This window comes from Pezoporus occidentalis, unplaced genomic scaffold (genome assembly GCF_034315485.1).
Source record: "Pezoporus occidentalis ecotype Australia unplaced genomic scaffold, CSIRO_AGI_Poc_V1 ctg12, whole genome shotgun sequence".
Taxonomy (NCBI): Eukaryota; Metazoa; Chordata; class Aves; order Psittaciformes; family Psittacidae; genus Pezoporus; species Pezoporus occidentalis.
The window spans coordinates 8,104,195-8,156,744 of record NW_026912994.1 but is presented as its reverse complement, the minus strand read 5'-3'; the positions used below and the strand labels follow the sequence as shown (position 1 = coordinate 8,156,744).

The 52,550-nt window shown below is 39.6% G+C and overlaps 1 long non-coding RNA gene across 1 annotated transcript; it reads left to right on the top strand.

The window, feature by feature from the left end:
* The first annotated feature begins 38,084 nt into the window (after positions 1 to 38,084).
* Positions 38,085 to 40,164, top strand: LOC134156938 (uncharacterized). The gene is made up of 2 exons (XR_009962136.1): positions 38,085 to 38,348; positions 39,914 to 40,164. It is a non-coding gene; the product is annotated as an uncharacterized LOC134156938 (long non-coding RNA).
* Positions 40,165 to 52,550: the final 12,386 nt, after the last annotated feature.

The following is a 52,550-nucleotide window of genomic DNA, read 5'->3' as shown; positions in this document are numbered from 1 at the left end:
GTTCATTGCTTCCCTTTAGTTTTCATGATTTGCAAGTAATGTTAAGAATTCTTGCCCAGAGTCATCATGTTTGGACTTCAATCCACTGAATTGCATGGGAAAGGCTAACAGTTACTTAAATTATTCATAGAGTTCCTAGAACAGTCCTGTGCAAAATTCGGATCTCCAGGGTTGTAGCCTTTCAAAATAGAGAAATGAAACTGTATTAAATTAAGGAACTGATGACCTGTGACAGTGATTAGAGCAGTTTCTTAGACAAATTGCAGGACAAGGGTTAAGATGTTGTACAGGGGTTCAGATGCCCACCTGGACAGATCAGGGCAAGGACTTCAACTTGGGTTGCCTGTCATGCAGTGACCAGAGAGCACTGGGCCACCCCTTCTCTCTGCCTGAAGTCCTGTTAAAGCCATCCTCAGGGAATGTTCCCACTTTAACAAAGTTTCTTTATGCAAAAATGTGTGACTTTGTCCTGGTTGTGTGATGCTACACAAGCCCAGCAGCTCTGAAGAAGATGCTGCACAGCTAATTTCCATGACAGCACACAAAGATTGCATTATCTAAATAAATCAGAAGTGAGAGAAAGGAAGTATTATCTTTACCTAGTTCTTTGAGGTATAAAGATTAAGTGATTTACCCAAATCTTGAGAAGTTTGGGGTAGAGATGTAAAACTGAACCCACATCTACTATTTCCAATATTGCACTTCAGATCTGCTCCTGGTTGTGATCTGCCAATGTCCCAACACTGTGATTTGGGCCAACACGGTTAAAGGTCTGTGGCGACTGTGCATCTTTACTGATAGGGGATTTGGCTGAAACAATTGTTCTGAGCCTAGATGACTAGCAGGATGCCTGCTAACTTAATCCCCAGCTGTGAAGCAGAAGAGGGCTGGAGTCTTGGGGCTGCTCTGTGCAATTCCCAGTTGCTCAGGCAGTAACTTCTGGAATATCAAGGCACTGATGCAGTGCACATAAAATTATTTCTTAAACTGTGCTCCAAGGGAAAAAAGGTTTATGCTGATAGGTTTTGGAGATCAAAAGTTTGCACTAGAGTGGAAGGTGCTATCTAACTGCACTTGAAGCAGTGTAGCAAAAAATCATCAATGAAGCAGTAGGTCTTAGCTGTTTCTTTACACTTATGCTTCTACTTCGAGTAAACTTGGTTGTTCACTGACATTTGTTTTTCTGTAAAGCAGGTAAACAGATTCTATTAGTGAAATATTATTGTTATTGTTGTTATTATTCTAGACTTTTATTCTGGCCTGGTTCCATTTCTGAAGAAATTCTGGTGGAGCAAAACCAGCCTGTCGGGGAAAAAGGGTCTTGAGCAAGCTCCTGTGCTGAAGCTAAATTCTTGACTCTTACTCAAGAGTCATGTGTGAAATGTTAGATTGCCTAAGGTGTGATAGACTAGCCTTTTTTTCCTTTTCTAGTAACTATAGCATTTTCTCCACTATGGTATTTCACAAGTTCTGTTTCCCTGTCCATTTAAGAAATGTGATGTGGGTAACTGAGCTACCTGAGTGCATTGATTGTCTCCAGCTTCTTACATAGCAGTATTGACCAATAAAAGGCAAACATCATTCTGACTAGGGCTGATGGAGAAAAGAAAGATCTCTTCAGAAGCTTTGATAGGGTTGTGGTGTTTTTTTTTTGTAATTTTTTTTTTTTTTAACTAGAAGAAAAACAAAAAAAAAACCAAACAAACCAGAGAGCTGCTTCTTTCCTGGAAAGCCTGTAAGTTTTATTGGAAAAATCCCAAGCCAGAGCATTTCGATAGGAAATGCATATATTTCTGTTTGAATTTTCTCTCCTACCTCCCCCATTCTCAAGGTGCTAGACTCAAATTGTTCTTTTACATGTGTTCAAAAATGAAGTTTCCTATCAATGGGATGCTGCTAGCTTCTGTGCAAGCATTCTTAGAGGCATTGGGCATGGATTTCTTGAGCTCCTATTTGTAGTTATCTCAGGGTAGCAGAACTCAATGTGGCCATAAATTTGGAGCAGTTATGACCTCCATCTCTTCTTCTCTTCATCTAGAATTATAAGCCTTTTCTTTTCTAAATACAAGTATTTTCCAAATGTGCTTAATAATGCTGTTTTTGTTCCCTGGCCTTTTTTCAAGGTTTTATGCTGAATGAAAAATGGGCAGCTCTCTAGGAACAGTACATTGTAATGGTTGCTTTGCTGCAGAGGGATTTGTGAATTTTATGTTTGTGGTTACTTAGTTTTAACAAAGTCAGTCTCTCTGGGACCAGCATTTATAGAGTAAGCATAATGGGCATTTGTGACACAAGGAGAATTTATGACAAGAGTACAAACCTGCTTATGGTTCTTCTAATAGCCTACAAGGTCATATACCATGACCTGCCTTTGAAATCACATCAGATGTGGACTCAGCTCTAAAGTATACAACTTACAGTGACCATACCTTCTAGTTCTTTCCTATGACGTTACGGGGGGGGGAAATAGAGAGGTGTATCATGTATCTGAGCATTAATATACTATTACAACCTGTGCATCCAGGAACAGTTTGCTACTTCCCTATCTCTTTAGGTGGGATAGAAATGGTTGCTTCTTGTTACCTTGAGTCTATCCCATGACCAGAGAGAAAAAGACACTAAATAAGAAGTCTTGTTAAGGTACTAGCTAAGCCTAAGAACCTTATTGGTCATGGTGACTAGATGATCACTCCACAGTAAGTGGTCTGGTGACTCCAATTTCCATTTCCAGTCTCTGTGATCTTAATATAGAGCTTTTCCTCTTGTTTCTCATTCCTGTCCATAAGACCATTGCCTGTGAATCATTAAAGGATGTCTGTGTATCCACTGCAATTCTTCACTCTTGGAAAAAATGTTGCCACATGGAATGTTTCCAAAGCTTTCATTTCCCCAAGGATTGCCAAAATATAACTTAATAAGAAAACAGAAATATAACAATATTTTGCTTTTCCTTTCAATCTAATTCTTTATTGTTGTTTTTAAATCTAGAAGTTTTAGTCCTGAGTCTCTCAACACATGTAGAAATAATTGCCGAAATGCAAATTTGCCAGGTTAGAATGAGAAAAGCATAAATTCAGTGGCAGACCACAGGGATTCACAGCAATCTGTGGACTAGCTCATAAGATCCTTGAAATCCCAGAGAAAACCAAGTTTATAATCAATAGGCTTATGCTTGCTCCATAGGGATCAGGAAATCAAAAAGATTAAAAAAAAAAAACATGGGAGTTTATTCTGTGCTTACGCACGGGCGTGAGGATATCCTTTAAACAACCTTACTACCATATTTTCTGTGGTTGTGTTGAATGATGCTTTGTAATGGAAAATACCCAGCTGCTGAAAAAGACCTTAAATTCTGTTACATTTTAAAGACTATTTTTTGTGTATTACTGCCATATTCTCACTTGTTACAGAATACTTATTAAATTAGATTTCCTGAACACCTTGAACTTTCTCCCAGGAAATTTGAACATTATTAGAAGTAGCTTTTAAGAATTTTAGGTTTGGTATCTGAAAAAAAAAAAGTTAAATAAATGCGAGTCCTGGGCTTTGAAAAGACAAAGAAAAGTATAATTCATTCACAGGTATGATACCTGAGCTGTTTGAGGTGATGATTGTTGCATATCAAGGGCAAATCCACTTAGTCATAGACCACTTTTCTCGCTGGTTTTAAATTGATTTACCCAGAGAAAAAGAAAAAAAAAAAACAACAACCGAACAAAACTCCAACGAATCAAACTAAAACTAGAGCAAATACTTAATCTCTTTGCTTCCTGTAGCACTGTATATTTAAAACATCGCTAGTTATATTCAGCTGGGTCTTTTCCAATATCACTCAGAACGTGGAAAGTCTCCAACAGACTTTGCTTGGTTTTGGCTTGAGGCCTGATATCAAAAAGTGGACTGAACGTCTGCCTGAGCACAGCTCAGCAGTGCTTGAGAAAAGGCAGTCTGAACTTCAAGGAGCGCTGTGTCTGATGACACATGTACAGCTTCCTATCTGTGGGAAGTTGGTTTACCAACGGGACAAGTCATATCCTCAGCTGGGTTCTACCCTATTTGTTAATTTTCAGCCTCTTTCCTTTTCTCAAGGACCATGTTTGCTGAATGTAGCATTTTAGGGGCCTACAAACTTTCAGATCCTGAATCCTTGAACACACTGGAAACTTTGCTAGTAACAGAGGCTAGCACCTACTGAGTCTTGGTGTATGTGTCGAGTACTGATTTATAAGGATGAGAACTGTATCGTGCATATAAAGAGCTGCTCAAGTCAGACTTTGCAGTAGAAGTGATCTAAGGATAATTGTTTTTATAGCCATCCTTACAAAGGTTTTAGTGCCTTTAAACTTTTATTTGCTTTAACATGACAAAAGTTCAGTTGTCGTAGCTGTTTATTTTACAAGGCAGTTATGGTGGATTTTGCTGCTGGTCAGGTTTGTAAAAAACACGTGCTTTATTGAAGGGAGGTAAAAATCACTCCAGGATTTCCAACAACCTTGACTGTTGCATTGCCCTTTTGTGTGTTTGTTCCTGTTAACACAGTAATAGAAAGAAAAGGTTTTATGCAGCTTTATTATGAATGGGAGCTGATTCATCAATTCTGTTGAAATTGAAAGAGCTTCAGAGGAAATCCTTTAAAAAAAAAAAGGTTTTGGTTTATTCAGCCATTTAAAAAAAAATTAAATTGCAAAATACGCAGATGGTTTTAACTCTTGGTGAATGACTCTCCAGAACTTTGGAATTTGGATTTCATTTTGTTAAACTTCCAAAATCTGTTGGTTGACTGGAGACTTTCAGGTGCTATGATGAGGCTGGAAATCTGTTCCAGTTGTATTTTCATTTGGACAACTTGCACAAAATGTATGAAGCACCTTAATTCCAGATTCAGTTAAACACCTTACTAAATCTAAGAAAAATCAATGCATTTGGCTAATTTGAACAGTGGAACAGTCCCCAAGTATAATTCCATGGAGAATCAGGTAGGAAAAAGTTAACAAGTAAAATTCTTTCCAGAGTGCTTACTGCCTTAGATTATATGTGACAAGTCAACCAAAAGTCAATAGTACACAGATTTTTGTGTCCAACAAAAGATGAATAGGTTCATTTCCAATAAATGGTGTGAAATAAGTCAAGCCCTCAGCTTATTACTCACGTTACCTGGAGTCTTGCATGTTTAAACTGTTCTCATGTATTGGTTAGCAGTGATATAGATCCTACCTGTATTTACAATCTTTCATTTTCAGTTCTGCAGTACATGAAGCAACCTTTGATACAAACCAAGTTTGTTTATTTATTTATTTATTTATCTATCCCCATAACCCATCTTTCAATACTCCTGAAACTTTTGTGGAGAGAGGCAAATATTTCGCCAAAAGGAAAACTATTTTTACAGCCCCTTTAGACTGTCTTTGGAAGGATATGAAAATGGAATCTAACTGGAAGAAACTTCTACTGAAAAGGTGAGGAGAACTGAAAAATAATCAATTATATTGTTTAGATCAAGATACTAGTATGTGAGATCTGGTTTCACATAGACTTCAAAAACAAAGAAAGATAATTCCTTTCGAGCCTCTGGCAATGTGACTGGCTGCAGAAGATCAGAGCCCAAATTTACATGGATCTGTATTAGTTCAGGTATGAAGAGTTTCATTTTGCTGATCTTTTGAAGCAAATTCCACATAGCAGCACAAGAAAGGGCTGCCACATCGGATTTGACACCCTCCAACTGTGCCTTATGCCAGTGTTTTCGTTGGTTCCCTCTTTACAAAATAGCTCTTTGCCAGTTTTCTGAGGACTCCATCCTTTCTTTCTTTCTTTCATTTTCTTCCTCCTCCACCCTCCCCCCTCAACCCCCTTCCCCTCCTTCCCCTTTTGAGAATGGTTTAGTTTGGAGTTGTTAAAGTATGTATCGAAAAAGCAATGAAGTAGAGGGAAAGGAAGAGCTGGCTTGCAACCCCCTGTATTTTAGTTGAGAAAAATAACCCTATTATAAAGTGATCTGTTGCATTATTTTGGTCTCTAAACATTTTTTACTCTGTGGGCATTTATTAACAAAACATGGATATAATTAATAGCTTTTCAGTTTCTAAGAACTGCACATGTAAAGTGTAAATAAACTGAACCTTGCTCAACTCCTGGCTTACATTGCTTCTTAGACTCTCCTAGGCTATGCTCTTTTGTTAACCACCTCCTTTCCCCAGTTGTTTAAAGCTTCCTTGTACTGACTTCAAGCTTCTTACCCTCTGGTCAAGACAGCTTGGAGACGTGTCCACATGCTAAGGACCTGTATGAGAATGCCTTCTTCCCATAAAGAACTGTAAAAACTGTTGCTGTATACATGAATTCCCATACAGCTCTACATAAGGATTAAGCTGTGGCAGCACAAGGTATGTCAGAAGGCAACCAAACAGCAAACTGCCCAGTGCAGTCCTTAATGCCTCTGCATTGCTACCAGTCAGCTCCTCAACGCCAGAGTACAGTCTTTGTAGCCGTGTTTCTTACCCTGCAGATTGTTTGCAAGCAACCAAAATGTGACCTGATATACCCAGCAAATTCAATTGCTGTTAAAATAACACAGCTGAGGGAGCATAGAGCTCTATATTGCTGTGGTGGTTCAAAAGCTGCTCTGAGCAAGTGGTACTAACTGACAGCTCCTATATTATGCTATATATAGGCCATACCAGCCTCTTACAAGCTCATACTTTGAAATGGATAATATTCATAACTACTCCCTGAGTTCTGTAACTTTGTTAAAGTAGCAGCATTTAGTTTGCAAGCATGATGCATGGTATCAGTTCCAGCAGTTTTCATACTGTTTTCAAATGCTTCTGCCGTACAAGTCTTCCCTCTCTGAAGTGGTTTGTGACCTGAGGTTTGCAAAGAGAAACAAGCATGATGACTTTATAGCATTCTATACATGCTGTTCCCACCCCCCAAATATGCTTGGTAAAATAGCCACACTTGTGATGAACATCTTGATTATAGATGAACTCTTAACGATTTCAAGTTTGGAAGAGTTGAGCTGGCTTGCACACATGTTGGTTCTTCAGGGTTCAATTGTGAGGTTTTAAAGTTGGAGTCCATTTAGAAAATCTCTGCAATTTTTAGAAATAACATTACTGTGAAAATATAACAAAAAATCTGGTGGCATATGGTTGTATTTAGGTGACTAATACTCACTTGGGGCCACCTTCTTAATTTACTGTTGCTTCACCACTCATGAGTAATGCATCCACTCATAGCTCATGCCAATAAAGCTTTATGCCACCATGCATATAATATTTCATTGCATGTATTGCCTTCCCCATTGCTATGGCACTTACGTGGTTTATGTTAACAAGTAATCACCCAAATGAATAACACAGTAAAATTATATAACTTGTAATAAGCTTTAACAATTAAAAAGCCTAAAAGCAGATTTTCTAAGGCCAAGATACCAAAGACTCCAAAGATACCATTATGTCAAGAAGTTAATTTTCAGATCACAGCAGCAGCATGCAAACACACCCTGCAATGAAGAGTGGCTTTGCAAGAAATGCTTTAAAAATAAGATGATGTGTGTGTGTGTGTGTGTGTGTGTGTGTGTGTGTGTGTGTGTGTGTGTGTGAAGAGGTATCTGATCAGTTGGACCATAGCAAAATATTTACTTTTCTTTCTGTTGAGTCATGAATCTTGCCAATGTCATATTTACTATAAATCATCCTAAGTTCTGGATAGCTGCATGAACAATGCCATGAAACACTCCAGTGCCTCCTTTCCCTCACATCCTGGATTTGATCGCTTTCAACAAAAACTTCTCCAGGCTGTTTTAAGTGACTTGTACATGTGGGAGAGTATCATCTGCCTCTGAGACTTGGTTGTCAAACTTTTTACAGATGATGTAAACTGGCACATCATCATGTTTCTGGGATAGGGTAGAAGGCAAATATAGTTTTTGTTGTTGTGGTGGTTGATTTTAGGGTTTTTTCCAAGTCAACATTGGGAAGATGAGCATTCTCCGAAACAGAAACTGGAAAATCAGACCAAGATATGGGAACTGGGAGCTGGTTTTAGTGAAAACAGGTTTATCAGTGGAAGAAGGGGGGACTAAAGATGACAAAGAGAAGAAGCTCACTTGTCCCCCATGTGTAGTGTGCTTTTGTGCTGGCTCCATCAATTCACCCTATGTAAGTGTCATTCATGGTGGGATCACAGACTTATTCTTTCAGTTGTCTGGAAGTTGTAGGTCACAGGAAGAACATCTCTTAAAGATCTGACAAAATATTTTAGACAGAAGACATATATTTTTAATTTTTCAAAGGCAAGTTAAATGTATTCATTGCATAAGAAATCTATAATTTAACAGCAGTTGTGCAGCAGCCTTTCCATGCTATATTGCAGTCTACTGTATTGATGATTTCAAATATTTATACCATCGTCCCACATTCATGAAAAATATTTAAATTAAACATGCATAGGAACAGATGCCATTCTGTTCTGGCAAGAAAACCTAGTCATAAACTTCTGCTTATGAAATGTTATTTCACTTGACCCCTATCAGTAGGAACTCATGAAAATTAAACTTGGAAAAGGAGAAATATTGTATGTAAGCTCTTCTTTCAGTGAAACCTTTGAGTGGGTATGTGAAGACAAGTTGCTTCCCTTAATAGCAGAAGACAGTTTGATTTCATAAGGTGAAGCTCACTGCTTTAACTTCTAATGCAAAAGTCAGTGCCCAGTTAAAAGTTTCTTTTCACCTGTGGAAAGCACTCGTTAAAGAAGCTTTCTAGACCAAGTTGGAAGTTGTTAATTTCAGTAGTCAGTGCTTCCATTAACTGTTAGAGATGATCTAAAGAAATTACATTTAGTTTTCTACTAAAATGCACAACTTTGCTTTTGTTCTCAATATACTAAAAAAATCCAGAGAGAGGTTGCTTCTTACTAATTCTAACTAATGTCATGTTATGAAATAGGGAAAAAAGAAAGGAAATGTCATGTAAAGATGCAGGCTAGGGGTGTCATCAGCACCAGTCTATTCATGTTAAGCTTTTACATCTCTCTGCATGTAGTCCATATAGGACTACATATGCATTTGACTAGCATATTTGTAGCAAAGTCTGAACAATTGGTTCTATCTATTGTATCTAATCTATCTTGGCATTTATACAATCCTTTGAATCCTGTTATCTGATGGAAGTTAGAAAATAAGTGGGTGATTTCATGGTTCTCTCCACTTCTATTAAATCCTGTTTGAGATGCTAGTCTTGGATTTTCTTTTTCTTTTGGCCTTATATTTTAGCAGTGTTAACAGATTTTATTGTGTATGTCCTCCCTTTCCCCTCCTTAGCTGATGTAGAAAAATTGGGGGACTTAATGACACTGCAATATTTATAATGTATGTTATTTGTCATCTTACTCCTCCTGGTTTAGTTTGCAAAAGTTCTGGGGAAAGGGGAGTTTTGGATTTATACACTAGCTCTGCTTTTCCATATGATACTGTCCTGGGAATCAGAGCTGGGCTGATGGAAAGGTTTGATCATTCCAGGGGCTGAAAGGATCTCACGATACTGAGCAGCAACAATGAACATGTATTGTAGAAAGCATCACACATCACATCAGTCCAGAGCACAGAGTTCTGCCATGGTTTAAATGAGAGTCTCATGAGGAAAGGACTCTTTTACTTGTGAAGGGAGGTCTGTTTGCCCTGTAGGGAGGCACCTGTGAGCAGCTCAGTATTGCAGCATTTTAGAACAGTTAGGGTTGGAAAGGACCTTAAGATCATCAAGTTCCAACCCCCCTTCCATGGTGAGGGACACCTCACACTAAATCATGTCATCCAAGGCTCTGTCCAACCTGGCCTTGAACACTGCCAGGGTTTAAGGTTTAGTCAAAATATGAGCGAAATTTGTATTAGGAATAAGTATTATCTAAATGACTGTATGTGCCTGGGCATGAGGTGCAGTAGATTCCCCACTTAACAGAAACCCAAATAAATTACAATACCTTGCACCTTATGAATTAATGTAGCTCAGCCTGTCAGCTGGGTACAATGTGGCTTATTCTGCTAACTGTACAGTTTCTGGTAGCGTTTTTCTCCCTCATTTTTATTAATATTATACTAGATAACAAATTACATTAAAATCATCAAGAATAGCAGGATTTCAGAGTTAGGAAGTCATGAGATCCCGCTCCACAGTGTTTTGTATGAAATGGCAAAAGCAAAGAGAGAAGGAACAAGAGCTAACTGGTGATATGACAAGAGGATACCTTCATGTTTGTACTCAGAGCAGTGTACAAACACTGTTCCTTTCATGGCCTCTTTACTTGCCTTTAAACTTGATACTTGATATGGAAGTAAAAGCTGGGTGTAGCAAACCAAGATGCATGACGTGGGCTATGCAGACAAATGTTAACCTAGCTCCCACCATGTCCTTACTTCTCTGCTCTTTTGTCCCTGTCCTCAAAAGGCTGTATAAAAAAAAATAATTCTGTGCTTCACTGTTTGAGAATGGAAGATTTTTCAAGTTACGAAGGAACAGGAACAAGAGTTAATAGACTTGGCTTTAAATCTGAGCTCACCCACTGAGCTGTAGCATGAGGATTTTTCACAAGTTGCTTAATTCTGATTTTTTTCAGGCACATTGTCTCCTGCTCAATGGGACCTGAGATGAAAGGAAAATCTATTCTTGATAGCAGTGACTCAGTAATAAGAGATTAAATTCCTTAGATAGATGTATTTAGGTTATAGTCCTACCCTACGGAAGAATTTAATATTTGTTTGAGTATTTGTGATGTGCTTGTACTTAAAATGTGTTTTTAGAATAGGTAACATAAACATTCTGGGTCTCTATTATTTTCCCTTTCACATCATCATTTTTTTTCTGCCACTTCCTTCCTATCTATAACCCCTCCTCTCTCAAATAATAATGATAAAAATATTCCCAGATTTTGAAAGTTACCAGGATATCACAGTGAAAATATTGAAGGTCTTTACAGTTATTTTCTCAGGAATTTTGGGAATAAAACAGTCAATGATTAAAGAATTTAAAATATTAATAAAAAGCCTACTAAGAAATCTGCCCTAAGGAAATGCTGACCAGAATTTCTGCATACATACTGTAGTTTACAAAACAGCAAAGTATATACCATAATAAACTATGTTTTTATTATGGTCAATGAAAGTAGACTTTTGCATGGACTACCCTTGGAACGTTTGTTTTGCACATCTTTACTTTGTTGTTTTAATATAGTGACTCTGATTTTTCGTTAGTGTCAATTCTTTGCATTTAAGTAGTAAGTTGGACTAAATATTTAGGGAAGGTCCTGGATTGATAGTCTTAAAAGCTTATCAACCTCTGTTTACATATAGTTTACACATAGTACAGTTAGAACACAGGGAATGCAGCAATCCCCTCATCAGAAAATATTGTGGTTAAGGGAATGAGTTTCTTGGGCTTCTGGTCCAACCACTCCAAAAAGTGTCAGAAGGGTGGCTTGCTAAAGGTCTCTGAATGATGGACAGGACCTGTTCTGGGACCCTCCAAAGCATTTGTAAGAAAAGCAGTTGTGGGAAAATGCTATTAAGATGCAGATAGTATCTTCGTAGCTGTTTGCATCACTTGAAATTAATAAGCTATCATAACTCTAGAGGATGGGTGGACTGGCTGAAAATGTGCCCTGTACCAGTGAAGTAACAATCGGCAATAACTGCATTGGTTATGACAGAGTTGCTACAGGTTTGCAGGAAAGAATTGGCTTCATCTCTGGTCTTTTGATAAGTGGTATTTTACTAATATAATGTGTACACACCAATATCCTGTGAAATTCCTGCACGTCACCAGCGGTTTTTATTCATGCCCATTAAAATGCATTACAGTGTGGAGGTTGCTGAAATGTAAATTAAAGGCTACGGCGCTTGTAGTTTAACAGCTGCCATGTGGATTGACAGCCTTTGTGCGCCCAGCTGGCAGTGTCAGGTTAGTGGGTCTCTAGTCACAACATTAATCAGCTTTATTAGTGCCACTAATACCAATTTGTAAGCAGACTGCAAGGATCAGACGGCCCAGCTGTCAGGCACTGCACATAGATTATTACAGGATTTCTTTTTATTGTTTAAGATTGGAATTATAATTTAATTAGGGAATTTAACTATTTTTTACACCCGTTGAAAACTAGAAAAGATTTAATAAAAAAAAAAGAAATGCTAACTTCTTTATGCTGCCATTCTACCATTTTTTCTAGTCCCTGTTCCCCATCCTCCTCCCCGCCTCCACCCAAGCATGCACGGGAGAGAAAATGAATTCACTTCACAAAACCTGTTGTAGTGTATCACTTGCTGAGATGAAGAACTTCTTACACTGCAGCAACAGCTCATATTGTGCTAGTCAGGATTTCCAACTGATTTCAACAGATTTTCCTTACTGCGTTGATGTGATATACCCAGTGCATTGGAGGACCAAGGAATACAGAGATTGTGTTTATAATTTGCTCAAAAAAAACCTGCTAGCTGCCTGCCTGGTTCCTAGTTTCTTCATAGTAATTACTAATTTTCAATCAAAATGTGTAAGATGCATGAATCTGAGGACTCTACTAAATAAGGGTCATGTTGTACACTAAATTCTGATTCAAGAAAAGCAAAGCAAATTTGAATACATGGTCATGTCTTAAATCTTCCTCTTCTTTTTGGTGTGGGATCTCTTGTCCTTATTGCATTACACATCAGTTTCAACTCAGTTTTAATTAATGATTTTAAATTAGGCTAAGAGGATATTAGCTTGCAAAGCCTAGCAATGAAGAATGGATGTTGTGGCTCAGACACAACCTTCCAAAATCTGTGCAGCTCACATCTTATAACACTTTCATGTCGGCCATACAGATTACATTTCCTGCAACACTAAAGCAGCTTTTCTAGTGGGTCAGAAATGTGATAGGTTTATTCTTTGTGGCCTGAAAATAAAACTGAGGGGGGAAAAAGCATCTACTTAATGCACTGAAATAGGGGAATGTGAAGATGAAATTTCATGGATTTAGGGGACTTACGCAGGAGATATTATTGAGGAGTGTCTCAGAGCTTTTCTGATACTACAAAATGCAGGGAAAAGGGAATTCCAGCTGAGAGGTTTCTGTGCCCCACAGTCTCTTACCTGGAATTGCTGTGTGGATCACACAGCAGTAGGGTCCATGTCTCTGGAGTGTGGCCCTGCCAGGATTGTTGCAGAAATGGGCAGGCTGTGCAGGGCTGTGAATTTTATGCTACTGGCTGTCCTCTGTGGCAAGCCCATGTAGAGTCCCACATGAAAAGCTAATGAGACATGATATTTCTTGTTTTGTTGGACCCCAAAACCACCCAGCACTGAAATACATGTGAAGAGATCATACACAGCTGATATGCATGTCTGATTGAATGCTCAGTTTATCTGATATATTGCTCTTTCTGGGCAGGGACAGAAATGCAGTTTCTCTTTAGGAATATTCTGGTTTTAACATATGAATCCTGACAACTGAAGTAACATACAATCTAATTGTGTATTTTTCAGTGCAGGTATCACAATTAAGAAGAAAAATAGGTCAAATTCAGTTGATTTCTTTTAGTTAAAGTTTTTGATTTGTAAGGAGGCATACTGGAATTTTGCATAATTTCTAGATCTGAGGTAGCAGGCCCAGAAAGCAAGTGCAGTGCAGATACAGGGAGTAATATTCAAACATGGGAAAGGAATAAGACTGTAACATATGAAAGCTAAAAAAATGAAAGACTCCTGGTGAACAGTAACAGTGACCTGATGGACCTCAGATGGCCGGGGCAGTAAGAAGATGGCCAAGAATGGCTGTCCTGTTACACAACAGAGGCAAGTTATTAGCAGATGAAGTTGCAAAGATTACAGTGCTTACTGCTCTCTGGCAGTAAGCCATTTCTTTGCTGAAAGTGCCAACCTGGTCAGTGTCCCAGTGACACCAGGGCAAGACCTTATTTTCCAATAAGTGAAAAATCTGGAGAACACTTAAATAAGGGCTGCTTATAGATACTTCTGAGAATTTACAGATGGTGGGAAAAGCACTAGACTGCTGGAAAAGGGAAACCTAGTTCATATATTTAAAGAAGAAAAAGATAATAGACACACTGCAGCTTAATATAATTTCTTCAGAAATTTATTCAGAAATACTAGAGCAAAAATTTAAGGAGACAATGCATATGCATGTAGAAGCAAACAAGGACCACAAACTCATCAGCAGCAAATCATACCAAGTATGTCTAACTTCCTCCTGTAACAGAACAATACACCTTTTGAACAGGAGGGAAATGATATTGTTGACTTGGGTTTTTGATACTGTTTCACAGTACTTTTTCAATAACAAACTACAGAAGTGAAACTACCGTGAACTGGATGCCACTTTGACTGGAAAACTGCAATTGTATATTGATAAGAAGGAAGGACCAGAGAAGACCAGGCAGAATGATCATAGATACAGAAACCTTGATACAGAAAAGAAGAATGTGTGAATGGTTTATCTGTGGAAGAAAAGACTGAAAGAAGAGAAAGTAATCTTTAAACACATAAAGGAGAAAATAGACTGTTTACTTTGCGTAAGATAAAAAGTAATAGGTTCAAATTGCAAAGAGAGTTTAGTCATTAGAAAAAAAACTTTATAATGGTAAGAATAGTCATGACTTGCTGAGGAGATTAGGGAGGCTTTGATATTGAAAGGCTTTACAAACAAGTTGGGTGAGCATCTGTCAAACTGACACAAGCATTGCTGATCTTGTGTTTGGACAGAGAGGTGAGCTAGATTTCTCTTGAGGCCTCTTCCAGCTGCCTTCTCCTATAAAATTTGATTCTGTAACATCAGCAGCATAATGCATGAGCTGGCTGTGGGCCTTGCCTTGCCGATATCATCAGCAAGTGCTGCTTGGTGGAAAATAGCACAGGTTGTCTCAGGGCCAAGAAGTCAGCGTACTCACTGACATGCCTTGGGGACCTGATCCACTTGGCATCTAGCTAGTCCCAGCTCCACTCCAGTTTGTTTGCCTGTGTGTCCTTCTCACAGCAGCTCTTAGCTGGAGGGCCAGGGCATCCCCCTTGAGTAAGGAGGAGAGATGCAACTGGACAACGTTTCACTCTGTCAGTCTAGGTAGCATTTCAGAGGAACATTCTTATAGACCACAGTAGGCCCTGAGTCATGGGTTCCCACAGTGACTACAGTGGACAAGATGGCCCATGAGTGTAGAATCATAGAATAGTTAGGGTTGGAAAGGACCTTAAGATCATCAAGTTCCAACCCCCCTGCCATGGGCAGGGACACCTCACACTAAACCATATCACCCAAGGCCTCGTCCTCGTGTAGTAGTGTATTAGTGTAGTGTAGTGTAGTAGTGTTGCTGCTGCTGATACTGGAATAGTGGCTGATTAATTGCCTAGAAATATTGTGGGATCACAAACAAGTGCACCTCTAAGCAGTAGAAGTTCAGTATTCAAAAACCTGAAGCTATTGAAGAGATTACACCTCTAAAGACTGCAGAGCCTAATTTGAATTTAACTATTTAGAGATAGACTTCTCAAACTCAAAAAACTCATTCTAAAATAAATGGTTAGATCATTAAGTGTGCATTGAATATTTGATGAACTTAAATATTTTATAGAAATCTTGCAGAAACAGAAGAAATTTACTGGGACATATATGTTATACATATAATCCCTCTTAGAAATTTGTTGGGCTTGTTAACCTTATGAAAACTCAGATAAGTTGACCATTTTAACTAAATGTAAACAACTTTGTAATAACAATCCTGACATGTCTTCCCAGAGAGTGATCCTAGGGGCCCAGTGCACTTAGAAATACCAAGGAGTTGCATTACAACCTGCTGAGACACCACTGTACTGTCAAAATGATGTAGCAGTGAGTGCACTCTGAACAGTCCTAACCCGATGTTCTGAGACTCAGTCAGCTCTAAAAATGTATTGTTTCCTTCCAGCTTTATTAGTTCTTTGTGCAAAGGGTAAACTTCCCAAGGTCTAGGAATTTAAAAAAAAAAAACAACCCAAACTTCAAAGTTTTATACTTGTTAGTTCTGAATTCAATAGATATGAATAGAACAGACATTTTGGTTATCTAAGTTTGCTGGTTTTGTGGGTAACAGTCCTGACTGTCTCAGGTGCACTGATGTGTCCCATGGTCTGTGCAGTGTGAGATTGCATTCTCTTTCATTATAGTTTGCAGAAGTTAGGACTATTTCCAGCATGGATCCCTCTATAGGTGATCAGTAAGCAGAAAATCACCAGCCAGCAGTAGAGGTGGAAGTTAGAAGCTAATCTTTTTCTGCTTATATCATGAAGAAGTCTCCCTTCATACCTTGCATAACTGCTGCAGATGATGTGACACGGTGAGGACATGGGAGGGAAGGATGGCTTTGTAGGCTTGTCTTGCCCTTGCTTCCACACATGGCTTTCAGCATGGAAAGAGGTAGATAGAGTTAGTGCTTAGTTATCCTATAGCGCATGCTGTGGCTTTCTGGGTCCTGAACTTGTCTATTGCTTCTGTTCATTAAATGTTCTATTGCCCTTTCTTTGACTTGACTGCTTTGGGCCAGCCAGAAATTATATTAACAAGCATACTCATCACCAAGTAAGAAATATGGTTTATGCACCTCTGCCAGAAATGAGAGAGGGGTCAGTTATTTAAATTGTGTACTAACATGCATTATATGTTCGAAACTTAGCAGGCATGGTTGAAGCTGTTCAAGGTTTGCAAACCAGTGAGGAAGCGGAGTAGTGGAAGGGAGGGATTTGTTCATTCAGAAAAAATTTAAAAAAGATTAAACCTCCCCCCCCCAACCTTGCAGTCAACCAAGAAAGTAGCACCAAGGTTACCCCCTCTGTAAATGGGGGCAGCCCTTTTGACAGTCAGAGACTGCGGTCCTGCCTCTGAAACTGGCTGGAGAGCTGTCACTGGGACCTGTGAAGAGCAGGCAAGAAGCAGGTCAATGCAGCAGCTCCCACAAGGGGAAAGCTGGAGGACGAAGCATATTGATCCTCTCTTCTGTGCTGAAAGGAAAGCCCCCAGGGAAGAGGAAAGCAGCATGAGGATGGAAACTATTTTTGCTTGTTATTTTTAGCTGTTTCTGCATTAGGTAAACCTACCAGTGCTACTTTTCTAAGGAAGGTGTGTCAGTCCTTTATGGAAATTACTATTAGGGAAAGAAAACACATTAGTTGGGAAAATCTTCTGAGGAAGGATTCATCCTGTTCAGGAAAGAGATGAAAGTCAGCAGGGAAGGGGAGGACAGTGAAGCTGATGTTGCTTTCCATGTCAAAGGCCTGATCTCTGGAATCTCTTCTGTCCCATGCCCATCGTTAGACCTAGCTCAAGAAGATGCTCATTTGCCGCCAGGGTGTGTGTGAAAGGCTGTCCTGAAGTAGGTCGTAACTGTCAGTCAGGAAGGGCTGAGGAACGCTAAGAGATCCTCTCTTGCGGGTACCATACACAGACTTGAGATTATTTTAGAGAAGAATAAATCTACCCTGGGAGCTAGCACTGTACTCAGGTTTCTTTTAAATGTCAGCTACTTAGTGCGTTACTACAGTGGGGCTCAGCCTGCAATAACTGGCATTTATCAAGGCAATCTGTTTATTTTTTTTTTTTAACATCTCATTTATGGCAGTTTAAAGTTCTTTACATTGGACTGTAGAAAATCCTCTTACAGATTCAGAAATGATCCCCCATATATTTATATAAACAAAGCTTAGGAATGGGAAATCTAAATTGTTAATCACTTGTGCTGTTTTCTCCATGGAAATATCAAGCAGCTTTCCTTTGAGAGGGTAAAATACCCTCTTTGCACTCTGTACAAAAAGGTTTTCTTTGTTACACCTGCCAGCATGAAAAAGGATTAATTTTAACAGAGCTTAACCTAGCCATCTAGGGGAAACCGTTTAAATGACTCCATGTCTTGGTTGCTTTTAGTGGCACCGCTCTGGTGACTTCATTTGGTTTTATAAAATATAAAAGAATTTTTTGACCTATGCCACTGAACTTTGTTGGATTTCTTCACAACTGGCATGGACAACATAGGCAAGCTTGGACTGTACTTCACTGTGAAAAATATGCATCTGTTTCTTTAGATTTTTTTCTACAGCATTCATCAGGGAGAGCAAATAAAAAGTTACTAATGTGCCTTATTTACCATTACTTCATTTTATAACGCAATTAATCCTAATATCACAATAAAATTTTGGCAAACATTTGCAGAAGACTTTTGGGCTGTGTTATATAGTAAGAAGAAAATGTGGAGTATTGTTTCTGAGTCAGGTTATTGACATTTTGTTCTCTTGTAAGGTATTTTAAAATGAACCTGTCTTTTGTGGAAAATGCAAGCCCAGAATTTCTGCCCAAAGGCACAATGTGCAGGAGAGAAAAATGTTAATTAAAGCAGTAGTTTAACAATAGACATATAGTGGCTTTTTATTATCTTGATATTTTCCATAGCCACTAACGTAACCAGAGAGAAATGCATCGTGCTACAGTGAGCACTGGTGTTATACTTTCAAGTTAAATAAAACTGCTCATCAGCACAGACGAGCTGTGGAAGTCCTCTAAGAGAAGGCACTGCAGTCCTGCACACTGAGGGCTCTGTAGCGAGGACTGGTGTAGAGCTGCTGTCCTACATGAGGCCCCATGGACATGGACCATATGCATGTGGGATGCAGGTACAGAGCCACAAATACGAAAGTTGTAGGATACTTAGATTTTTACTTCTTGTGATTTTACTGACTTTAATGGGCTGGTAAACTTACCAGAATATAGAACGGATTTTCTGTTTTAAGTTCTGTGAAGTAGGTCTTTGGGAAAAGAATTGTGAATGAGCAATACTGCAGCAGTCACAAAAATCAGAGAGAAATGTGGGCTCTTTATTTCCTCAGTACTGAGGCAAACATCTCCTAAACCATCCCTCTTGCCTACAAAAAACAAAGTACATCAAATTCAACAAAATAAATGTTTCCCACCAGAAATTGGTCAAACTTTTAGGATTAGCTGAAATATCTTAATTGCACTAGACCTGTGTAATTGTTGACATAATTTAAATATTTGAATTGTGCTTTTGCAGACAGTATTTGGCAAGAAAAGCAGAACTGTTAAGTGGGTCTTTTTGGTGGTGTTTTTTCTGCTTGGTGTCCTTCTTGCTCTCTTCATTACTCTTGATGTTAGTGGTGGTAATGAACAGCTTATTTAAAATTTGCTCCAAACTATTTATAATGAGCAAACTCACTAAGCTGAAAAGTAAATTTGTACAAACATTCAGGTGACATCAGCTTCTGCAAATACACTGGAACGGATCAGTGAACAGGAAGTAATTTAATCCTTTAAGGGAAATAAATCTCACAATTTAATGGAATAAACAAAAAGTTCTCTATTTTATGCTGAATTTCTTATTAAGAAATATTTTCTATAATAGGATATCCTCACTGAATAAAGATTTAATCAATTTTTGATACATTTGGATGTGTTTCATGTTTGTAAAACCCCTTGAATGTAATGGAACATGTTACTTTGAAATGAAGTTTCCTGTGGTACAAAACTTTCTATTAAGCCTAAATATAAAAAAAAGACTTTCTAGAAACTATGAGTAGTTCTTGTAGCACAAGCAAACTACTTTTAATTCTATTCTTGTATTTCCTAGATATGTATTTGCACACAAGACACTTAGCAATAAAGATTTTCAGGAGGAGCAGAAAATTAGAACTTGCCTTTTTGAAGGAGTTAATTGCCATACACGTGATATGCTCTTCCTTTTAATATGATTAAATTTCATTAGTTCTAAAATTCCCACAACAAATTTAATTTTTTTCCTTTTTTATGTCTGCAAAAGTTAAGGCAGAGCAGCTGCCCATAACAACTAGTCAGCTGGCTGTGTTGACTTTGGAGCTAGTAGAAAGAAACTCTGGACAGCCTCTATGAACTTGGTCAAAGAAGAGATTCAGCGCAGCCCTGTGGAGAAGGACTTGGGGGTGCTGGTCGATGAGAAAATGAACATGAGCCAGCTTCAGTGTGAGCTCACAGCCCAGAAAGCCAACTGTATCTGGGCTACATCAAAAGGAGCGTGACCAGCAGGTCAAAGGAGGTGATCCTGCCCATTTACTCTGCTCTTCTGAGACCTCACTTGGAGTATTGTGTGCAGTTCTGGTGTCCTCAACATAAAACGGACATGAACTGTTGGAACAAATCCAGAGGAGGGCCACGAGGATGATCAGGGGACTGGAGCACCTCCTGTATGAAGAGAGGCTGAGAAAGTTGGGACTGTTCAGCCTGGAGAAGAGAAGGCTGTGTGGAGACCTCATAGCAGCCTTCCAGTATCTGAAGGGGGGCCTATAGGGATGCTGGGGATGGACTATTCATTAGGGACTATAGTGACAGAACATGGGGTAATGGGTTAAAACTTAAACAGGGGAAGTTTAGATTGGAGGAAGTTCTTTACTGTAAGGGTGGTGAGGCTCTGGAATGGGTTGTCCAGGGAGGTAGTGAATGCTCCATCCCTGATGGTGTTCAAGGCCAGGTTGGACAGAGCCTTGGGTAACATGGTTTAGTGGGAGGTGTCCCTGCCCATGGCAGGGGGGTTGGAACTAGATGATCTTAAGGTCCTTTCCAACCCTAACTATTCTATGATTCTATATGTACACGGCCTTGGCCTGATGGATGCTTCTGCACCAGAGATGTGTGACCAACACAAGCTGTGGGATGTAGGACAGGATGTTTTGGGTTGCAGTGAAACTTGAAGACTTTCTTAAATCATTTTGTTATAACCTATGTGACCTGAAGGACCCCTTTCTCACCATGTCAGGCTTTGTAAGTCTGCTTAGCACGCAGTCGTTGGGAAAAGAGTTGCCCCAGCTACATTATTTATAAATTTGGGCAACCTCTCTAGTTGAATATCTTTAGCAGTAGGTTTCTGAAGCCAGGAGAGCACACACCAATCTAAAAGAGAAGTTCTAAGCATCTAATGTATATTTGATTTAGAACAAGCGCCTTGCAAAAAGCTTACACCTACAGATCAATAAGGATTTTATCTGTACAGATCAAATACATCTACAGATCAATAAGTGCAACTATATTGCACTTAATTAAGATCTGCTTTCAGTGGATCACTGACTGTAAATTGTTTGGTGCTGGGGAGTAGCAGTAGTGGGAGATGCAATTTTCTCCTATGTTACTGTGCTGCTGTGTGATTTCTAGGCAGGGGGAACCAGAAAGCTCCTTGCGGTTTTGTGTGTAGGGGCTGTGCCTCTATTTTTTTCTTCATTTGGGATAGAGCGATATGCTCATATAACAAATAGTAAGGCACAAAACACAGACTGCTTCACTGGTCACACCAGGCTTAAAAATCACATCAAGATACAGTTTTTTAGTGCCTGATTCTGCCTTTAGAGTAAGCAGCTTAAATGGAGCTGCTGCTAAGATTTAGCTGCATTTTCCCAGAGAATATATGGGTGTCCTTCTGAGTTTTTTTGCAGTGCTTGACTGAGTTTTGTGATAAAGTGAGAATTAGAAGACGTCTATCTTGTTACATAAAATATAAGAACAACCTTATTGTTTAGAAGGCACAGTAACCTCTCTCCAGTAATCTACTAATTTTATTTACAACTTTCTGAAGTTAACTATTCCTTAATTATGTTAAGACAAGGGGTAATGGCTTTTAAACTGGAAGAGGGTAAATTTATGTTGGACATAAGGAAGAAGTTCTTTACTGTGAGGGTGGTGAGGCACTGGAACAGGATGCCCAAAGAAGTCATGGCTGCCCCATCCCTAGAAGTGCTCAAGGCCAGGTTGGACAGGGCTTTGAGGAGCCTGGTCTAGTGGAAGGTGTCCCTACTTGTGGTGGTGGGGGTTGGAAATAGATGATCTAAGATCCCTTCCAATCCAAACCATTCTATGGTCCTGTGATTCTATGATTTAGTGTTTCTGTAAGAGTACTTTGCTTTATTCTTTTCAGGTCTATCTACATCCTTTTACACCTCCATATTGGCATATTCAGTTCATGAAAGGAAAAGTTGATTTGAAGGTGATCTTGAGCAAGGCATAGATGTCAAGATATATAAAAGACTGGAAAGAAGGTGACACAATGGCAGTCAGGAAATTAGTTGCCTTTCTGAATCCAGGACTTTTTCTTGTTCCTGGGTTTTCATCCATTCAACACTAATTGTTGCTAGAGCTGAAATAGGAATATGACCTTACCTCAGGTGAATTTCTAAGGTTGGGACATGAAAGACTGAGAGGTGCTCACACATGATGGTGCTGGAGAACTTACAATAAATTATTGTATATCACAGCCTTTTTGCAGTCATTTAAGTAGAAAATGGCGTTTAGCGTATTTCATGCTTGAAATCTTCCCTTTGTAGGTATTTCTGATACCTGTGGCAACTGTGCCTCAGATTACTGTGCTGTCATTTTATATTTTTAGATGCAGTGAAGCATTTTAGCCTCTCTGAAAGAGCCTCGTACAATAATTTCAGTGGTCCATGTATTTTGAAAGCATTACTTGCCAAGTAAATTGTGCATTGAAAAATCCAAGTATGGTTTAATAAATGTATATGCAGTCTGAGAAAGACTCATCAATATATTTACAATGCCAAAGACCTTTTTTTGTTTCATTTCTGAGAGAATCTTATTGTGGTGAAAAAGGAACGTTCAGTTTGGGGGTTTTGGTTTTTGTTGTTTGGGTTTTTTTTAGGGGTGGGGTGTGTGTATTTTTTTAGGTTGGTTTGGTTTATCATTACTTCCCCTCTATCACTCAGTTTTCTGGAGAATAAGCAAAGCCTCAGACACCCTTCTTTTCTTCTTCATGTTTCTGAAGAATATACCCAATGCAAAGATGTTTCATAATGGAAAGGTATAGTCAATCTGCTGTCCTATTTCACAGTTATTTAATCCTTTTTGCAAGGCTAACAGAACATTACAGATGAGATGTCTAGGGAGATTTCTGTTTTCCCATAGGCTTCAGTTATGCATGAGCAGGGTAAATTGGTTCTCTGTAAATGCATCTTATATATAGATTCACGAGTAGCAAAGGTGCCTGGATCTTGGTTTCCAGCTTTGTGGCACTGTCCTTAGGAATGGCTCAATGTTATGATCAAGTGCCCAATGTGCTCCCTAAGTGTCCTCTAGATATTCCCTATAACTCTATTACGAAACAGCAGCCAGGCACTGGTCATATTTGGGAAGGATTCCCTTCTATTTATCTTGCTTCTTAAAATGTACTTTAAATTACTCAGCTGGGGCAGAAACAGTTTGAAATCTGCGCTTCTCCAGTTGTACACTAAATTTGTTTTTTCCTGCTGAGCTGGTCGCCTTCTCATCTCCCACAGATGAATTAATTTATTTTCCCCATAGCATATGAAAACCCTTTTGAGCAGCACCCATGTCATGGTACTGGTAAGATCTTCTAGGATCCCAATTATCTTAAAACTTGAATTATCTCAGTGCTCTCCTGGGACAGATACATGTAATTTGCTTGATTACAGCAGTTTCTGAAAATAACAGATAAATGGTTTTGTAATCATCCGTTTAAATTGCCGTGAAGATCTTCATATAACATTCTGTATACTCTCAACCCTTGTCCGTTTTCTTCACTGCTGTCCTTCAGGAATAAAAAATACGTATCATCAAAGTTTATTAAATAAGTATGCTAACTCTGGTTTGGGAGTTTATGTAACCTGGTTACAGTTTGTCTGTAAACAAAACCTTTGAAATATTACCTTATGGTAATTCTGTAACGGGACAACAAATAACGTGTAGCGGGGCCTGACCTATAACAGTTTGCACTTCAAGTGCTTAACAAATGAGATACAGAGCATCTCCCTGACAAATGTTTACTTTCTTCTTTTCCTTGGGATGATGACAAGGGTTTTCCATCCCTGCCTGATGACAGATGAAGAATTTGGAAAGTCCCTATCTCCCGTCTGGGAAAGGCAATTGAAAGCTCAGTTGGTTTCCTTTTGTTTCTAGGAACAAGCAAATCTAGGCAGGGATTTGGAGGATTCCTGCTTAATACTTTTCTTAGGGATTCTTTTCTCTCTTCCCTTTGGTTTTAACCCAACAGAACTGACCTGTACATTTTATCTTGTATCTTGTCTAAACATCAGAAACGCCATCTCTGCTTACCTGCCTTTCACCCTGCATTTCTGCAGTGACAAACTAGGGTGGGAAGGAGGGAAGGAACAGATGAAAAATGCCCCTCTAGCCATCAGTGATGTCCTGAAGACTGATGATCCTTTGCAATCATTACCCTGACTGCTGTGGTTTATCTGCGGCGGGGGGGCTATGTTTTTTACAAAAGGAAAAGAAATGGGGGGAGGAAGAGAAAGGAGAATAAAACATCCTACCAGATAACCAGAAAGCATCTCCAATATTAGATGCTTGCCCATGCAATGTAGGCTGAAATGCTTATTCATGCTTTTGTGATTAGCAGGCTGGATTATTATGTAATCCTGCATCACTGGTTCTCTGCACTTCAATTCTCTCTCAACTTTTTTTTCATCACAAGTTCCCACTGCAACAGAAAGGCTGTACAAAACCTCAACTTTAATATTCTTTTTTTGACTTAAGCAAGGCTTTACATAGCCTTGGTTCATCTTACAGTTCTGATCTGACTTCATCCTACTCTCTAGGGATGTTCTTGTGTTCTGCTAAAGCTTCCATGGATTAGATAGGCTCATGAATGAGCATTTCCTTGTTGGAGATTCACACGGAAATCTCTCTCTAGGAAGCAAGAAGGTTTTTCTACAGCTGAAATCAATGGCAAAGCTCTCACTGACTCCAAGGGAAGTGGGATTGGACCCAGTAAATTGATTTTTCCATATATTAATCAAATTCTACAATTCACATACTGCTTTACTTGTCCGAATTTTTTGGTTAAATTTAAAACACATTGATGTTTAAGTGCAATCTCAGATTGACAGTTACTAATGATCCAGTTCAGAACCCATTGAAGCCAAAGGAGAATTTTCATTGACCTCAGTGGGATTTGAATCAGGCTCTGAAATTGCATTTTGACTGTCTTCTTTCTAAACCTTTTGCATACTGCTGAGTATGAGAATCAAGTAATTTTTTGCCTCTTCCCTCTTGTGGTTTTTATTGCTGTACATGCTTCAAATAATCTATCACACTCACACAGTGCTCAGATATACAAATAGGCACTCAACACCTTTCCCATGTCTCATCAATGCAAAAACATCGATATGCCTAAACTATCTTCATGCAACACAAATATACAGCCTGTTCCTACACAGCATACCAGAAAGAGAGCAGACCCAACTAATTGCCAGAGGCGACTGATAAATAAGGATGTGTTCCTATTTCCATTACCAGGTGTCCCTAGCAACAGGTTGGGAAGGGATCGGGTGGGTGAAAGGGTCCCCTTTGGAAGAATGTTTTTCAGCTAAATTTGCACCTTGTCTTGCCATATCCCAAACGGTGACCAACCTCAGGCAGAGGTGTAACAAGAATCTACCCAAATACAGCATGGGGAATATAGCTAGACAGCAGTTTTACAGAAAAGTGTTGTACTTAGGGATCAAAAATGGAATATGCATCAGTACCATGGTAATAAAGGACCCCCTCCTTCTCAATTTTTTAAAGGACTTAGATACAGACAAATGAAAACCTCTGCAATGGAGCCAATAGGAGGGGTATTTTGAATTTCCCAAAAGTTTCCAAACAATTTCTGATTTTTGGCTTTTCATAGAATCATAGAATCATTTAGGTTGGAAAAGACCTTTAAAATCATTGAATCCAACCATTAACCTAATGCTGCCAAGATCATGACTAAACCATGTCCCTGAGTGACGCATCTGCAAGTGTTTTAGATGTCTCAAATGATGGTGACTCAATCACCTCCCTGGGCAGTCTGCTCCAATACTTGACAACCCTTTCAGTGAAGAAAGTTTTCCTAATATCTGATATGAATCTCTCCTGGTGAAACTTGAGGCCATTTCCTTTTATTTTATTGTTCGCTGCTTGGGAGAAGAGGCTGGCCCCCACCTTGCTGCAATCTTCTTTCAGGTAGTTGTAGAGAGTGAGGTCTCTCCTGAGCCTCCTTCTCTTCAGACTAAGCAGTCCCAGTTCTCTCAGCTGCTCCTCACATGCCCTACCTCCTTCACCAGCTTTGTTGGCCTTCTTTGGACATACTCCAGCACCTCAAGGTCTTTCTTGCAGTGAGGGGACCAAAACTGAACAAAGGGCTCAAGGTGCAGCTGTAGTGTTGAGTGCTGAGTACATCAGGACAATCACTTCCTTAGTGTTTCTGGCCACGCTATTTCTGATACAAGCCAGGATGCTATTGGCCTTCTTGTCCACCTGGTCACAAGTTGGCTCACATTCAGCCAGGTGTTGGACCAACATCCCCAGGTCCTTTTCTGACAGGCAGCTTTCCAGCCACTCTAACCCAAGCCAAGAGTGTTGCATCGGGTTGTCATGACTCAAGTGCAAGATTTGGCATTGAGCCTTGTTGAAAGCCAATCTCATGCAACTGGCCTCATCCCATTGATCCAGCCTGTCCAGATCCTTCTGTGGAGCTTTCCCACCGTCAAGCAGATCAACACTCCTGCCCAGCTTGGTATAATCTGCAAGCTTCGTGACAATGCACTCAATCCTTTTGTTCAGATCATTGATAACAATACTGAACAGGACTGGCTCCAGTACTGAGCCCTGGAGAGCACCATTTGCAACCGGCTGTCACCTGTATTTAACTCCATCCACCACCAGTCTTTTGGCCAAGCCAGTTTTTTAACCATTAAAAAGTATGTCAATCCAAGCCACAAGCAGCCAGTTTCTCCAGGAGAATGCTGTGGGAAATGGTGTTAAAGGCATTACTAAATTTTAGGTAGACAACATCCACAGCTTTTCCCTCATGCATTAAGTGAGTCATCTTGTTATACAAGGTGATCAGCTTAGTCAGTCAGGACCTGCCTTTCATAAACCAATGCTGACTGGGCCTGATCATTTGGTGGTCCTGAATGATGTGCTTCCATGTGATGGCACTCAAAGGAATCTGCTCCATAACCTTTCCTTGCACTAAGGTCAGACTGACAGGCCTGTAGTTCCCCACATCCTCCTTCCAGCCCTTCTTGTAGACGAGCATCACATTCTGTAACTTCCAGTCAACTGGGACCTCCCCAGTTAGCCAGAACTGCTGATAAATGATTGAAAGTGTCTCAGTGAGCACTTCCACCAGCTCCCTCACTACCTTTGGATCAATCCCATCCAGCCTTGTGGACTTGTGTGTGTCTAAATGGTGTAGCAGGCTGCTGACCATTTCCCCTTCTATTATGTTTCCTCTCTGCTGTATTGTATTTCCAGCAGACACCTGGTAAGAAAGAAACAGCTATCATAAAACAAGAGAGATAATCCTTTTAGGGGTTAATAACTAGTTAAAAGATGTAGGAAAAAAAAAAGTGGGAATAAATGGTCAGCTTGCATGATAAAGGGAACTTAGTAGTATCCAGCTGGTATCTATGCTGTTCAACATATTCACAAATGAACTCAGATATTAGATTGAATAATGAGAGCATTTGGTGGTATAAAGTTATTCTGGGTAATGAAATCAAACTTAGGCGTAGAGATGCAGAAGGATCTCACATGAGTGAGTGACAGCATGCTAGAGTGGCAGATGAAATTTACTGTCAATATATGAAAAGGAAAATGTAGATGGGGAAACAACTATAATGCACACAGGCAAAAAAAATAGCAGATATGGCAAATTTCATTTATAGAGAGTAAAGCTGCGTTTTGGATTTGGAATGCCTCTAGTGAAAGGAACTGTCTCTGATGCAGAGACTTTAGAAATCATGGTATGTGGAGAAGTCTCAAAAGAAATATGTGCTGCTTCTTGTTGTTTTAGAAGAGCGTAATATTGACTTTAACCAGTATACAACATAAATATATGGAGGACACTTTTTACTGCCTTTTGTGTTAATGCAGCCTCAGATGCATATTGTGTTCAGGTTGGAGCACTATTTTTGAAGAAAGAAGTGGTTTCCTTGGAGTGAGTCCAGGCAGAAAAAACAAGGATGATTTCAGCTCTAGATAAGACGATGATCAAACAAAGAAAAGAACATGTTATCATGGTATCAAAAATTCTTCTGGAGTGCATTTTTTTTTTTTAATATGAATAAGACAAAGAGGGAATCGTTATCCATCTATACAACAGATCCTGGGCCTTTGGCTCCAGTACAGATTGTTAGGAGTTAGCTTGTATGTATCTATCATTTTTTTTTTTTTTGCCTGCACTCAAGTAGCTTCTGCAGCTTCAGTATAATGCATCCAAACTCCAGAGATTGGTAAAGCATTACCTGCAGTATATTTTGTGCCCTTGCTTAACCTTTATAGCCTGGTAAAGTCTTCAGATCCAACTCTCACCATGACAGAGGCATGTTGTACTCTTCTCTTTTTTCAGTAAACTTTAAGAGTCCATTTAAAGTTTACAAATTCTTGCTCAGGAGTCATCAAAAGCAGTACATATGGGACCAACCAGAGATAAGCCTTCTTCTAGTGTAACTGATTTTTTTTTTTTCAGTGTTTTCTAAATCTGTTCCTTGCTTGTTCATCTACCCTGTTTTCAGCATACTTGATGGAGACTTGGGCAATACTGCCCCCCATGTTTTGTCTTCAGTCTTCTGACTCCAGATGGTGTCTGTAAGAAATTCCACCTGTTCAAGGTGCACAGCCAGGGAGGCAAACACTGTCTCTTGTGTACTGTGTTAGACTGCAGAAATTAAAGAAGTTACAAAAAAAAAAAAAAAAAAAAATTAAAGAATAAGACAGCTGTTACAATTAATTCTTCACATCCAGTTTGATAAGAATCCACTAATCCACTTGCCCCCTTGATTAACTAAAAAAAGAGGTAAACCTGGTTGGCTTCTTTGTGCTCTGTGTTTTCAACACAAAAGGCTGAGCTGCTGTATCCCAAACTTAAAGTAGAAATTACAGGAAAGAATTACACTAATAGACTCATAAGCCTATGGGGTAATTCAGTTTGTATTTGAAAATGCTTTTGGACTGAGACTAAAAATGAAACTAACCAAACCTCAAATCTGAATTTTATGAAGAAGTTAAAAACATAAAGAGGACAAGTCTGAACTGAAGACCCACAGCATTTGTTCAGTTTTCCCCAGACATGGTAGCAAACATGCTGCTGCTTTCTAAATTCAGTGTGGTATAAATGCAAAAGATGTGTTGTGTCAAATTCTGATTTTAACTAAGTGGAATAATTTTGGGGTTTTATGAGTTTGCAAACACATTGTTATTTAATAACACATCATGGCTTAATTTGACTGCTGATGTAAAATTTCAAAATGCAAATGAAAGTAATATATACTCTAAATTTTCCCTCATTTTCCTGACCAACATGAAACAGACTTGAGAATCCTGGTGATACATGTTTCTTGAGTTCATTGTGTTTCACATGCTCTAAAAGAATGATTGAATTCTGCTGTTGTGGAAAATTTCTAGAAGGTTAGTGGAGCTGCTAGTTTTTAGTCATGCTTTAAAAGATGGCAGCAGCAATGTAAGCTGCTTTAGCAATCTGCCAGAATGAAGCCACATCTAGTCCCGGTATAGCTTTTTATAGGTAAAAAGAAAAACTGCCATGTGAAAACTCCCTGTGAGATGACATGCTGTAGAGTAGCACAGCACAGAGCTATGCAAGTCCAGAGAGCTACTGTGGAGCATGGGAAGCCAGTCCATTGCTTAAACCTACAGTCTAGATATTGAATAAAATTATCTTTGTTAAAAATGACAGTGTTGTTCTAATGTAAGTGAAATAATTGTAGGGAGTGTTATCTTGTAACAGTTTTCTGTAAACAAAATGAAGCTAAGTTCACTTTTTTGTCATGTGAAAAAATCTTTCAAATTCCCCAGGTCTTACTAATTACTGCAAAATGAGCAGCACTGCACAGATAAAATGCTTATCACCTAGAAATCCAAATTGTTTCAACTGAGGATGTTGCACGTGGCAGCCCAAACTGCTGTGCGCTCCTGCCACCAAGAGAGGGATGAGGAGCTGCTGACCATACCTCTGAGGGCAGAGTTTGGCCCAGTACCTTTATGAAAGAAATCTGATTTGTATGTTTCTTCTTTCTGCACAGATCAAAGACCGTTTACTCAGCTAAATAGCGAGGGCTAGTGTAGATTTATGGAGCCAATTTAGAGAATTAATAAACCACGCCATAAATCTTGTTAAGGTCACACTGTATGTGATTGTGCCTATATGCAGACGTGGAAATTTGGTATCCTTCCAAGTGAGAAGACTAACTTTCTTGAGCTTAGTTACAGTAAGTAATTAAATTCATGCCCCTTAAATAATAGATCATTGAAGAGAGCGTTGTGTGGTGGGGATTTTTTTTAACAGATTTTTAAATTATGTGCCCAACCCTTCAAAGTACAGAGGCTTTTCAACTACCTTAGACTTCAGTGGGAGCTGAAAGTGTTTTGCATCTTGCAGAATTAAGGCCTTTGAGCAGGCCTGAATCAAAACACCTATGAACCTCGAAAAGTTTGAGTCTGGATTCAAATGCTAAATCCTGTGACTCAGACCTGTCTTTAATACAAACCAATATTTACAGTTTGCATGGTCTTAAAATGTAGTAGCTCAGCAACTATGGTCTGTATAATAGATCGAAGGAGCATGAATAAAAGAAGAATCATCTCATGAATAGAGAGGTTTAAAATAGATGGCATAAAAATAGCTTGTTACTTAGGCAATTTTCTCATCCTTAAATCTTACAGAGAGCCAGAGACTTGATCTTTAGGTTTGTTTTTTTTTTTTGTTTTTAATTCCCCTTAGGTCAAACCCTGCCCTGATAACTAAGCCATTCTCTCTGCTCTATAGATATAAATCTGCTTCTACACAGCTTCTGGCTAACTAATTCCCTGTAATTAACCTTTGACTTTCTCTATGTATGTGTAGTTTTGACACTTAAAAAACACACTTTCCTCCTCAAACTTCAAGGAAGGTGTATTTTTTTGTTTGTTTTTTGTTTTATATTAACTTGGCTGCATGAGGAAAGAACAGTGATGTGACTGTATACCCAGCCTTTCCTTATCCTTAGTAACTTCTGTACCATTTCCTGCTGTGTTTGACACAAGGCAAGAGGAATGTCTCAAGTCTCAAAAGATGAGAGGTGTCTGCTGGCAGACCACCTGCGCACAGCTCAGTATTTGCTGCGATGTGTTTTTCCCCTTGTCCAGATCCCACAAGAGGTGATGTGTTTTTCCAAGTTGGTGGTGGGTCACAGAGGTGTTTTGAAGCAAGGTGGAGATGCAGTGAAATACAAGAGGGGAGAAGGGTTGAGTGCGGGAGTAGTTTCCAGGACTATGTATAGAATTCATCAGAAAATGAGGGTGCACAATTCTGCTCCTCTGTGGCAACCTCTGCATTTTGCTTTGTCTGTGTGTCAGCCTTGGTGGTGAGATTATTACAGCTCTGGAAAGCCTGTGAAGTTGGTTTTTTTTTCATTAATTAGGGGGCAGGGAAGCTAAGAAACTGCAGGTATTGCATTAACAGTTGTTCTGCATCTCATCCCTAGTGACGGGTTTGGCTGAGATTGTAAAAATAATGGGTAAAAAAAAATAACCTCCCGTATAGCAGGCCTCACCATCTCCATTTTTGTATCCTGCTCGAGAGAACAGTCTCCCTCCAGTTAGCCATTTCTAACTGCGTCTCTTAGTTTGAAATGCTGCTTTGAATAGGACATGAAAGAGATACGCTAGTGTGTAGGAAGAGGAGGAAATACAGTGGGAGGAGAGAGACAGCAGTGGAGCTGTATTGTCATCTGTCTTGATTATTGTTCAGAAAAAACCCTCCCATGTGTAGTCACCTGCTCTGATGTCATTTAGTCTGAAGACCCAGAGGTCCTGGCCCCGCTGAGCAAGGTTGCTGGGATAGTGTTTTAGAGGCGTTTTTTTTCTTCCCTCCTTTCTTAGCCTGGCTGTATGTGGTGAGTTCTGCTTGGCCAGAAGAGTTGGTTTTGCAAGCTCAGATTGTTAGCCACAGGAAAAGGTAAATATCTGTCCCTGGAGCTGTTCAGGTGTCTTTTGGGCTCTCAGTTGGATTGTGAGCCTCAATTCCTGTTCCCTCAGAACAGCATTGCTTGTGCAGCACAGCAGTCCCCGCTCCCAGAGCTAAGCAATGTTTACAAAGTTAGTGGACTAAGATGTTGAAAACTTCTAAGACCTGTTGAGGGCATTTCATCTGTCTGCCCAGTTGCATATTAATAGGGTGTACTGTAAACCAAGGCTTGCAGCTGAAGGGCAGGCAGCTTAGCACAATTCTTTCAAACTGCTGTGAATGTAATTACACCTAACAAATCAGCCTTTGAACGATGCCCACCAAAAACGAAGCACACAGATTTATTGCCTGGTCTGTGTCTCTAAAAGGCAGAGAATGTGATCGGAAAAGGAGAGAATAAAAAATTAAAGGATCCCATACGGTGCAGAATTCTCTTTAGATGTCTAAATTGGAAAAGAGCAACAAGTTTTTGGTTTTATTTTAAATACATCACCAGGTGTTTTGCCTCTCAGAACATGTCATATCAAATCAGTGGCCACCAAGGAGATACACAGCGGGGTGCAGAATCACACACTGCAGAAAATAGGAAACGCATGGTGACAGCTCTGTTACTATCAGATATAGGCTGGTCCCGTGTGGGACCAGCTCTGACTGCATACCTTGAAGTGCAGCACTAAGCATATGCGCTTGCCTGCTTCTGACAGGGAAATAGCACTTGTATCACTGACTCCAAGGTTCTGGAGTGATTTATTTTTCCTAAGCATTCCTGATAGGATATTATTATATGTTGGCTTATTTCCAGCACTGAGGGTGACATCCAGTATTTTAGCATTATATTCAAAACGTGCACACGTATGAGAAAAAGGTCTCTAGCTAAAAAAAAAAAAAAAAAAAAAAAAAAAAAAGAGAAAAAAAAAAGTGACATGAAAACCTTACACTTTCTGAATGCTATGCACATACTCATCAACCAGGGATAATTAGGCCTCTTGAAGCCAGTGAATACTGAAAACGTACAGAGGGTTTATTTGTTGCTCTGAAGGGGTGCAATAACAGGTTTGGTTTCTTTCGCTGTTTGCCTGTCAATCATACTTTTAATTACCTAATTGTTAGATCTGTTAACAGCCAAGACTGGTTGACAACTTTAGGGTAAAGGGCCTAATAATTTTACTGTCAACAGTACTCCAGTTTTTTCAGTACAAGGAAAGAAAACAAATGCAGCCTTCAACACAAACAAATGGAAAAAACAGCCCCAAAAGCAGCATGAAGCGAACGACAGGCAAGCTGTAGCACACTCAAATGATCAAGCTTCTGTAAGTAGGTGAGCATTGTGCATGGAGTTGTCTGGTCTGGGGCTGTTGTTTGCATTTGCCTAAAGTCTGAATCAAACCCTAATTTGTGCTGAGTGTATAGAAAGTTTGAGAAATTCAGTTCTAGTTAAAAAGTGAGGAGTATTGTGTAGTGGTTTCTACCTGCTGAAAGCTTTGGTTGACTGTTTTTATTCCTCCTGACACTTTTAATGGTAGGAAGGACCAAATCTTGACAGTGCTGCACAAAGTAGGCATGACTGTCAGGAGCAAAATATACTGTGCATAATCTTGGAAACTGAACTTCAAATGGCAGTGTCTGTGCCTCACTGTCTGCACAGCTGACTAACATTTGTGCTGTGTTAAAGGGTACAGAGAGAAGTCCCTATGGTGCACAGTGAGCTTTCTAGAAAAGTGTGTGACTTAGAAAAAAAGCCTCATTTCAGGAAGAGAACATAGCTTTAAAGTAATTTTTTATTTCTTTCTTAAAATAATTTCTTCTTTCATACCCACATGCACATTTTGTGGCTAATACACTGACATACAGTCACATGATTTGCCAGCTTTTTAGTAATTGACATGTATTATTTCTACCTTAGGGTAGATAGAGGTACATAGAGACCAGAATTATGACAGATGTTTCTCTGTAATCAGCTATCTACAAATATTTTGTAAGGCATAGTCTGGCCTAAAGATATCACACTCTGTTTTAAAAACAGTTCAGTTTTGTGTTTGCTTTTTATCTCTGTCATCTTCATTTTGTGGGACAAAACCAGAGATTGCTACTTTACTGGGAGCCAAATATTTCTCTAACTAGAGTGGGGCATTTGCTGGTACCAAAGTTTTACTCCTATCACTGGAGTCACTAGTTCAGTTTCCTCCTTTTGGATCAGTATTTAGGTTGTAGGAGTTTTCGTTGTGATGAGGTAATGTGTCTGTTTTGTCTTTTATTGATTAACTCTTTTCCCACATTCTTCTGGCAGAGTGCAAAGGTTTGTAAAGCATAGGAGTCTTTGTCTGGAGCTGTTTAGTTAGCATTACTCTTAGTAAACATAGTTACTTTTACTAACTCCCTGGCAGATTCTTAAATACTGCTACTACAAAACCAACAGCATGAAATACACTTTAGGCAAATGGTATGCCAGCCTGTAGCCAATTTCTTTCTCAAATAATGGCCAAGATGAAAAATGTCAGTGTACCCAGATTTCAGCTTAACTCTGGTTACAAATTACTGGTTATATTATTTGCCCATAATTCACAAAGAAAATCAAAGGTATCTGTCCAACAGGCAAGCTAGTCACAGTCTATTTCTTAGATTTTTGTGGAGAAGAGGAGCTTAAACCAAAATATTTACTTTTAAGGGATGTAAAATTTGCTGTTCCAGACATGTTTATCATTAAAAGTTCTGATCCAGAGATCATTAAAGCCTATTATTAAACTTCTACTAATTTAAAGAGCTTTAGATTAGATCCAAACAGGCAACCTTTGAGCACTTTTACAGGATCTGGTGGACTGCAAGAAGAGTATTTCATAAAACTTTTACGTGCTACTGCTGTTGACATCCCCATTGACAAATACAACATCATAATTTCTCTGTTTCCAGATGGCATTAGATTTTGGAGCAGAATTATGGCTCTGTTCCTCAATGTGTTCATTCATCGTCTTGCAGAAGTCAACAAAAGTCAGCAGAGACAAACTGGAAGTACCTGGTACAGTTTCCTGGGATGTATACAAAGAAATATGATAATTTTTTTTTTTTTTCAGTTTTAAAATTGGCACACAGAGACTAGAAAATTACTAGAGTGGTATTAAATGATCCAGAAGTTAATGTTATGCTACTGTTTCTTATCTTTGCTTTTTGCTCTTTTCTCAGTATCTTAGATTGCTTAAGGCTTGCACATTAACAAGGCAGAAGGTTGTTGCTTTATAACACCACCGTGGGTTGAGTGACTGGTACCAGGCTGTCCCTTGGGTCTGCTGCTGCTTTTACCATCACGATAAAACAAACTACAGTGGGACCCAGTGTAACGGCAAGATCCAGCTCACAAATACAGATAAGGAAAATAGCTCCTACTGAAAAGGAAAGTAACGGGCATGTCTTGGTTGCTCAAAGCCTGGCTATTACCAGCATCCTTGCTTGCTCTTTCATTTTGTGCTAGATAAGAGCGCTTGTAAAATTCAGCTACCTGTTCCCTGGCAGATCTGATGTAAATAAACCTATCCAAAATGATAGCCAGTTCTCTGCATAGAAATTCAGGTCTTTTCCTCAATGCCTCCTGGGACATGCTTTGTGCCCTCGCACCTTCTGAATCTGGGAGCTGCCTGGGGAGGCTGGAGGTCCCCATGCAGCATGCCCAAGGATGAGAAGTCACGGCTCCTCACAAAGCTGGTAGCTCCTGGCAGCCAAGACCGGTCCTTTACGTTGGAATCACCAAAATGTTCATCCGATGAATGATCTTTTCTGTGTTTAGTGAATCTTTCATGTCTCAAAATGTAGATATGGATACCAAGGCTCTGAGCAATGCATCATAAACAATGAATTTCCTTTGCTGATTTGTGGTGCTGAAATGTTATTCTCCATTCTCATTTATTGCCTATTTACCAATTATCTTACATAAAATGACATCAGGCTTGACAAAGGTGTTTTGCTTCTCATAAAAATAACTACATGCAGAGATTCGTGACCTGATGACTAGTTATGTCCTGTGTATAGTGTTACTTAACTACCAGTCAAGCCAGGAGCAAGCTGACTCCTCCAAACTCCTTCCTCCTGTAGGCTGTGCTCCTTCCCTCTTGGCTAAAAACAACTGCAGCTAAAACCATTCATCTCTGGAGGTATAGCAGTATCATAGAATCATAGAATAGTTAGGCTTGGAAAGGCCCTTAAGATCATCTAGCTCCAACCCCCCTGCCATGGACAGGGACACCTCCCACTAAACCATCTGCTATGTCTACTCCCTGCTACTTCTGTCAATTCCTGTCACGCAGCTGGGTCATACGTCTTAGAAGATAAAATAAATGGTGAGGCTGCTCAGATTTGGGAACCCCCAAATGTAAATGGGCTGATCTAGAAAGTAGATCACACAGAAGCATCCTCAGAACTCTAAGGAATGCAGGGAATGCAGGGAACTCTAAGGCATGTTCTGGTACTCACCCCAGAAATATTTGTTCTGTCTCAAGACTTCACATTGGCTGTTGAAGGCCATGGGTTCTTGACCAAAAGTCCAGTCTCCAAAAGTAGATGATTAAATTCTCTGTATTCTCAAAAAAAGAAACCATCCTACACAATGCAAACTAAAAAATAGAGGTTTTATTTGTCGCAGTCCCAACTTCAAAATAATGCATTCTCAAGACGTTACAGGGGAAGTTGTAAAGCAAAGGGCAGGTTTTAGTTGGCTCAGATTTCTTGCAAGCTAGATATGTCGTACAGTGCCGAATATGGTTTCCTGCATTGTTTCATGCTGTTATTGTTTTGATTTTATTATTTGCATCATCCTAACACTCTAAAATCCCAATTTATAGGAGTCCCACTGTGCTGGGGTTCATAAAGACAGAGAAAAAAAACAGCTCTACCTGCTGAGTTTGTTTTCTAAGGACAAACCAGGAGAAGAACATGGTCTGCCTGAGAAGCCATCATGTCAGACATGTGGTGTGTGGCCTGGGGAATGCAGTATGCATAATTTTCATAGACTTTTTGACAAGCTTCCGAGGAAGTGCACGTCCTTATCATAACTGTGCATACACCTAATGAAATCTGGAACTAATAGTGCATAAATCTTTCTACTCAAATCATAAATTAGATGTTCTAGAACTGTACTATCATAATAAAGCCTGTATTCATAGGCTGATTATTCTTTTCTTCTTCCCTGTCCTCATGGGGGCTGTGTTCAACTCCTCAGCTGATGTACTCCTAATCTCTGACCGTTCATTCATTACCATAAAGATTACTCCATGCACTTTGAGCATGAAATAAAACAGAAATTTAATACCATGCTCATTTTAGATCCCAATATCAGGTTGTTTATGGGAAAAAAAAAGAAAAAGAAAAGGAAGTTGATCTATTCAGTTTTTCTTTAAGGAATATTGACAAGCTGCTTTGAAGACTTGCTTTGAGGCTAAGTTAATAGTTTTGCTGTGGTTTTAAGGGAAAGGTGAAGACAGAAGATGAAATTAGATCAGCAGGAGGCTAAAAGTCCTTTCCCAGAACACCTGGAGAGGTTAAATAAACTGCATATGGCCCACGTTGAATTTACACATTGTTAAGGCTTCTGGGAGTCAGGGGGAAAACTAGGTAGACTGCTAACTTGCCATCTTAAGCAAAAATTGGCTGGGGGAATGATTACTGCAGTCTGAAATAAGCATAACGTATAATGTATAAAACACAGTTCTTCAATTTGACTAAAATTTTCACGAGTCTGATTATGGTCCTGCATGTAAGGTCCTGAAAACTAACCTATGCAGGGTAAATTTTTGTTTGGTTTTATATGCAGTGTGGGAATTTGGGTTTGGTTGGGCTTTTTCTGGGGGGAGGTGAGAGGGGGATGGGGAGGAGGAGGAGAATAAGGGTGCATGCATGCATTTCTTTTTTTGCTAAGCTACAAATGCCCTGACTCCCTATGGGCTTGCAACAACACCAGAGTTTGATGATGCCCTGAAATAAATGGCAGCCATGGTATGCTTTCACTCAAGTATTCAGGGTATCAAGGTTGGTTCACTGAAAGTACCATTTGATGCTATCCACTGACAATGTGCTTTTGTTTGTAACAAACTCTGAAGCCACAATCCTCGCCCTTCTAGAGTTAATCCAAGATCTTGGCTTGCTTTCAGGCTATAGAATTAACTCAGAAAAGTTGGAACTGCTTGAGATCTCCCAGCTGCCTTGCACAACGGCTTTTCTTCCAGTGCAACTCCTGAAGGCAGTCAGAAGCAATTAAATGTTTGAGGCATGAAATCAGGAATTTCAAAAAACTTGCGGAGTTGAATTTAAAATCCACTGTCCTTCAACTGGCAGAAGACAACAGGTGGTAGCAAGTGATTTATATGTTTCTTCTGGGAAAAATTAACAAATTCACATTTTACTTAGATTTTTTTTGCATGTTTTGAGTAGCTTATTTTTCTTCATATTGTACCCTGGGGTGATGGTTTTGGACTATTTTTGAGAGAGTATAGACTCCCTACTGCTAGGAAGAGTTGCTGAACCTGCAGAGCTTTTACTGTTCTGTTGTCACGCATTGAGCCCTTCACTGATCCCACCAAACCTGTAAAAACAGCCCATGGGAAGGGGGTGGAAAGAGCATTAAAACACTTTCTCACTCCAAAATCCTGGGTCATTCTCTACATGGTGAAGCCTAAACTGTTCTGGCTGATAGACTGCACCTGACACTCCACAAAACCTTACTTGAGGGTCATTCCTCCATAGGATAGGTTAGTTGCCAGTGTTTATGGCAAGAACTGATTGAAGAGAATATCTCTATTTTGGGTTGTGTTATAAGTTCCAGTTATATAAATATAGGTATTTTATTGATCTTTGGTCTATAAATATATGGCATTTATGCAGCTCTAAGCTGTTCTGTGTTTGGTCATCCTGTGTTCTTGTGACAGAAGAGGTATTTTTGATTTCTGTAGATGCTTCTGAAACCTATTACAAAGAGTAGGAGTGGAAAGCCTTGGCAAGCAAGCTCATGATTGTGTGCTGTGTGGCCAGGTTAGCCTTTAAGTATGCATGTCAGACAACAGGTTATGTAAATGAGCATATTTTTATATTGAGCTCAAGGCAATGGAAGGAAGGCTGTAAACAGACATGTGGTGGCTCATGTGATATTTTTGCATCTGAATACTTCAAGACACTGAAGAAGCAACCCAACATAAAGACAGCTAGTGAATGGCATGTGGAGAATGGAAGGCCAGTGAAGTTCATTCAAGAACTCCTACCAGGATGTAGATGCTGACTCTTAAAATGGCAAATATGATTATTGGCTGTGTAAGGAGTAGGAAGATAGGGAAAAAACTCCAGGGTTACTGAGGCTAAACTTCACAGAGTGTGTGGAAAAAATAGAAACAGCATTTAGGACAGAGCTACCAGAATGAGTCAAGGACTCAGAAAGATCTTTTGATCAGAGAGAGAAGTCAGACAATATTTTCCTACTAGTGCAACAAAATGAGAGATGACAGGAGCACAGCTACTAATTGTGCCTTTAACTCTACTAATAGGCTTCTTAAGGACACAACCCTCTGGATGCCCAATCTGGTATCGTTTATATGGTTAAATGGTATATATGCACTAGGGAATCCCTCTTGGACAGTGCTGGAGTGGATTAGGGTGTCTACTCTTGCATAAGACTTCCCCTTTACATCTCATTTTTCACCTTGATAAGAAGATGCCGATACCTGAGCTTTGCAGGGAGGTTAAATTTGTATTTTAGCTTTGAAGTTTCAACCTGTCTCAACTGTATATGGAAAAGAATATTAACCCTGACGGTTTAGTTTTTTACACAAAATCAGTGGTAGCTAGCACTTTGATAGGTTCTCAAAAAAGGTGCTTAAAAAAAATAATCTCCAAAGTCAAAGCCTTCTATTGTATTTCCAGATAGAAAAATAGATGAAAGCTAAGAAGATATGCCAAGTAATTCCAAAATCAACTTTAAAGCACACGATCACGTCTTGGCAATCTGAAAGCAGTGTGTGGAGAAAAGGGTTGGCAGAGGAGTGAAGAAAAGAAGTATTCTACAAAAAAAGAAATGGCATGTCTTGGCAGAGATACAATGTTTGCTAACCTGTTGAAGGGTTCAGTTGTAAAAGAACTGTGTTCATGAGAACTGAAATAGAGCAGAAACCATTTACCACTTGATGTTTTAAAGCAAACTGCCAAATAAAATTCTGAAAGGTTTCACTTTGCAGATCAACTCGACCTTATCATGTGATAACATAGCAGGAAAATCTGTGCTCCCACTAGTTTCCTTAATAATGCATCTGAGAAGAAGACAAATCACATTCTGCTCTCAGTTACAGTGGAGTGAGCCATAATATATCTGCTGAATTCATATTTATTTTGGCATATCTGAGAAAATAAGGTAGCCCAAAAGGTGCAGAAGGAACAAAATCAGTCACTTGGGTGATGGATTTGAATTATATACCAGGAGTTGGATGTTCAGTAGGGAAAGTATTGATTTGTGGTGGGTGTGGTTGATTTTAAAAGTGCAGGATATATTGTTAAGCTAGTCTTGCACATCAACACCTTCAGCATTAGTTTTTTTCAGATATAGACAATTACTTTGCCTCCTTTTTCTGTGACTTTCTGTATCAAGTTCTATACAAATATATTGCATGCAATGACCTAAACTCAAGAGAAAAGGGAACCTTAAATGTAGCAGTAATCATGGGAAAAAGTCACCTGAAACACTTCTAAAATTACCATGGAAAGAAATGCATGGAGAAGGTGAGGCTCTAGTAGCTTTGTGGGTGACTGGTTGTAGCTATCTTGTGCAGATACTCCCTGGCACAACAGTCAGGCAGTGTCACTGCTTTTCTGCAGCCCCATCAGGAATGCCAAAACACATGACCAACCAGCTCTGATAGGTTTTTAAAAATTATTGTTTAGACTGAGGTTTTACTAATCAAGCAGGGAGCAGCTGAACTTTACTCACCCAGACAGAAGCTTTCTTACCCCTATCCAACAACAGATAGCCCTGGTCTTTGCTCACCCAAGTGGATGCACACACAGGCAGGCATTGAAGCTGTGTTTGGTTACACATGGGTTTTATCCAGCTTGAAAGATCCCTGTGTTTGTCCTTAGCAATTAACTTTTCTGTTATCTGTCTTCAGTGTAATGGCTTGGCTGCATGTGCTCCTCGGGAGGGCTCTGCTGTGAGTACACAGCTGAGGACGTAAGAGGGACATATACAGTGAGGTTGTCTCATATGGATTGGTTTTGGTATGCAAGGTGTTTCTTCAATGACTCTTGTTTTCTGAGTAGCAGCTCTTGTTATACAAAGATAAAAGAAGGGTTAAAGCAAGCCCTTTTTCAGCCCCCTTTCTTCCCTGCCCCCAACAAACACACACACTCTCAACAAAATCTCTAAATCATGCTCTCTTCCTGGAGCTCCAAGACTGAGTTACACATAGGACCTCTGTAGCTGCACAGTGCCACACTATTCTGAACAAGATGCTGAAGGCACTTGAGTTTCTTTTACTCTCTTCCCTCCCCTCCGCCCCAGATTTAACCTAGTTTTATGGCATGAACAGCCCCAAAGAAAGTGGTAGAGAAAAGAGATGAAGGCCAGAGAGCAGAGAAGGACCAATGAAAGAAGCAGTAACCATTCTGTCATTCCTTTGGAGAGCAACACTAGACACCTTTAAATGCAGAGAGTGTCCTCTGCCTTTTTGCCAAAGCCCTTTTATCTGTGTGAATAAAAAGGGAGGCAGGTCAGCCTAGTTTCTGTTGCCAAATAAAAGCATGAATAAATTAGGCTATTCTTAGTAGGCAAGTGAAGGGGGGGGGGGGGGGGGGGTAAGTCAGTATCTATTTCTAAAGCAATTTCATATTCTGCCCCAACTGTTTGCACATGATAGAAAGGGGCTGGAGCTGCCTACTATTATGATTAGTACTATTGTTATTGCTGAAGGGCCTCATTGTTCTAGAAGATGTTAGGTTTGCACGATTCACAATCCGTCTCTATTCATCCAGGAAAGGTTAGGAGAGAGGATCTGATATTCTGCAAAGGGTTTTCTCCCCCTGCTCCTCCCCCTGCCTTCTCCTTTACTGGCTTAAGGCAGAAAGCAGGCAGAAGGTCTCCTATTAACTAGAATTAGGAAACAGGGATCTAGGTGCCTGGGAACAGCAGCTCCGTAGCTCTAATCCCAGTGAGGACCTTAATTGTATCTGGTTTAACAGTTATTCATGCAGTTTTACTGCAGGCAGGCATGGTGATTAGGGACATTGGTTGGAAAAATCTGTTCATTAGCCTAATAAAGACTGCCTAAGCCTGCGTGTTCAGCCACTAATAATCCAACTATTAATGCTGTGCTAGATGTTGTGGTATTAATATGTGTAGTTTACTAGAGTTGCAACAGCAATATGGGTCAGTTTAGTCGTTCCTTGGTTTCTCAATCAGACACCTTGTGCTAGTGCAAGAGAGAGAAAATGAATGAGTGAGTCTGACAAAACAGATTACACCATATAGCGAACCGCCAGTATGTTTTTTCTGCAATTAGGAGGCAGCCCAGGAGCCTTAGGAACTGGGTTGTTTGAGGACAAGGAAATCAGCCCCTTTCAGTGATGAATGTTCTTGAAAAGCAGTTTATTTTTTACATAGGTGGTTTGCTCATTTTCTTCACAGAAGAGCTTTGGCTGTCTATCAGATATTAACAGAGGGTAATTGCTGGGGGAGAAGGATGTTCACCCTGCCCACAGCATCGTGCATTGCATGGGCACACACGCCTCCCGGTGTGTGCTGAGACCAGCACCCAGCTTGGGAATGTCCAGGTTGTCTTTGGAGGAGGAAAAAAAGAGGTATAATTGTCTTTTTCTCTGCTTCATCGATTTCCCTCAGATGACCTAAACTTTTCCTTTCCTGGTAGAAGGAGGTAAAAATACTGCTCACACTTTAGGGGGATTCATCTGCCCTAAGCATAATCCTTGGGTTGCTAATTAGAGTATCACCAGCTCCTCTGTGAAAAAATCCTGTCATTCATCTTCCTCTTTTATTTATAGGAATGATTTGTTGCATTTTTCATTGTTTGATAAAAATTACACTAATGTAATACTATAAAAAAATTGTTGCCAGAGCTCTTTCTACGGAAGCTCTTTCTAAAGATTTTAAGGAGAGATAAGAATATCAAGAGGTGGATTATTGCTTTTTTCCTTCTATAGCTTATCTTAAACCTTCTTGTTCTCAATATTTGTTCCTGTAAGACATTATATGTAACCAAAATTTGCTTTGATTTTGAACCATTCAAGGGTCATAACCACAAGTGGGATACAAAATTAAGCATGTACAAACTGTGTGTGCCTGTTAATAGCAGTAATATCTTTCATAAAATGAGAAAGAATAAACCAGACAGGTAGGTGGCCTATTGCTACCTACATCTATCCATCAAAATCCAATGGATTTGCATTCTACTTCCCCCTGATAAATACCACTTAAAACACATGGCAAAACAAAAAACATTCAAATGGAGAAAAAATGCATTGCATCTTCACTGACCCTCACCTGCTTTCTTCTAAACCCAGAAAAAAACTGATTGAAACCCTTCCACAAAGTGCAAGAACCAAAATCTGTCCTTGCTGAGTGCAGCATTGTCTATGTAGGAATGGCATTGTATAAGAACAAAAGAAGTTGGGTATTGTTCAGTACCTTTAGAATAGATAGATATCTTAATGCATGCCTTTTCAGCTAATGATTTTATTTTCTATTCTAGGTGTGTATTTTAATTGCAATTCATGTATGTTCATTAAAAAAAAAAAAAAGATTATTTTAATCCATTTGATTAGTATCTTGGGGTTTCATGTCAGTGCTATTCACTATTTTTTGATAGTGCTGCATTTGAACTGTTTGTTTAGTGAAGTTAAGAGAGAACATGCCAGGCGGGCATATACTGTGTCCATGCGCAAATGTCTACATCTGTGATGCTGGTGGTACACTAAGTAGTGTTACACATTTCATAAATTTCAGTCAAATGAATAAGTGTATTTTTCATGCTCCTGTGGTCATCAGCTTCATGTCTGTGTTCTGAAATGCTGCTTTCAGAACTACTGCTGCAGATACCATGTAGATTCAGATAGGAGTAAGGATGTGCTTTTTCTTCCCCATGATATGTTGGCTTGGAAAGCAGTGAACAATATTCACCTGTGAAAAAAAAATAGAGAGAGGCTTTATGACTGATATTCTCTAATGTTTAAGGTTGGAATTCTAAATGTTATAGTCTGAAGGCTGGACTAGTTCTGGAACTTCACTGAGAAACATCCCATGTGCTCATAGTTCAGGAATGACAGATTTTATCTTTTTTAAGTAGTTGTAGTAATTTGGAAAACATTATTATTAAAATCAATTCCTCCTCCCTACAGAATTAGACACAGTTGTTTAATACACAGAAAGCTTCAGGAGTAGAAATAGCTTGTCTTTGCATGATTCTTGCTGTGTCTCCCTGCCTGATGAGAGATGCTTTCTGTTGTAACATATTATAAGACGTTTTATATAATTTTGTTAGAATTAATCAGGTTTATTTGATATGGCTGAAAAGAAAAGCTCTTGAAACAAATTCTGAGTATGAGGTACCTTTGAAAATCCTGGATGTTGGCTACTGCCACATTTTATTATAATAATTTTACTATTACTGTATTTGGTTTTGGTCTTTGAGATTCAGCTCTATATCTGTCAGATCTTTTTTGTTTGATTTTATTTTACTTTAAGTCAGCAACGATAGATGTAGCAATATGTTATAGAGATTAGACAGTGGTAGAGTCTGGAAATAAGGCTGTTCTTATTTTTAAATAAAAGTAACAACTAAATATTGCTACAGATGCTGCTGCATTGGGAGTAATTCTGTAATAAGGACAGAAGAGGCAGCTCTCTTGTACTCTATTTCCAACACTGTGCTTGTGAAAAGTTTAGCAAGAAAATGAACTTTTCATGACTAGCTTCCAGGATCTGTAAAGTGATTATAATGACAATTCCAGTCTCCAGAGGATCTCATATGATTGATGCATCCTGGGACTTCCTGATGAAAATCTCATGAAAAATATTTTTTACTGGCCACACCTTTTACAAACCAATATATTTCATGAAAAAGTTGAATTGTTTACTATTTTGTTTATTTTAGAGGCTGTATCTTAGATATAGGGGTGCAATCATTGTATAGGACAGCCCTGGCTGCTTTTTAGCAAAATGAAAAATAATTGCTCAGCTGGTGCATTCAGAGTTATTAAAGTGAGGAACATTTTCCTGTTGGGATGTAGCTAGACCTTTGCAATAAAAACTGTAGACTCTTCAATGAATTGAAGTTGTCAATGGTATTATTTTTCCATTACACGTTGAAATCTGGCAGTGTCCCTTTTCAGGGGTTATTCAGTGAAGAAAGGAAAATAGCTGTTGAATTATACCAGCAGAACTTCTCCTAGAACCTGAACTCTTTACTGACAGTCAACAACTTGTTGCATTAGTGGCTTCACTTGGGAATACTGGAACATGTATAGTGAGAAAAACAGTTGCATGTAACATGGTAGCATGTAACGGAGAAAACAAATTGGCGGTTCTTGAAGACAGAACAATAGAATGAACAATACCTCATTTTATTTCAAGCCTGCATCTCGGGAGATGAAGGACTAGGGTAAATTAGTCAGAATGCAAGAAAATGCTTAAATTTTGGAGATGTCTCAGTTATGTAGGTTAGATATCTTGCAAGAGGATGCTTCTTAGATCCCTTTAGTTCTTCATCAAATAACCTCAACATTGTCTTGCAAAACTGAGATGTTTATAGTGTCTGTAATTAGAACAGCCATCATGAAGGTGGGTATTCAGACACTAAGGTAAGGAAGTCAATTGCAGGACTAGTTGCCAATTGACAACTGAAAAATATGAAAAACTATGCAATCATCCTTCAGTTGTGTGGCATGCATGTCAGTCAGATATTACTTCAGGAGATGGACTTTATCTCACTTCACCAGCTGCTTTCAACAGAAGCTCAATGCAAACTTCTTATTCATGCTACCAATAGTTTACAAAAACATAATTCAGTCTAGATGTCAGTACAGATTTAATTGGATTCCACGGATTTTAGATAAGCCTATGGCTGGAAGCCTAATTCTAAGAACCCTTAAGGAGCAGGAAATGCGAACTTTTATTTCAACACCTGCTAAAGAATGGCCATGGAGATGCCCAAAAATTAACTTCCACATGTGCCTTCCACAGACATGTGGCTGGAAAAAGCAAAGAAATCCAATTGCAGCCTGATGTGCTGCTTTTGAATGCTTGGAAATATATAGGAGTCCACATCAGGGTTCTCTGAGGCATCCCTTTCCCAACTCATTGGTTGCTTTGCTGTACTGCTAATTCTAAATTCAGGCCTTGAGATGAAAAGATAGAGATCAAAGTAATTTGTGGTAACTTGTTCTGTGACCTTATTCAGCCTCTGATAAATGAGGGAGGGAAGGATATTTATTTTACCTGGTGGTAGCTTAAGATTGACTGTTTTTTCTTGGCCACTTTCATTGTAGATGAAACCTTCTAGATTTTCCACACACTACCAGTATTTATCTCCTCCAGTATATGAGGACCCAGTTATCTAGAATGAGGAATGTAATTTGCAGCAGGCTGCTGAAAGAGCAGACAAACAGTGAGTTACTGTGAAGGGCTGCACTATCTGATGGCAAGAACATTGGATGGGAATTCATGAGACTTGTTGTATATTCCCAGCTCTGCCTTGTGCCTATTGAATGACCTTCATCAAATCACTTTCTCTCTTTTGTCTCAGCTATCATTTTACCTGTTAAGATGTGATAATGAAACACTTTTTTTTTTATAAACTGCTAGGTGCTGATGAACAGCACTGATGAAAAGTACTGTACAAAAGCTAAGAGGTATTGAATAATTGTTTGCACTTGGCTTCATTGGATTATGACTGATAGTACAGATACTGACCAGCAAGTAGCTTTATAGCTCCAATGTATATTATACAGCTATCAAATTTTCTATTTGTCTACCTTTGTAGTCTCAAAAATAATGTTTCACTGATGAAACTGATTTTGCTTTCTGCTGTAATCTTGCAGAAAAGCTAAAATCTTGAAATCTTTTCATTGGCTTTTATTCTGCTTTCTGATCTTTGGAGGGAATGTTGCTCAAGATGCCTATTTGGATTAGCTAATTTAAGATTAGTTTAGTAGTAGGCTGAGGAGTCCAGAAGACATGTGTTTTGGTGTGATTTCTTGTGCTTGTGCAAACATAAGACATACAGTTTCTTTCAGCCGTGAAGCAAATTGCTCCATTGCTCTGCCTGACCCACCTGCTGTCATGGGTGGGTGGGAGCCCCACACTGTCACCTGAGCTGAAGGAAGCAGAAGTGGCTGAGGTGCTGTGTGGGACACCCTTCCTTAGGAATGGTAGGCAGCTTTAATGCACCTTTCTGTTTCTGCATGATCATGCAAGGGCCTGCTGAAGTCTAGAGACTTCATTAAGTAAGCAATTTATATGCTTTGCCAGAAATCTATGGTGAAATAAACAGAGCTAAAATTTAGGGGAATACTGTAAGCCTCTTAGCAGACCAAGAAAACAGACTACAATTCTATCCTGCCACTAAACAAAAAGATTGCTATTAATCTCAAAAGCTTTTTGTTTTTAAAGGGCTTCATCTTGACACAGTTTTCCTTTAGCATTTAATTTTGTTCTGAGGTTCTCAGCTGTGGGCACATTAAGGCTCTTGTTTTCCCTAACAGTATCTGAAGGTTTGGTAAAATTCAGCCCTAAAATACCAGCTACCTGTTAGTGTTTCATAATACTAACCTATGTATTTTTAGTACTAAGGTTATTTTGTTGGGGATTTTTTTCAGAAACCCAGAAAGCAAAAAAACTCATGTACTTTTTTGGTGTAAAATTTGTACTCTGTTATTTTTAGTCCACTTGCTGAATTATGGGGTTAATATCTCCATTCAATTTTGTTTAAAAAACTGCCCTTCGTATGTTTGTATTTCTCTGGAGGTGGTACCTTGAACTATTGGATCCTGTCTCTTGACTGGGCGGTTAGCAGCGTAACTTTAATTGAGGGCTTTTGGACATCATCCAGTAGAGATTACTCCTTAATCACGGACAAGTTATTGGAGTGTACTGAAAAATGGTTCAATAGATTTGAAATTAGAAAGTAATAAAGCTGACAAGAAAGAGATACTCAAAAGCTCAGGGAGTAAGTGCCTAGAGTCCATCTATTCTCAGTGGCAGGTAGATGCCTATCACTCATCTCTCTGAATATTATCTTCCCATCTTAGAAATAAAGGTTGTCCTAAGGGATATGTATTTTAGTGTTTCTGTCATAAAAAAAAAGATGAACTTGCTTCCATAGTATGTAGTGTGCTGCAAGAACTAAAGAAAGAAGGGACATATGATATAATAAAAATAATGAACCAGTAAATTATGAGGTTCTGTTAATGCTGGCTCAACCATCAGAAACAGAAAATTCCATAAAAAATATTCATGTATCTGTATGGGTGTGATTTAAAAATATTTCTTACCTATGGCTAAATGATGAAAATTACCAAGATGGACTCTTATTTCCTGTCTTCCAAACATGAAGTACCCTGATAACACAAAAAGAATTTTTATACCAATGCTGTTCTTTCAGTTTTTGTCTGTCACTAAAAGAAGTATGTACACAATTTGTCCCCCAAAGCATAAAATCATGAAGTTTGCTCCCTAAATTTATTGCTCACCAATGTGCAAAGATATAAATGTCTCCCAGAAAATCCAGCATGAGCAGAGAGAATTCAGAAAATGAATGATAGCTGGACACCTAATTCCCTTAGGCTCCCCTCAGCTTTTGTTGTTGCAATTTAATTTCCTTGTTTTGGAGATATTTGGAAGCTGAACTCCATTACTGCTGTACTTTCCCATTAAAATTCTTATTTTATTTGTAATCTCAGCGAGCCAGTGAACTCCATAATAAGTAAGAATACAAAATCCTATAGAGAGTGAGTCATCCTCAGCTGAGTTATAGACTTGAAGCCATTGCTAGAAGGTATTATTTTTAACCACTAATATTATGCATTTGCATTATAGTAACAAACAAAAACTGCCCAAGATCGGGACACCACTGAAGTAAGGTTCCTTTAAACATTTAAAAAGAGATGATCCCTGTGCCCAAAACTTGATAAATTAATACACTGATTAAATATGATCTTGACAAATGTTGGCACTAAAGAGGCATTTAAGGAAGAGTGATTTCTGATGTTACTTCTCATTTTGTTACATGGTTGTGCCTCTCTTGTTATTTGGTGATGTTATTTATATATTTTAAGTAATACACATTCTGCTTTCTGCTGTTTAGATTTGTGGGTTTGTTTAGAGGCTGTACTAATTTTGTGGAAAAGGATAAAAAGAAGAGGTATGTGGATTATTTGAAATCCTTAGGCTTGCACATAATATCCAGTATATGTGCTACATCTTTCAGAGAGACCCCTCCAGAAAAGAGCATAATATATGGATATAAATCTATTTCTATCTACACGTATCTATACTATACCAGCTGACTTCTGTGTTCACACAAGACTTCTTTTAGGTCTTTGCTACATTAAATTTACAGTCCCTGTGCCATGCACGCCTTCTTAAGGGTTTCACAAACATTTATGGGTTGCAGCTTGATGGGCCTTCAGGGCAGCTGTGGGTGCTGGAGCTCACTGCCCCCTTTGCAAGGGCAGAGTGTGGGGCTGCTCCCTGTATCACACCCTGTGCTTCCACAGCCCTCGCTCTGCAGACCTCTCACCTTGATGGTACAGTATTTGTGTGACTGTGCACACATGGGCTCACACCAGGAAAGTCATAGCTGGCCTGTAGGTCACCTTCCTTCACCTCTTTTTCCAAGGTGGTTGAACTGAAGCCAAATGAAGCTGAGCATTATCCAGCTAACAGACTATTCTGCTGTTCTGAGTTTTAGATGTGCTATTTCTTTAACCTTCTTGCTTTGAGCTGAGAACATTTTATGAAACAGTCATTTTTTTTCTCTAGAGCCTCTTTTGTTTACTTTTCACTCTCAAACTGGTGTTATAAGGAGCTGAACTGATATCCACCACGATTTCCCTACCTCAACAGAACAGATGCACTTGGAGCAGAGTGCAGCAAAGAAAAACTTTTAGCTTTATTATTTAACAAAGCAAAGCTTATCTCTCAATTAAAAAATCCCTGCAATAATACTTAATTTATTACATAGCTCTGCCTCCAAGGCCTGCCTGCTTCCTCTGTTCTTCTCTCACCACAGTGCCTTACTTGTAGATGTGGCCACGCTACATTGCACAGTGCTGTGTGGCTGCGGTGCATACAACATGGCTGTCCTTACAGGCCCATTACCATGAGGCAGCTGCCAGTTCCAATTAACCTCTGAGAGATAAGGACTCAAATAAGTAGAAGTTGATGGATGCCCAGTAATAGGAGGAGGATGATAGTTTCGGTTTATGTATTGTTAGGTTATGACCCAGCATATATTACTGGCTAAATGATTAAGCTCACAAAGGCCATACATGGTAATACACCTTCACAAGAGTTACCTGCTTAGGGTGGTCACCATGTTATAGAATCATAGAATCATAGCATCGTTAGGGTTGGAAAGGACCTTAAGATCATCTAGTTCCAACCCCCCCTGCCATGGGCAGGGACACCTCACACTAAACCATATCACCCAAGGCCTCGTCCAACCTGGTCTTGAACACTGCCAGGGATGGAGCATTCACAACCTCCCTGGGCAACCTATTCCAGTGCCTCACCACCCTAACAGGAAAGAATTTCCTTCTTATATCCAACCTAAACTTCCCCTGTTTAAGTTTTAACCCATTACCCCTTGTCCTATCACTACAGTCCCTAATGAAGAGTCCCTCTCCAGCATCCTTATAGCCCCCCTTCAGATACTGGAAGGCTGCTATGAGGTCTCCATGAAGCCTTCTCTTCTCCAGGCTGAACAGTCCCAACTTTCTCAGCCTGTCTTCATACAGGAGGTGCTCCAGTCCCCTGATCATCCTCGTGGCCCTCCTCTGGACTTGTTCCAACAGTTCCATGTCCTTTTTATGTTGAGGACAACAGAACTGCACACAATACTCCAGGTGAGGTCTCACAAGAGCAGAGTAGAGGGGCAGGATCACCTCCTTCGACCTGCTGGTCACACTCCTTTTGATGCAGCCCAGAATACAGTTATCTTTCTGGGCTGCAAGCGCACACTGAAGCCGGCTCATGTTCATTTTCTCATCAACCAGCACCCCCAAGTCCTTCTGCACAGGGCTGCTCTGAATCTCTTCTCTGCCCAAACTGTGGCTGTGCCTGGGATTGCCCCGACCCAGGTGTAGGACCTTGCACTTGGCATGGTTAAACTTCATGAGGTTGGCATGAGCCCACCTCACAAGTGTGTCAAGGTCCCTCTGGATGCCATTCCTTCCCTCCAGGGTATCAACCGAACCACACAGCTTGGTGTCATCGGCAAACTTGCTGAGGGCGCACTCAATCCCACTGTCCACATCAGCGACAAAGATGTTAAACAAGACCAGTCCCAACACCGATCCCTGAGGGACACCACTTGTTACTGGTCTCCAGCCGGACATTGAGCCATTGACTACAACTCTTTGTGTGAGGCCATCCAACCAGTTCTTTATCCACCGAGTGATCCATCCATCAAATTGATGTCTCTCCAATTTAGAGACAAGGATGTCGTGTGGGACAGTGTCGAAGGCTTTGCACAAGTCCAGGTAGATGACATCAACTGCTCTACCCCTGTCCATCAGTTCTGTAGCCCCATCATAGAAGGCCACCAAATTGGTCAGGCAGGATTTTCCCTTAGTGAAGCCATGCTGGCTGTCACCAAGCACCTTGTTTTTCATGTGCCTTAGCATGCCTTCCAGGAGAATCTGCTCCAAGATTTTGCCAGGCACAGAGGTGAGACTGACTGCTCTGTAATTCCCCGGGTCATCCATTTTCCCCTTCTTGAAAATGGGGGTTATATTTCCCTTTTTCCAGTCATCGGGAACTTCACCTGACTGCCATGATTTCTCAAATATGATGGCCAGTGGCTTCGCGACTTCATTTGCCAGCTCCTTCAGGACCCGCGGATGGATTTCATCAGGACCCATGCACTTGTGCACGTTCAGATTTTTAAGATGGTCTCGAACCAGTTCCTCTCCTACAGTGGGCCCAAGGTCCTCATTCTCACAGTCCCTGCATCTGCCTTCCAAGACTTGGGTGGTTTGGTCAGAGCCTTTGCCAGTGAAGACCGAGGCAAAGAAGTCATTCAGAACCTCAGCCTTCTCCAAATCCTGTGTAGCCTCTTCTCCTGAGAGCTTCCTGAGGGGGCCTACATTCTCCTTAGTCTGTTTTTTATTTGCTATGTACTTGTAGAATCCCTTCCTGTTATCTTTAATACCTCTAGCTAAGTTTAATTCTAACTGGGCCTTAGCTTTCCTAACCTGGTCCCTAGCTTCGCGGACAACATCCCTGTACTCTTCCCAGGCCGCCTGTCCTTGCTTCCACTTATTATAAGCCTCTTTTTTC